The sequence below is a fragment of the Triturus cristatus genome, chromosome 3_1 (genome assembly GCF_964204655.1).
Source record: "Triturus cristatus chromosome 3_1, aTriCri1.1, whole genome shotgun sequence".
Taxonomy (NCBI): domain Eukaryota; kingdom Metazoa; phylum Chordata; class Amphibia; order Caudata; family Salamandridae; genus Triturus; species Triturus cristatus.
The window spans coordinates 885545846-885617934 of record NC_140583.1 but is presented as its reverse complement, the minus strand read 5'-3'; positions in this window follow the sequence as shown (position 1 = coordinate 885617934).

The following is a 72089-nucleotide window of genomic DNA, read 5'->3' as shown; positions in this document are numbered from 1 at the left end:
CACCACCTCGCTCCGCGCACACTCCCTGTGGGTGTGCCCAGGCTGCCACGACCCCGCCGCTACCCGCAGCTGTGCTCCTGATCTCTGGTGAGGTCTCAACCTCCGTAGCGCAGCGCCGCTTCTCCTGCTGTCTGTTGCCTCTCCCCTGGTGCCCGCTCCGTGACCTGTCTCCTGTGTATTGTGCCTTGTGTCCCCTCTGAATATCGCTGTTTCCTCTGCTGCCCTTCTGTGCCCAGCCTTTGCCCCTTACTTGTCCTGTTTTCTGTTGGCCGCTGTTCCCTTGCTGTGCCCCCGCCGCGTTTCCCGCCACCTCCCCGCTCCCCGCCGCTGCCCCCCTGCGGCCCCGCCCCCTTCCACCAGAGAGCCTTCCCATGCGCCGCCCCGCTCCCGACTCCCAGCTGCTCCTCCCTCGCTCCGCCCCCCCACTCTCCTCATATGGCAGAGTGGCAAACGCGCAGCGTTGACGCGCAGCGGGCGCGCCGTTTGTGCGCCGAAGGTGCGCCAAAGGTAAGCCCGTCTGCGCCCGTCCGCGCCAAGACCGCGCCGAGCGCCAGACCCCCTGGCTCCCGCCGTCGCCAACCCACCTGCCTGACCTACGACGCCACCAAACTCTTCGCACTCAACACCGGCCGGATCCAGGGCTGCTACCGGGCCACCCCGAGACGGACCCACGGACCCTTCAGCTGCCGTGCCTGCAAGTTCACCTGCATCCGGACCTGCACTACACCCTCACTTGCCAAGAAGAGCACCAACATCAACCACCTGAAGTGCATCCTTCTCAACACCCGATCCGTCCACAGACACGCCGTCCAACTCTGGAACCTCCTCGACACCACATCTCCAGACGTCGCCTTCCTCACGGAAACCTGGATGAACGTCTCCTCAGCTCCCGACATCGCCATCGCCATCCCGGACGGATACAAGATCACCCGGAGAGATCGCGTCACCAACCAGACTGGAGGAGGCATCGCCATAGTCCACAAGAACACCATCCACATCACAACCACCACCGACGACACCCTCAAAACCGCCGAACACATGCATTTCCAGATCCACACCGATCCCAAGACCACCCTCAGAGGCACCCTCATCTACAGACCCCCGGGCCCACGCACACAATTCAGCGAAGATTTCGCCGACTTCATCAGCCCGCACGCCCTCCCCTCCACCGACTACATCCTCCTCGGGACCTCAACTTCCACCTGGAGAACAACAACGACTGCAACACCACCACCCTGCTGGACAACCTCGCCATCCTCGGTCTCAAGCAGCTGGTGACCACCCCCACCCACTACGCCGGACATACACTCGACCCCGTCTTCTCTTCCAGCAAGGACATCGTCTTCAGCCACGCCACCGGCCTCCACTGGACGGCCCACAGCTGCATCCACTTCAGCTTCAGAAGGAACACGACCCACCACCACCAACAACAGGCCGCACGCAGAAGCTGGAACAAGATCACTGCCGATCAGCTCGCCGCATCCCTGAGCCAGGACCCCCCGTATGCTCAGCGAACCCCAGCCAGGCCGCCAGCAACCTCACGAGGTGGATCAGCAGATGCGCCGATGACCCCGCCCCCCTGAGGACCCCACCCAGTAGACCCGGCAGTAAGAAAGCACCATGGTTCACCGACGAACTCAAGAGCTCCAAGAAGAACTGCCGAGCCCTCGAGAGAACCTGGCGCAGAGACCCAACACCAGACAACATGACCACCCTCAAACTCGCCACTCGAAAACACCACCAACTGATCCACGCCACCAAGAAAACTGCATTTAAGGAACGACTGGACAACAACGCACACAACAGCAAGGAACTCTTCAACATCGTCAGAGAGCTCTCCAACCCCAACGCCGGCAACAACGACATCACCCCATCACAAGACCTCTGCAACTCCCTCGCCGCCTACTTCCACAACAAGATCGCAGACATACACAACAGCTTCAGCACAGAGCCGACGAACCCCACGACCGCAACGGCACCCCTCACCACCATCCTCCATGCCTGGAACCAGATCAACACCGAAGAAACGCAACGCTCAATGAACTCCATCCACTCCGGATCCCCAACCGACCCCTGCCCCACCACATCTACAACAAGGCCGACACCATCATTGCACCCCACCTACGAGACATCATCAACACCTCCTTCGACACCGCTACCTTCCTGGAGAGCTGGAAGCACTCCGAACTCAGCGCTCTACTGAAGAAACCAGCAGCAGACCCCACCGACCTCAAAAACTACCGCCCCATCTTGCTCCTCCCGTTTCCAGCCAAAGTCATCGAGAAGACCGTCAACAAGCAGCTGGCCACCTTCCTCGAGACGAACGGATCCCTCGACATCACGCAGTCTGGCTTCCGGGCCAACCACAGCACCGAGACCGCCCTCATCGCAGCCACTGATGACATCCGAGCCCTGCTCGACAACGGGGAGACCGCGGCCCTCATCCTCCTGGACCTCTCCGCGGCATTCGACACTGTCTGCCACCGCACCCTAGTGCAGCGCCTCGACAGCGTCGGAATCCAAGAGAAGGCGCTAGAATGGATCATCTCCTTCCTCGCCGGAAGGACACAGAGAGTCCGCCTCCCCCCGTTCAGATCAGAAGCCACCGAAGTCATCTGCGGCGTCCCCCAAGGCTCCTCACTCAGCCCCACCCTCTTCAATGTCTACATGAGCCCCCTCGCGGCCATCGCACGCCAACACAACCTCAACATCATTTCGTACGCCGACGACACCCAGCTGATCCTCTCCCTCACCAACGACCCCGCCACAGCCAGAGCCAACCTACACGAAGGGATGAAAGATGTAGCCGAATGGATGAAGAACAGCCGCCTGAAACTAAACGCAGATAAGACGGAAGTCCTCATCCTGGGATCATCACCCTCCGCCTGGGACGACTCCTGGTGGCCCCCCGCCCTGGGCAGCGCACCCAAACCTTCGGACCACGCACGCAACCTGGGCTTCATCCTGGACTCCTCCCTCTCATTGACCAGACAAGTCAACGCCGTCTCCTCGTCGTGCTTCAACATTCTGCGCATGCTTCGAAAGATCTTCCAGTGGATCCCCACTGAGACCAGGAAGACGGTTACACAGGCCCTCGTCACCAGCCGACTGGACTACGGCAACGCCCTATACGCCGGAACGACTGCCAAACTCCAGAAGAGACTCCAGAGGATCCAGAACGCCTCAGCAAGACTCATCCTCGACATCCCCCGACACAGCCACATCTCCGAACACCTGAGAAACCTGCACTGGCTCCCAGTCAACAAGAGAATAACGTTCCGACTCCTCACCTATGCACACAAAGCCCTACACAACCAAGGCCCGAGATACCTGAACAACCGCCTCAGCTTCTACACACCCACACGCCAGCTTCGCTCGACCAACCACGCCCTCGCCGCCGTCCCCCGCATCCGAAGAGCCACCATGGGAGGAAGATCCTTCTCCTACCTGGCCGCCAAGACATGGAACTCCCTCCCGACCCACCTCCGACAGACGCAAGACCACCTCGCCTTCAGGAAGCAACTCAAGACCTGGCTGTTCGAGCAGTAGCGGACCCCCCCCCCTCCCCAAGCGCCTTGAGACCCTCCGGGTGAGTAGCGCGCTATACAAATGCCTTGATTGATTGATTGATTGATTGATTGATTGACTACCCTCCACAGATAGCCTTTCAGACAGGGCTGGGATGAAAGGGTAACTGTGCAGTGCATGGGCCTACTTTGAAGTCACCCCCACTTCAAAGGCACATTTGGGTATAAGTACTGGATCTCTAACCCTAAAACGACAGTACACTATTGGATCTGTGATGAACTCTGACAGGAGTAAAGACTGTCGTGCTCCAAGGATTGTCAAACTGCTTAACTACTGCTCTGAAGTACTGCTTTTCCCTTTGTTGTGCTGCCCTGTTGCTCTCTGCCCTCCAGAAGACAAGGACTACACCCATCCCACTTGAACCGAGAATGACTCCAAAGACTTGCTGGCTTGCACCCTGTTCTAAAGTCTCAAGTCCATCAAAGACTTCCTTCAACACTGCAACAGCACCTGGACTCTGGCATCTGTGAGTCTTGCCCTGCCTGGTGGTGCCAATTCAGTCCTGGGCCCTTGAAAGGTGATTTCGACTGTCCAGAACCATTAAAATCGGTGCAGTGACCATCAATGCCGACACAGTGTGGATTCCAGGACATAGCTGTGCATCTCCATGGAGATGTGGGACTCAACTGTGAGGTTCGACAACAATGCAGTACCTGCATTGTGAGCAATTCAGCAACGATGTGTTAAAAGACTGTGAGATTTAATGGAGATGCAGGGCCTACATCATAAGGGGTTTGATGCCAATGCGGGACCCGAATGCGGGACTTAAGACCAATGCTTCGAGTCTTCCACGCTGATGCTTGCTCCATCTAAAGTACTTTTTCAGCTCGACCTGCGTGTGTTCTGTAGCCGGCCTGCCCTCCATTGCAGTCGGCCTGAACTTTGGATTTACACCAGTCCAGTGGGACCTCAAGTATCCCCAAATGGCTATTTGACTCTAAGCACTAGATTTTGATTTAATCTTTAAAAATTCATAACTCCTGTTCTATTTATTGGAGTTTTGCTGTTTTGATCTTATTTTACTCATAAAATTATTCTCATTGTGTTAGTTTGCGGGGGTGTTTCACAAATTCTATACACATTGGCTCTTTAGATAAGCCTGACTGCTCTGTGCCAAGCTACCAGAGGGCGAGCACAAGTTATCCTTTATTGTGTATCTAGCTTACCCTGACTATAATTGTGGTCCCTACTTGGACATACCTCTGCCAACTAGACCCCATTAACAGTCACCTTGCATGACGCAATGGCAATGCAAGCTCGTCATAAATCTGGGCCCTGGTCTCTACATGGGTGCATGTGACTGGCGGGGAGGGGGGGTTAATTTAATAAAATGAAGAAAAAATAAAACTTACCTTCGCCTCCGGTCTCACGTCGCATCTCCTCTCTCTGCTCACAGGAAGCAGGCAGCCTCCCTCCCCTAAGCCAATCACAACGCTGCAATGGCACCTTTGTGATTGGCTAGGACGTCGTCCATACAGGCGTCTATGGTGAGGCCGTTTTCTCCATGCAGGCTGCATGTAGCCTACATGGAGAAAACAGGACAGTGCTCATGACTGGTTTGGTTGGCCCATTGGGCTAAACACTCCTCCCCGACCTGCCCATCCCCTCTCCCCCAACCAAACCCTTCTTCTGCTTTCTCACAGTGTGAAAAGCAGAAACATAAAATGGTATTTATACCATTTATGTTTCTGCTTCTCACACTGCGAGAAAGCAGTGGGGCGACCGTCCTCCGCCCACGTGGAGAAGCCACCCCTGCTCAAATCTCACTTCTTGTAGTCACCGTAAAAATGAACTTTGCCTGTCAGTGTTATTAGGATCAGGTGCATTTTTAAGACCCTTTATGTTTAAATTTGACTTCACTTTATTGAAGAATAAGAAAAAATTGAACTCGCAGCAAAACATAAACATTACATTTATTTATTTTCTACAAGCCTTTTGTTATCCAAATTGTTACATGAGCCATGATGTTAGGAGTAAAAGTATGGCAGCCACCTTTACAGTATCATTTTTATTTTCTGGCTGCTGAGCCATCTTTTAGGCACACCCGATGCTTTAATATTTGCTCATTTAATGTATTATGGTCTGCATATTTTTCCACGAGGGGAAATGTTTTCAACCCCCGTGTATGTAAATGCGGAATCCCTTCATATAAAGGAGACCTGGTGACATTTGTACCATTGTGTTTCAGAAAGGGAGCCCGGTTATTACCTGTCCTCTTTTGCTCCGAGAAAATTACTGAAATTGAAACCTTCACAACAGACAACCTTAACAATTTCATGTCAGACTAAGTACCCGCTTGACACTTTCATAATATTTAGTTTACAGGCTGGGTGTGCACATGCGCAGTCTGTAAATGTCCTTTAATTTCTAATAGTTGCTGAAAAAAATATTTTTCTTCATCAGTTCCTTTACCTTTAGAAGCAACAATATGAAGACATGTCGACAACAAGACTGCGAGCAGAAATGTCCAATATTTCCAAGATGAAACGAAAACCTATGTTCTATGCAAATACAGCCGTCGGTAACAAACTAGCCCTGAAAACATCCTTCTTGAACATTACCATGTTGTAATATATGTACACTTCCAACACTGATGCACACAGTGTTTTGTGGTCGTAAATTCAGCGGTTTGGGAAATTATCGTGCGGTATTTTTATAAAGATTTACCAGTCCGTACCTTTCACTATCACTCCCTCCAATGCTCTGCGAGCACTCTGATTTCTCTATGATCTTTCCATTGTTGTTCATGAACTAAAATGCAGGCACTGCAGTGCAGGTCTATGGTAGTTGGCTGAGAACTGTGGAAACCTGAAGAGGACTAAAGAATAACAGAATGATAAAAGAAATTCACCAGATGTGAAGCACAAGGCTTATTGTAATAAACCAAGATAGCCCCCTGTTCCTGTGCACTGTTGCCATAAGGCTGGAAATAGGTTTTAGATGGGCTTTGTAAACACCACGGATGCAATGGAGCGGTAGAGGAAAGCAATAGGTCTTGATGAAATCCAAAATACCTTTCCTTTCTCCGGTGCGATTGTAATTGCTACTATCGCTAGTCTGAAAATGAAAGTCTGAGCTTATAGGAATCTTCTCCAGGCTATTCGCTTCAATACTTTTATTCATACATAGGTGGATTGTAAGTTCGATGTGATGAGATCGAGTTTAAAAGCTTGTTTCGTTCTACAACAAATAACATTTATATGGTCCTCTGGGTGAGGATGTTATGTGTATCCATGGCGATGCTCATTTTATTGAGTTGTAGATGTAACATTTTGCAAAATGTTATTGCTTGTTATTGTCTTTCCCAGTTTTTGATTGGCAGAAGAGGAGCTCTAAACAAAGTATGCTATATAGTTGCTTATTTTTTACTTATTTATATGATATGCAGCATCTTATAGCTCTGAACATGTTACCTACCAGCCACGTCTAAGTGGTTTTTCGAGCATAATCAGTACAGCATGCTTCTAATTATGTTTAGGTGGTGTCTATCAATTCTATTGAGAATCAGCCGGGCTAAGCATGTCAATAAAATGTATTCCTTCTCAGCTCCTTGGGGAGGGATAGATAATCTTGGGGATAGTTTTTTTTTGTTTTAAAAAAAATATTTTTATTAGAACAGGACCAAGTAGATAAAGTAATAAATAGTTTCCATATCAGTAGCAAGACATATGAATTAAATCGAGCACAATCAACACTTAAAAAAAATACATTCCATATTACAAATTTCTCAATGGTAACTAATAACGAATCAGACTCCCACAACTTTTATCTAGTACATCCTGACTATTTTTTTAAATAACAAATTACATTAAATAGGATTAATAAATAAAGTGCAAAGTGCCATATGTAAAACATTTTGTTTTGTTTTTAACAAACATAAAAATGCCATCATTTCTTCAAAGTGCCTTGTGCTTATATAACCTATTTATAACTAATTCATCATCATCAGGTTTCATCTATAAACCCATAAGGGAAAAAAGGTCGCCAAATACCCCTAAATCTTACAACAGCTCCTATACGTTTGGCACAGGCCTATTCTAGTCTACAAATCCTGGTCATTTTATTAAACCAATGTTCAATGCTAGGTTGTAGCCTGGTTCTCCAGTTTTGCAAAACAAGTGATCTAGCAGCTGAGATAGCAATTAATATAAAATATTGCTGTTATTTTGTAAAACAATTCACTTCTCCTGAAGAACCAAATAACACCAGCATGGCTGACGGACTGATTGCCAAGGTTAAAATCAAAGAAATGTCCGCAAAAAACCTCTTCCAGAAATACTGTAAATCCTTACATTCATAAAATATATGTAATCAACCCCCTTTACCCTCTTTCTTACAGCGAAAACATTGATTCGGGCAGGTTTGAAACATTATAGACAATTTCAGGGGTGTCAAATATAATAACCATCTGGATAAAAAATTAATTCTTTTAAAATTGGCACCTCTAAGAGCTTTATTTGCTAGATCATTAAGCTCTTTCCACTCTCTGGTAATGAACTGGAGTTCTTTCGTCAGAATCTCATCCGAGTTGGCTTTTTGATGAAGTAGCTGATACCAACAGCCAACCCCTACCATTTTATTTACTAACTGCTTAACAATTGGCCGTACCGTCTCACCCAACATTGAGTAATTAGTTTTAAGGAAATTGATTATTTGTACAAAGCTCATAGCAAGAGCGGTGTTCGGTGTAGTGGCCTGTACACAAACCGTTTCCCAGTTGATTAATGTATCATGATTATAAAAATCCCCAAGCTGGAGATAGCCCAGTTCTTGCCAAACCTGAAAAAGCCCTCTGGAGAGTTTAAGTCCTCCTACTGCCCCATCCTGTATAGGGGTATAAGTGTGAAATACAGGGAGATCTCGTGATTTAAAAAAAATTACTGCATTCTTTCAGCCAGTGTGAGAGTAACCTTGTATCTTGTTTTTTGGGGAGTTTCGCCAAACGTAGAAGCACAGGGAGTACAATGGCACTTTCATTCAACATATGTATTAAAAACAAATTATCGATAACAGAATTTTCCCTACCCAATTGGGAAAATAAGTTAAGTAAAGAAGCCTGATAATAGGTTGGAAAATGTGGGAGTGCTAATCCTCCTGAAGTTACATCTAATTGCAATATAGAAAACTTAACCCTAGGATGTTTATTATTCCAGACAAACTTCCTTTCTAATTGATCCAGCGCCTTTAAATAATGATTGAGGATTTTCATGGGAAGATTAATAAATAGAAACAAAAACAGTGGAAGCACCGTCATTTTAACCATTGAGATCCTTCCCACTAAAGATAGTTGAAGCAGAGACCAGTTATCAAATAACCTTTTCAATTTCGTAAGCAATCTTCTATAATTAAAAAAAAAAATGCCCAAAAGCATTAGTGATATATATCCCCAAATATCTGATTGGATGAGGTGGTTTTAGATGGTGGCAGGTGGAAAATCCAAAGGGGTCGTATTAAATGATAACATTTCGGTTTTTGCCTGATTAACTTTATATCCTCCGACTTGCGTAAAGTTTTGAATTTCATCCAACACATTCTGTACATTAGCAGACCCTGCTTTCAGATATAGAATGATGTCATCTGCATAAAGTCACATTTTTGCCATACCATCAATGGCACGATCATTAAGTTCTTCTGGATCTTCTCAGCTAGGCGTTCAATAAACAATGAAAATAGGAGAGGGGACAACGATAAGCCATTAATCATGATTGTGGCATCTGCCCCTCTATACATTTTTGTTAGCATCTGTACAAATTGCTGCAGAAATCCAAACTTCCGTAAAATAAAAAATAAAGCACTCCAGTCTACCAAATCAAAAGCCTTTTCGGCATCCATCATCATAATCACGCATCAATATTATTAATAGAAAAGTAATCAATGGCTTGCATTAAAAAATACGTATTCGATGCTATCAAACGTCCAGGAATAAAACCATTTTGATCACTATGCACCACCTGTTGTGGACAGGGAGCTATCCTTTTTGGCCAGATTTTCATAAAAAAATGTAGAATCTGTGTTTAGCAAACTAATAGGACAATAAGAGCTTGGATCCAAAGGGTCCTTATCCTTTTTAAGAAAGACTATTACCAAAGATTCCTTAAACCTTTGGGGAATATCAATATCATCCTTCATTTCATTAAGCAGTTTTACTAAAAAAGGAAGCAATTCATCTTGAAACACTTTATTCAAGTCAAAAGACACTTTATTTCGTCCGTACAAGACCTTAAAAGCACATATAAAACATTTACAAATTCATTACAATTCATCAATATAAAAATGTTTGTGTACTCATAAATATAAAAACATCTAAAAAATAAAATATTAGGTAGCTTGGTAGGCATTAAGTATCCAATCATAAAATACAAAGTTGAATGTATTAAGAGGTCAGACTAAATAAAATGAGGTGTCCGGGGTCTTTAGAAACTGCAGAGGATGGGCAGTTTAGACCTATACTTTCTTTAGAACTGTGCAACGAGCACACCACATTGAGAACAAATAACGGGAGACAGGATAAACAATTCACATGCCAGTGTCGTATTCCAGGATTCTATAGGCCTGTAGGCAATGGGGAGTTCCGAGGTTCCTGCAATGCAGTCTTAGCCAACATGCCCTTATAGCCTTGTAGATAGGGCAAAAAAACAATACATGCAAGTCGGTCTCCATACAGTTTTTGCAAGGCGGACAAGCTTTCGTCTGACTACCCCCCCACTTATAGGTGACAGCATGTAAGGGGGGTACGCCATGCCTGAACTGCATGTAGAGTTTTTTGGCTAGGAAGGGCGGTATGTCATCGAGGCTAGGTTCTAGGAGGTATAGGAATTTGACATCTAGAAAGTATGTAGTAAGTGTGCCTGTGCTGAGGCCCCTCTGGAGTAAATTGAGATGGTGATCCTTAAAGTTTTTTATCAGGACTTTTCTTGGTGTAACCAGAGAGCTTTCTTCCGGGCTATGCCATAAATCTCCCATTCCAATGACTACAAAGGAGTTCTTAATGTAGGTGAGCCAGGAAATTTTGCTATCCCCCCTGAGATTGGTCACCTCCCTCAATTCCTCCTTATATGTGGATAACTCTGGGGTACTCTATAGGCGGTGCCAGTAAAGTAGGGGTCTAAGCGCTACCTCCTGTGCCAATGGGCTCACGCCCAGGTCCATTTGGAGCGGAGTTAAAGGGGGGCTATTAGGAAGACCGACCAGCTATCTAAGGAAAGAGTTTTCAATCCTTGCAAGTTGTTCGGTTGGCCTATGGCCCCATAATTTGTCTCCGTAGAAGGCAGCCCCTCTAACTTATAGATTTCCAGCACCGGCCCCAGCATCTTTCGTACACACTTTCTCTGCTGTTTCGCGAGGCCCCCTGATGTTTGCGTCAACTTGAGACAAACCTTCCTGATTTGATCACCCCACTCCATATTCTCGTTGCGGGTTAGGCCCAAATAGTCACAGACAGAGACTTTCTCTAAAGATTCCCTGGCTAGTTGTGGATTGGGACGCTTTGAGTGGCCTGCATTGATCACCATATATTTTGTTTTCTGGTTATTTATTTCCAGACCCCTGTTCTTGCAGAATAGAAAAAAAATATCCAGTGCCCTTTGAATACCCATCGGTGTTTTTTACAGCAGGAGGGTGTCTGCGAACATCAAGGCAGATACCTTGTGGCCTGCTAGTTTTGGAGCGTCTAAATCCCCTCCGGCTGCCAAAGCTCCCACTATGCCATTTATAAAGAGACAAAAAAGGGTAGGGGCTAGGACACACCCCTGTCTCACACCTCTCTCTATGGGTATGCGATCAGTGAGTTCTCCATTCTTTCCAAATCTAATTTGGGCATAGTTGTTCGCATGCAATCTTTTCAGAATCTCACATAAGTACGGAGGCGCCCCTAAATCATATAGGATAGCCCATAGTTTTTCTCTGGGGACTACATCAAAGGCCGATTTCAGGTCACTTTATAAATTTCAACAGGAATCCCATCGGCCCCACTGGCCTTGGCATTAGCCATACTTTTTAATACTGCTTGAGCTTCAGGGATTACTATTTGAGTGTTCAAAGCCTCTGAAAGCCGCTGCGGTATCAAAGGTAGCTCCAAAGAATGAAAATATCTCCTGAGATCTGCCTCATCTACCCCGTGTATCTCCATAAATATGGTTAAATGTGTGCAGAACACCTCACCAGTAGCCTGCTTATCATCTTCTAACAGACCTGTTGCTGGTTTATAATTTGAGTGATTAATTGCGTAGCTTTTTGAGATTTCGTGGACCAAGCCAAAAATCTGCCAATCTGCTGACTCTCCTCATAAAGCTTTTGTTGGTAAGCCTTACTCCCTGCAATTTCCTCTGTTAAGAAAAAATCTTTCAGATTCTCCTTTGCCCGAGCTAGTTCTTGCTGCTGTGCTCTTATTATGGGTGCTGATGTATCCGTGAGGATTATCTTTAGTCTAGCCTTCTCCACAGCCATTTTATGTGTCCGTAGGTTATTTATTCTTGCCTTATAGGAAATAACCTGGCCTCTAAAAGTGGCTTTAAAGGCCTCCCATATCTTAAATAAAGGGGCCGTATTTAAATTGTATTGAAAAAACTCCTTGAAAAACTCTCTGGTTTCAGTTATCCAGGTTGTATCTTGTAGTAGGGATTTATCGAATTGCCATCTGGGTCTATGTTTCACACTCCTATTTAATATTAATGTAAAAGAAACTAAAGAATGATCTGAAAAAGAGTTGGTGACTATTTCTGCCGGACCATTAGCAACTAATTTGTCCACTAAAAAATAATCCAATCGTGAGGCCGATCTAAATCTTGCTGAGTAGCAGGTAAATTGCAAGAGTGTAGGATGGGCTAATCTCCAGGGATCTGTTAGTGAGAAATCTTTTGTACGGCTATTAATTCATTTTGCAGTTTGGGGTTTTAGTTGACGCTTCGCCTCATTTGATGAATCCAAGGCTAGATTCTGAATAAAATTAAAATCACCGCCCAGAACTAGTATACCTTCCATACGTATTACTAATTGGTAAATTTGGCCAAGTGCTACAATATCGTCCTCGATAGGACCATAATAATTTACCAAATTCAAAATTGTTTCCTGGAGCTTGACTTTTACCCACAGCCATCTGCCTTTCCCATCTTGTTGGACATCCTTAACTTGCCAGTTAAGTGTGTTTTCTAGAAGAATCCCTACCCCTCGGACGGCTAAATTGGCTGAAGAATAAAATGCCTGTGAATCAATTTTGGGAAGTACTATCTTTGGGTTATTCGATCTAAAATGAGTTTCCTGTAAGAACACAATCTCAGGAGAAAGAGAAGTAACCCAATTTAAAAAAGCAGCACTTTTCCGGGGGTTAAGTAATCCATTAACATTACAAGTAACAATTTTTACATTCTGCATTTAAACATTATCATCTGTAATTCTATTATTTTTTGGAAGAACCCATCTAACGTGACCTGCATTGATTAAAGTAAAAGTATAAAGTCGATTACATCTTTCCTGTTCATTTTTTCCTACTACTATGCACCACCCCAACACAAAAAAAAACCTAAAACCCTGACCCCCCCTCAGAAATGTGATCAACCCTTTCTGCCCCGGATCCCACATTTCTGCCCCTCCCTTTCCTGACTAATGGGGTGCCCTGGTGCTGCACCCTGGGTTAACAACCCCGTCCCCCGCACGGAGAAACAGACCCGTGGATAAGAATGCAAACATTATTCGGTTTCGCAGATTAAATCAAAAACCATTTCATCTCAAAGTGGCAATATCTCTCAGCAATTCCTGAACTTCTTCTACCTGTGAGAGCATATGACATTTGCCCTTAACCAGCACCCTTAGCTTTGATTGTTGTGCAATGGATGCCTGGGCCCCTTGAACTTTAAATAAAAACAGGAGCTTAACAAATTATTTATGTCTACGAGCTGCCGTTGCTAACATGTCCGGGAAAATCCGTCATTTAGTACCCTCGTCAATGGCAAACTGTTTCTGCTGAATTGCTTTAGTTAACACATTTTCTTTAATTCTATAGTCAGCAAAATTAATTAGGATTGTGCGAGGGTATTTGGAATTCGGGATTGGATGAGCGTGGACCCGATGTGCCCTAGTTATTGTCAGATCCCCAGAGAAATCAGGAAGCACTTTTTGTTTAATAAATGTTTCAACCCAGCGAAGGGTGTTGGTACCATCATTCCCTTCCGGCGCTCCCACAATGCGAAGATTTGAACAGCGTGAGTGATTTTCCAATTCTTCTAATTTGGTCTCTAAGACAATCTTGTCTGCCGTCACCTCATTCATTTTCTGAATTGTAGAGCTCATCTGATCCTCCAAGTGAACTATTCTTGACTCTGCCTCCTCAAGCCTTGCGGGCGTGCCTGAGATTGATTCCTCGTTTTTTTTTCAAGCCTGAGATGGAGAATGGCTATCTCATGTGCCTGGAATTTTTTCATTTCTCTGATCTCCTCCAATATGAGATTAAGCAAATCTTTCACTTCCATCTGTTGTGAATTGACCCCAGAGGATGGAAGTTCCGGATTCTCTTGTAGATTCTCTTGCGAGTTTTTATTCCCATTCTTGCTCAGCTGATTTGGTGATTCCTGGCCCTTCTCTATGTATACGCCAGATCATTCCTGCAATTGCTGCAAGCTTTCTGACTGTTGTTCTGAACTGTTTATTACCAAAGAGGGTTGATCTACTCCAACAGATGTTTTTGCAAGAGAGGGTGGTGAACTCTCTTCTTCACTATTAGGTGGAGCAGAGGATGCCGAGGCTAGAAGAGAGGCCTCAGCAGGTGATTCTCCTCTGGTGTTGCTGGCGGGACTGTGGTTACCAGCAAAGGAAGTGGAATTGCAGGGGGCTGTATGGGCTGAATGTTTTTTTTTTTTTTGACGAACAGCGGAAAGTCTTTACAATTTCTTTACTCAAACTTGTTACTTGCTGGCGTTGGCTCGCTCTGCCCCTCGTGTGCTCCATCAGTTACTAGAATGGGATCCTCCTCCCCTTGTAAAATTTGTGACTCAATCAGCTCTTCCGTGGAACTCTGATTGAGTCACAATAATCTTGGGGATAGTGAGGAATTTTATGGTTGTGGGAGATGGACAGATGCTGTTCATTTGGTATCAGTTGCCTGTATGCATCACTCAAACCTGATTGCGAGCATATGTAACAGAGAGATAGTTTGCAAACAGGGAGAATAAGAACAAATTCTACAGTATAAAAGTGAACACATCAAATAGGCTGTTAAATATTTGTTGCAAAAAGATATTAGTAGCAATTTAATACAAATTTGCTATTTGTTTTCAAAAGGTGCAGGTGAAAGAGGCAGAAAGATTTTTGTCTATAATTACCCAAGGAGTGCAAAAACAACCATGTTGCCTTAAATATAAACATCTAGATTGTGCAGTTTTCTGCTTACTGCATTGAATGATAATTACTTATTATAATTAAGTATTTGACTCTATGCTTGGGGAGGTCATTAGAGTGCTGGAATATGAGTTTGATGTGTTTCTTTTGCAATTCAAATCAGTTAGCCCAATTTTTTGGGCAGGGGATTTTAACATTCAAAGATGTTGCCATTCAGAAAGTTGGATGAGTCGTTTCACTAATTGGACTGGTGAAGGTATACTACATTTTCAACAGAGTGAGTATGGGAATTATCTGAACTGAGCAGCAGCAGGGAACACTCTTAGTAATGAACTTACTTAAGTAGCAGGACACTGACGTTAACACAGGAGATGGTATTGTCAAAGGGCCTTGGCTTTGTTCCAACAAACCAACTAGATTATTTGAAACCTAAATGTGAACTAGCTGGATTTTTCTGTGGTGTCCGTCTGAAAGTATTTTTTGAAGGCAAGGAGGCTACTGAGAGAGAAGGTGACACAGGATTAAGAAATAAATCAACATTTGTTCCGTCCTTGGGGCAGGTACCACCAGAGGTTGGAGTGTTTGAGCAGGCTGTTCTTAGAGAAGTGGAATTAATGGAGACATCAATTAATGACAAGCCATTCTTCCACCTATCTAAAATTGAAATGCAAGCCTTGAATGAACTAAGGGATGATCCAACTAACCCTGGGCGTAGTGGGGCTACGTGGAGCATCGCGTAGTGTGGCCAAATCTACGCACACTCGTGCGCTCCGCGTAGCCCCACTATGCACCACCCGCCTCCCGCCCGCCCTCATTTTAAAATAAGTTAAACTATGTTAAAAATAAGATAAAATGCCTTACCTGCGGTGCGGCGTCACGGAGCTCCCTCTTCCTCGTTGACGGCAACTTCTTTTTACAAATGCGCATGCGCATTTGTCGAATGCGCATGCGCGGGCATCCGGGCATGCGCATTTGTAGAAGAATGGGATTATCTGGCCCCACAGGCCTTTATTCTCTGTCTCACGGAGCTAGCACTTACGAAGAATTTTTTTAAATTTGAAGAATAATTTTACTTACAAACCCACTCTCCATGGGTAGTTCTTGTGCCCATAGTCTAGCCTGCCTCTATGTCTCACAGTTCGAAGAGGAAACCATCTTCTCACCCGCCAACCCTTTTCTGGACCAGATTAGGGTTTGGCGAGAGTATATAGATGTTGTTTTTATCATCTGGAGAGGAGGCAGAAGCTCGGCCGAGACCTTCCTCACTTGGCTAAATCAAAGAAAACCTTTTTTGTACTTCACGGGTACCATGACTAATGAATCATTGCCTTTTTTGGATCTGAATATAAGAGCAGAGAATGGAGTTTTGATTAGCAGAGTTTATCACAAACAAACTGATAGAAATAATATTTTATCCTTCCACTGCTTTCATCCTCGTTTCCTTAGGGAGAATCTTCCCTACGGTCAGTTCCTGCGGCTCCGCAGGAACTGTTCCATGGTAGCGGATTACAAAAAGGAAGCGGATAATCTGAGCGAGAAGCTCAGAAACAGAGACTATCCGGAATATGTTATCAAGAGAGCCCAGAAATGAGCGAGAAATTGTGATAGAGATGCCCTACTGGAAACAAATGAGAAGGAAACAATCAAAAGGAGTAGCTATGTGACAACATTCAACACAGCATCGAACCATTTGAAAAAAAATAATACAAAAGAATTGGCGAATTCTCAACTCAAATGGATTAGATCAACCTATTCCCCTTTTTTCATTCAAGAAAAGCGCAAGTATCAAATATATGATTGTGAATACACGCCCCAGGACTCAGACTAACCCACTAATGAACTTAATCCAAATACGTTTTTACCACCAGTGATGGGCCACTATGCATGCGGTTATTGCAGGGCCTGTCCGCTATCAATGAATGGGAAAAGTGTGGACATCGGGCTTAAACACCGTTGGGAACAGAGAAAACACACAAAATGTAACACAGAGAACATCATCTATTTGATAAAATGCCCGTGCAATATGAGGAAGCGGCCATTGGTAGTTCTTTGGAGTAGTAAGTGGTTTACAGCGGGGACAGGTTAACGATACTGGACTGCATTCTTGCTCTACTTGAAATTAGGTCCCATATCCTGCTGGAACTATCAAATGAGTTGTTGTTGTAATTTAGCTGCATGTGGTGGTCTAGGTCTGCACTGGGATGTTGATTTTATACAACATAAACAGCGATTGAGTATTGGGAGCATTAAAAATCTAGTCAGAAGGCATTTTCCACTACTGATAATATTTGGCTAAGCTAAGCATTTTTTACGTTCCTGAACTAGTGGCGTTAGGCGCAGCTACCTAATGAAATATAGTTTGTTAACAATGGAACAGGAATATATAACGAGTGGGAGCTATTGATGACATAATAAGAATAGAAGCAAAACCCGACATACGTTTTTTTCTTCCCTCCCCCATTTTCACGACAGAGTGTGACTACATGACCACGTTCCCACAAAGGTCCCGGGTTCAGAGAACTACTTGTGAACTCTTAGTTAGTTCGGACCTAAGTGTTATGTATACGAACACGACAGAATCTCGTGTATATATCCCCACTGGTGTATTATGGTGCGTGTGGGTACAGCACGTGATGTGGACACTTTTAGTGAGACACAGAGAGTGGCTTGGTTGTAGGGAGACACTGCACATAACTTGGTGGCAGAAAGTTAGAGGGCAACAATTTAAAGTTTTATGGGAGAAATATTTAATGGCTGGGTAGTACTACAATCATGTGCGCTACCCACTTTTTTTCACAGAAACAGGATCCCTCTCGGAAATCTCCAGAGAGTATGATAATTGGATATTGTCCTCATGCTAAATCAAGGTAAACACCCGAATAGGGGTGAAGACCAGGAAACTAGGGACCAACACCCTGACGGATGCCAGAGTGACCTGGTTGGGCGCGTAAAAATTGGCAGAAACATGTTGGTATTTGCAGCAGGGATATAGGGGCTTTTACCTCCCCTGAATATCCAAATTTTCATGTTTCAATCCTACCAAGGGGTAATAGGAATAAAAGATGAGTATTGCCCTTTAGGTAGCTGTAACTGTATGTGTCTGCACTATTTGGTCCCTTTTTGAGGGAATATTCTTTCCTTTAAGTTTTGTGTCTCTTTATGTGGTTTTTGTTCCTCTATGTCTACTCTACCCTCACCACTAATCTTCATACATATCAAAAAATATTGCGCTCCATCCAGTGTGTTGGTCTGCACCTGGATGTCCGATGTGGCCCTATGATGAAGCACGAAACTGCAAAGTGTGTGACGGCAGTATTAAGACATTTATTGTCTTTCCATTTTCTTCTTTTTTTGTTGCCCTAGTTGAGTTTAGGTACAAGATTCACATTTTGGGTGCTGTGTTAATTTTAGCACCTCCCATTCTCTCCTTTGGGTAAACTAGTTGACCTATTGTAGCACTTCTCTGTTGAGTGAGATTTCTATTACGGTAGGGGAGTGATAGAAGGCTTAGTCCCTTGTCTCTTCTTTTTTGTGATAAGTAATTGTCTGAATACCAGGCTGCTTAAGTATGACTTATTGCTGCTGGAAGAAATTAAGAGCCTGGGTATTTTACAGACACGCACGTTTGTAGGTGGGGGTAATTACTCCACGATTGCTCACATTTTGATTAGTTCAACACTTAATCAGCTGGTAGTATTAAAGTTAGACAAAGCAGTAGTTAGCGATCATAACCTGTTAGTTTTATCTATTCTTTTACAGGCGAACTGTTCCACAGCCCTAGCCAAGATCTCAGATATAACTCCCTGCAGGCCATATGGAGTCTGCATTAATGGACGGTCATTGTTCCCTAAGTGCATATTTCAGAAGCTTTTGTCCCAAGTGTCCAACGAGTTTGACATATGCTTATACCCTGATGTGGATAAGGACATCTTGGACCTAGCTTTTGAACAGATTTCTGTGGCCCTTAACTCTCTTTCAGTTCATCTGGCAAAAACAGGGTTAGCTACTAGATAGGGATGGTTCAACCATGAATGTACTCAGGATTTTAAACAACTGAGTACAGCTTTACATCAGGTCCCAAGAGATCATTCCACTGTTCAGCTTCTAGGGAGGCAGTACAATTAGGGCCTACTAGCTAGGAAGGTGGAGTTGATGGAAAGAGCATGGCTGAATCTGGTGCAGGCTGCTGAAACAAAGGATATATCACTGTTCTGGAATACTGTAAATGCCCATTTCTTGAAGAACAATTCTGGCCCTGTCCTCACATCCTTTTTTCCCTCACAGGCTTCGGTTGACCATTTCGAGAGTATTTTTGGCTCAATATCTACTAATGAACCAACGCTTCCATTACTGGCCTTAAAAATTATGGTCAAGAGTTCTACTTCTATTAGTATATCACCCTTGGTATTTACGCTAGATGAAATCCTGGATGCAATGCATATGTCTGCTAAAGGGAAAACCCCTGGACCCAATGGGGTTTCAGCCAATGCCTTTAGAGGAATGGGAGAACTGTGGGCCCCAATACTTGCACGTGTTTTTAATGCAGCAGCAAAGGGCATTATCCCTTCTTCTTGGTCTAAATCTGTCATAGTACCTATATATAAGAAAGGTGATAAAGAAGACCTGAAATTCTACCATCCCATTTCCTTCCTGGATTCTTTCTCAAAACTCCTGGGCAGGGTTGTCCCAAGTAGACTAGAGGGCTGGGTAACTGACAACTCCAGTTTGTCTGAGGCCCAGTATGGATTCAGGAAGAGACTTGAGATGGCGGAGCAATGTTTAAATCTCAAACTCCTGATTAGGAAGCATACAAGAGCTAGGTCGGGTTCATATTATCTGTATTTTGCAGACCTTACTAATGCATTTGACCTAGTAGATCACTCTATACTGTTGCATACCCTGCACTCTTATGGGGCTCCCATGGATATTGTCAGTCTTCTTGCACAGCTTTATGAGAATTTTTCAGCTCAAGTTTGATTTGGCCCTAATAGTGAACTGTAATCCCTTTACAACTAGGCGTGGCATACAACAGGGGTGTATATTGGCCCCCTTTTTATTTTTTTTATTTATAAATGTGGTCGACTGCACTTTACGGTCCTTGCAGGGTGATGCACTAATTTTCGCCGGCTGCTCGGTATCTGTGCTCTTTTACACTGAAGGCGCAGTACTTTTGTCAAGGCCCATGGTCAGGATGCAGAGATTAATGGATTCCTTTGCAGATTTTATGGCTTCCAGAAAATGAAAAAAATAATAAATCTAAGATATTTATAAAGTCCTGCAGGAAAATCCCAAAGAATGTAAGATCATTCAATCTCAAGGGCGTTCAGATAGCTAAGGTTAAATCCCTTTGCTACCTGGGCATGCTCTTTTTTGGAGAGGGCTCTTGGGATGTTAATATTCATAATACCTGGCTCAAGATGAAAAGAGTCTGTGAGGGGGTGTTGAGATTTTCTAGTAGCCTTGGCAATCGATCCATTAAAGAGATGGTTAATATTTATAAAGCACAGGTTTTATCAGCTGCAACCTATGGCGGGGGTGTGTGGGGCCAATCTTCTAGTAATATTTTACAGTTTGAGGAAAACTCCTTTTAAGGCGTTTGTTGTGTACTCCTCTCTCGTCAGGATCCACCATTTTGCATAGGGAAGTAGGGTTGAACCATCTGAAAGACACCTTGTCATCCAAACCTATTTCCTTGTGGTGCTGTATATGAGCCAAACCTGAGAATGAACTAACAAAAGCAATTTTATAGGACTGTCTAACCTTATATCATGCCCTTAAAATCCTGTGGCTGCCTGTAATCAATAACACTTTTAGGACGTTGTTTGGCTTCCTTGAGTTTGAAGACCTGGTTAAGATACTAATGCTAGAGAATTCAGCAATGAAGGTCGCCTTGCACGATGTGAGTATGCAAAAGAAACAATTGATTGACGGAATGCTGGACAATGCAAACATTCACATATACACAAGGATAGAGGTATTGTACTATAGGGACGGCGCTCCTGAAAATATTCACTAATTAGTATCCTACGTGCTGGCCCTAGCCAAGATCTCAGATATAACTCCCTGCAGGCCATATGGAGTCTGCATTAATGGACGGTCATTGTTCCCTAAGTGCATATTTCAGAAGCTTTTGTCCCAAGTGTCCAACGAGTTTGACATATGCTTATACCCTGATGTGGATAAGGACATCTTGGACCTAGCTTTTGAACAGATTTCTGTGGCCCTTAACTCTCTTTCAGTTCATCTGGCAAAAACAGGGTTAGCTACTAGATAGGGATGGTTCAACCATGAATGTACTCAGGATTTTAAACAACTGAGTACAGCTTTACATCAGGTCCCAAGAGATCATTCCACTGTTCAGCTTCTAGGGAGGCAGTACAATTAGGGCCTACTAGCTAGGAAGGTGGAGTTGATGGAAAGAGCATGGCTGAATCTGGTGCAGGCTGCTGAAACAAAGGATATATCACTGTTCTGGAATACTGTAAATGCCCATTTCTTGAAGAACAATTCTGGCCCTGTCCTCACATCCTTTTTTCCCTCACAGGCTTCGGTTGACCATTTCGAGAGTATTTTTGGCTCAATATCTACTAATGAACCAACGCTTCCATTACTGGCCTTAAAAATTATGGTCAAGAGTTCTACTTCTATTAGTATATCACCCTTGGTATTTACGCTAGATGAAATCCTGGATGCAATGCATATGTCTGCTAAAGGGAAAACCCCTGGACCCAATGGGGTTTCAGCCAATGCCTTTAGAGGAATGGGAGAACTGTGGGCCCCAATACTTGCACGTGTTTTTAATGCAGCAGCAAAGGGCATTATCCCTTCTTCTTGGTCTAAATCTGTCATAGTACCTATATATAAGAAAGGTGATAAAGAAGACCTGAAATTCTACCATCCCATTTCCTTCCTGGATTCTTTCTCAAAACTCCTGGGCAGGGTTGTCCCAAGTAGACTAGAGGGCTGGGTAACTGACAACTCCAGTTTGTCTGAGGCCCAGTATGGATTCAGGAAGAGACTTGAGATGGCGGAGCAATGTTTAAATCTCAAACTCCTGATTAGGAAGCATACAAGAGCTAGGTCGGGTTCATATTATCTGTATTTTGCAGACCTTACTAATGCATTTGACCTAGTAGATCACTCTATACTGTTGCATACCCTGCACTCTTATGGGGCTCCCATGGATATTGTCAGTCTTCTTGCACAGCTTTATGAGAATTTTTCAGCTCAAGTTTGATTTGGCCCTAATAGTGAACTGTAATCCCTTTACAACTAGGCGTGGCATACAACAGGGGTGTATATTGGCCCCCTTTTTATTTTTTTTATTTATAAATGTGGTCGACTGCACTTTACGGTCCTTGCAGGGTGATGCACTAATTTTCGCCGGCTGCTCGGTATCTGTGCTCTTTTACACTGAAGGCGCAGTACTTTTGTCAAGGCCCATGGTCAGGATGCAGAGATTAATGGATTCCTTTGCAGATTTTATGGCTTCCAGAAAATGAAAAAAATAATAAATCTAAGATATTTATAAAGTCCTGCAGGAAAATCCCAAAGAATGTAAGATCATTCAATCTCAAGGGCGTTCAGATAGCTAAGGTTAAATCCCTTTGCTACCTGGGCATGCTCTTTTTTGGAGAGGGCTCTTGGGATGTTAATATTCATAATACCTGGCTCAAGATGAAAAGAGTCTGTGAGGGGGTGTTGAGATTTTCTAGTAGCCTTGGCAATCGATCCATTAAAGAGATGGTTAATATTTATAAAGCACAGGTTTTATCAGCTGCAACCTATGGCGGGGGTGTGTGGGGCCAATCTTCTAGTAATATTTTACAGTTTGAGGAAAACTCCTTTTAAGGCGTTTGTTGTGTACTCCTCTCTCGTCAGGATCCACCATTTTGCATAGGGAAGTAGGGTTGAACCATCTGAAAGACACCTTGTCATCCAAACCTATTTCCTTGTGGTGCTGTATATGAGCCAAACCTGAGAATGAACTAACAAAAGCAATTTTATAGGACTGTCTAACCTTATATCATGCCCTTAAAATCCTGTGGCTGCCTGTAATCAATAACACTTTTAGGACGTTGTTTGGCTTCCTTGGGTTTGAAGACCTGGTTAAGATACTAATGCTAGAGAATTCAGCAATGAAGGTCGCCTTGCACGATGTGAGTATGCAAAAGAAACAATTGATTGACGGAATGCTGGACAATGCAAACATTCACATATACACAAGGATAGAGGTATTGTACTATAGGGACGGCGCTCCTGAAAATATTCACTAATTAGTATCCTACGTGCTGGTATTTTCATGGTACTAAAAGGGGGAGAGAATCACCCACCTCTCCTAATTTCTGCGGCCTAAGCTACAGCACGAAAATTACACAAATCCCCTAGCACACAACACTTTTATAACATAACAGTAGTACAGTAATACTTTTTAATGTACTGTCTCCATGCAAACAATAATGCGAATCTTTGGCCATTAATTCTTTTCTCGATCCTTCTTTAATGTCAAGAACTGTGACTAGTCGAAAAGCCAATGCCAATGCCAACACGTGTTTCGTCGCCTCCATGTATTTTACATGCGACTTTTTCAAGGCTACATGAAAGCTAGACCACAGTCACTGATGTTACATACTAGTCCATTACACGGTTCTAAGACATTGCACCCAAGTACCTCCACCATGACACATAAAATTCTAATGGAGTGAACCTAAATCATATTGTTTATTACATCTAATACCTTCCTTATGCTACGCAGTTTCTATATTTTTAATATTTTAAATAAATGCTGAGCTCAGCGTCAAATTTTATAAGCCCCATGTGTTATGTGTGAATCTATGTATCTAATGTGACTAATCACCACTCTTCCTAGAGTACAGTGTCATTCTTTTCACCAGTAACCCAATTATCACACGTGAGTGTCCTGCCACCCACACGTGTCAGAGGCAGAAGGTAGGTAATACACAAACCTCAATCGGCTTCTATCAGTACTTACTGTAAGGTAAGGAGAAAAACAACAATACACATTTCAATTAATATTGGGCCTGCAACTCTCTGCAATCAGTGCATAAATCAATAGGGGCACTATCAGTCCCCATCCAAATTACGTACTTATCGTGTGGTGATATTTCCGACCCACATGGTCCTCCGGCATGGGTAATCTCTCACTAGTGGGTAATCTTTCACTGTCGTCGCTTAATCCAACATTCATGTAGTCAACTATAAAAAAAATGGACTAATATCAGGCTACTGTATGCCAACTACATGAATAAAGTCTAATCACATGTGACTATGCACCCCTCATACAGTCCTCCTGTATTCAAACAGTCTCTAATTATACCTTTTATTCAGTATAACGCACTCATTTATAACGTGTCCCCTTTGGTATGATATGCCAAGACATGCGCATTACCCAGGCAATCCTGTACCATGAGCCACAGACATGAAATCCGACCACACGGTCCAATACCAGGTATGTTCCTTCCCTCAATATTAGTTTTTTTTTAAAGCACAGTTATTCATTTAAACCTCACATGCTTAAAATCTCGTTGCAATTGGTCCGTCATATGCTCCCACCTCTCACATCCAACAGTGACTACGTCCTTGTTACATCTTCCGAGTAAAATCAAATCGTAACAACAGAAGAGTGTGCGTTGAAACAAGATATGTAGAGCACAACTAGGAAAAACCAAGTTAGGTTTGTAAAAAAAAGCCCTCACTCACCAACCTGGTTGGGACATGCTTCATCATAGGGCCCCACCAGGAGAGGCCGAGTGCCACCCCGGTGTGCTGCAACGCCAGAGTTACTGCGGAGCTGGTTATGAGTGTGTGGTGAATAGTGAATACGTGAGTTTAAAAGTATCACGATTGTGTCCCGCAAAGAATTTTATTAAAGGCTAATCGGACACAGTAAAAACAAAGTGTAAGACATCAAGCTGAGTAAATTGTTCAGCAGAGTCAATTTAAGAGGTGGTCGGCATGTGTCTGCCTATGTGTTGTGATTTTAACAGGCATTCTTCAGGACTGTAAGGTGTAGACCCCGGCGGTATGGGCGTGCTAAGGCCCACCCTAACCTGGGGTTGTAAATGTGAAAAAGAAAAAAAGTGTCAAAAGGATTTCTTTAGGACATGTATCATGTGGTATCCCTCATGCGTGAGAGAAACAGAGTTTATTCTGATTGTACATAACATACACAGACAAACATATAAAGAAAAAGACAAACATAGTAATTAGTCATAATTCATTCCGTACAATCCTATGGAATAAACAGATGGATGCTGATGCTCTACGCGGTGCACATATGAGCCGTAACATTTAACGTAACGTGCTACCTATGAAAAGTAATGTGCACTAAAGGAAGTAAGCCAAAGTCATTTCAGTGAAGTAAACTCATCGTAGCGTCTAAGAGTCTGTATGCCCATCGTGAGGTATATCGATACACATGAACTATGGTGAGAGAGGCTATGCGTAAAGCTAGTAAACATAGCACAATCGGGCATAGGATGCTTAATAGAAGAAATAAACCTCAAATTTAGCTGAAAAAAATCACCTTTTTCACACATTTTTGTGTGGGAAAGTTGTGGCATCACCGGGCTGACACAAATTTCCTACCACCCAGCGTTCCCCCGGGTCTCCTGATAAAAACGGTGCCTCACTCGTGTGGGAGGCCCAAGTACCCGCGACAGGCAAGGGCCCACAACGTAGTGAGGCGACATGAAATTTGTGTCAGCCCGGTGATGCCACAACTTTCCCATACAAAAATGTGAGAAAAAGGTGATTTTTTTCAGCTAAATTTGAGGTTTGCAGGGCATTCTGGGTAAGGAAACGTTGGGGGATCCATGCAAGCCATACCTCCCTGGAATCCCCTGGGTGTCTAGTTTTCAGAAATGTGTGGGTTTGGTAGGTTTCCCTAGGTGGCCGCCGAGCAATGGGCCAAAAACCCAAGTGACCCCCCTTGCAAAACCAGGTCGTTTTGAGGTAGGCAATTTTCATGTCGCCTCAATATGTTTTGGGCCCTTGCCTGTCACGGGTACTTGGGCCTCCCACACGAGTGAGGCACCGTTTTTATCGGGAGACCCGGGGGAACACTGGGTGGTAGGAAATGTGTGTCAGCCCGGTGATGCCACAACTTTCCCACATGAAAATGTGTGAAAGAGGTGATTTTTTTCAGCTAAATTTCAGGTTTGCAGGGCATTCTGGGTAAGGAAACGTTGGGGGATCCATGCAAGCCATACCTCCTTGGAATCCTCCGGGTGTCTAGTTTTCAGAAATGTGTAGGTTTGGTAGGTTTCCCTAGGTGGCCGCCGAGCACCGGGCCAAAAACCCAAGTGACCCCCCCTTGCAAAACCAGATCGTTTTGAGATAGGCAATTTTCATGTCACCTCACTACGTTTTGGGCCCTTGCCTGTCGCGGGTACTTGGGCCTCCCACACGAGTGAGGCACCGTTTTTATCGGGAGACCCGGGGGAACGCTGGGTGGTAGGAAATGTGTGTCAGCCCGGTGATGCCACAACTTTCCCACATGAAAATTGTGAAAAAGGTGATTTTTTCTGCTAAATTTGAGGTTTGCAGGGCATTCTGGGTAAGGAAACGTTGAGGGATCCACGCAAGCCATACCTCCCTGGAATCCCCAGGGTGTCTAGTTTTCAGAAATGTGTGGGTTTAGTAGGTTTCCCTAGGTGCCGGCAGAGCTATGGTTCAAAAACTACAGCTAGGCACTTTGCCAAAAAAGGGTCATTTTTCACAGCGAAATTGAGGTGTGTCCACGTTACGTTTTACGCCGTTTCCTGTCGCGGGCACTAGGCCGACCCACACAAGTGAGGTACCATTTTTCTCGGAAGACTTTGGGGAACACTGGGTGGGTGGAAATTTGGGGATCCAAGTAGATTCCAGAACTTTCCACCACAGAAATATGGGGAAAATGTGTTTTTTTGGGCAATTTTTGAGGTTTGCAAGGGATTCTGGGTAACAGAACCTGGTGGGAGGCAGTCAAGTCACCCCATCCTGGATTCCCCTGGGTGTCTAGTTTTAAAAAATGTATAGGTTTGTTAGGTTTCCCTAGGTGCCGGCAGAGCTAGGGTTAAAAAACTCCAGCTAGGCACTTTGCTAAACAAGGGTAATTTTGCATTGTGAAAATGTGGTGTGTTCACGGTTTTGAGCCATTTCCTGTCGTGGGCACTATGCCTACCCCTACAAGTGAGGTACCGTTTTTATCGGGAGACTTAGGGTAATTCAGATTTGTAAAGGAACTGTTATTACCTATTGACTTTCGATGCATTTCTGCCTTCCAAATTAAAGACATTGTGTGAAAAAGAAGTCATTCTAAAAAATGACTGATAATTCTCATGCTAGTATGAGTATTCCCAATTTCGGAAATGTGCAAATATCTACTGTTTCTAAACTCTATATTTTGTTCCCATTTCAGAAATACATAGGTGTCTTTCATACCCATTTTTCCATGTACACATTTTTACAGAATAATTACTATATACCCGGTACATAATAAAAAACCTTTTCAAGTTGCTGCTCAGTTTTTGGCTCTGGGTTCGTCGGGTTCTTGGTGAACCTACAAGTCCTATATATCCCCACAACCAGTAATGTCCAGTGGATGTAACGGTATTTTGCTTTGCTTAATTAGAAGAAGTTACAGGTGAAAACTTTGACACAAAAGGCTTTTTTATTCAACAAATTTTCAATTTATCCTATATTTAACTGTTAGTTTATATAAAAAAACCTTGATGGATCTACACAAATGACCCCTTGCTGAATTTAGAATGTTGTCTACTTCTCAAAAATGTATAGCTTTCCAGGATCCATTATTGCTTTTGTACTAATTTCTACCATTAACTGGAAGGAGGTCGAAAGCACAAAAAATAGCAAAAATAGGCTATGACCCAGAAAAATGCCAAAACTGTGTAAGAAATGTTGGGTTTCTGAAAAAAGTCTGGTATCCCCTAAAAGCTGGGAAAATGGTGATTTCAGCCCCACAAACCCTTTTTTATAACACTTGCAGGGAAAAACCCAGAAGCTTTAATTAGCAGCCCGTTTTTCCCATTTTCCCCAAAAAACCTAAATTTTGCTGTATTTTGACTCATTTCTATGACCCCTCCAGGGGAATCCACAAACCCTGAGTACCTTCAGAAGCCCCATGATGTTGGAAGAAAAGAACGCAAATTTGGCGTGGATACCTTATGTGGTCAAAAAGTTACAGGGGCCTCAGCGCTCACTACCCCAAATAGCCAAAAAAGGGCGTGGCACAGGAGGGGGAAAAGGCCTGGCAGCGAAGGGGTTAAATTGCTGTCAGTAACTCTTCCATGTCTATTACCATGCCTCTCACCTGGTTGTTTGTGAATTAGCACAGTCCCTTTAAACTCAGGAGCTCACCAGTATTACATTGTCATGTGAACAAGGCTCGGACAAGCCGAAACGCTATGGCGACTTCCTAGGAATAAACTGATCTGCACCATCTTCTGGTCCGTGTACGTTGATCGTGAGGCGAAGGTGAATAACTTGCTGTCCTATCACGGAAGTGAAGATATATATATATATATATATTACCCACTGGCAGTCACCAGCAGGTAGTTATATTTAGGACCTAGTTTCCATAGGAAAAGCGTTGTTTGACTTAGCTTTATCTTTGGCACCATTTGACGAATCTTTTCCATAAAAGGTGCTCTGGTGATTCTTCTTTCACATGTACATTTTTGTGGGGATTCGTAAAGCGGGGGCTGAGAAAAATGGGGCTTAAAAAAGGGTGCGTTTACAAAGTCAATTATCATAGGAACCCGTAAACATGACTATAGCCCAAACTACTGAATGGAATTACACCAGATTTGGCAAAAACGTAGGTGTTGTTACGTGGATTGTGCTTTTTGTTATTTTTTATAAATCCGTTCAATAGTTCTTGAGAAATCGAAGTGGAGAAATTATAGTGATATCTCTGGCTGTGGATATTTCACAGCGATTTCACAGTTAATCACAAATGCGCAAGCCAACAGGAATGATCTGATTGGCTGGAGGCAACCTGAACAGAAAGTTGCGACTGCCATTTTATCTATTGTGAACTGTTCCCGGGGCTGAACATTTCTGTGAAAGCTAACATAAGGAGAATGGGTGAGGGTACGCTGACCCCATGTTTGAGAAATCAGGGTGGTAGTGACACTAGTTAAGTGTCCAAAATAGTTTTTCTTAAATCACGCACGATATTCGCGATGATGTAACAACAGCCTGTGTGGCTCTTCGTGTACCATTGCGAGGATAGTCACAACTATTGTGGCAACATCACGAATATTGGTGAAAAAATAAAACAAAAAGTATCTATATCTATATACACACATTCGCTGATCACAGTCACAAACTCATGTGTATCTTACTAAACAGCTAGAGTCAATGGGCCCGATTCACAGAATTAACTTAAGACAAAATCCTAAACTTACTACTTTTGGTATTCACAGAATGCACTTACTACTTTTGGTATTCACAGAATGGATTTACGACTACTAACTTTACGTCCGCACTCGGGCCGGAAATTCCGGCCCAGAGGCGGAGCTTCCGGCCCGGAGGTGGGGTTTCCAGCCCAGGGGCGGAGCTTCTGGCCCAGAGGCAGAGCTTCTGGCCCGGAGGCGGAGCTTCCGGCCCGGAGGTTGATATTTCGGCCATGGCTAAATCTCCGCCACCGGCCGGAATCCCCACCTCTGGGCCGGAACCTCCGCCTTTGGGCCGGAAGCTCCGCCTCCGGGCCGGAAGCTCCGCCTCCGGGCCGGAAGCTCCGCCTCTGGGCCGGAAGCTTCGCCTCCGGGCCGGAATTTCCGGCCCGAGTGCGGACATAAAGTTAGTAGTCTTAAATCCATTCTGTGAATACCAAAAGTAGTAAGTGCATTCTGTGAATACCAAAAGTAGTAAGTGCATTCTGTGAATACAAAAAGTAGTAAGTTTAGGATATTGTCTTAAGTTAATTCTGTGAATCGGGCCCAATGTTACGTAAAACATGTCTATAAATGTGTTTTACACTTTGTCAAAATTTGTGACTACCGACGTCATTGCGACCTCCGGTGTCACCGCAAACAAGGCAAATTTCAACAAATGAGTACAAAGGCGAAAGTTAAATGAATATCCTACTAGATGGCTAAACTAAAACTTTATGTAAAATATGTCTATATGTGTGTTTTACACTTTGTCAAAAACACACAGTAGTCACGGCTACCGACATCATCGCAAACCGCCGGTGTCACGGTGAACAAGAAAAAAATCATTTTTATATTTTTTCGACAAATGAATGCAAAGGGGAAAGTTGAATTAATATCTTATTAAATAGATAGACTCAAACTTTATGTAAAATATGCCTCTATATGTGTTCTACAAAATACGCCGTATTCGCAGTGTGTCTGCGGCGATCACAACGTCCTCCCTAAATATCTTAAAATAAGATGAATAATGTACTTTTTAAATAAATAGATGACAAATACAACAATAAGTGATGCACAATGCCGATGTAATATTTAATATATAATTAAAATAATCTTAAAAACCTTAGAAATTCACTTGAAATTCAAAGGTCATAGTGATGTTATACTTAGGAATGAAAAGTTTAAGAAAAATACAGAGACGCTATAGAAAAGAAGTAGAATTTTTAAAACCTTATAAATTCAATGAAAATTCAAAACGTTACAGGGACATTATAGTTTTGAAATAACATTTTAAAAATCTTAGAAATTCACACAAACAAACAAAGGTTACAGAGATATAATAGTTAGGAAATAGAATTTTAAAAAACTTCACAAATCACTAAAAAAACAAAAGGTTACAGAGATGTTGTCATTAGGAAAAAGAATTAAAAAACATTAGAAATTGATTGAAAGAAACAAAGGTTAAGGGACCTTATAGTTCAGCTGACATTACGCTCATAATAAATCAGAAAAATTGAGCTGTAATAGTTACCTGAGCTAACTATAACTCATGCCCACACAATTTACTGCTTATGACCTCACATATTTCATCACTTATGACATGATCAGCATTTGGCCCTCACTTGCGCAAAGCGGAGCACAATTGCTTTGACAGAGAAGGAGCTGCATGTTTAGAAACTCCCTCTCTGTCAAAGCGATGCTGGCTCCCACAGGAGACGGGGAGCTGGCAGGGACCACAGGGGCCTTGTGGTTCCTCCTGCAGTCCCCAGCAGAGTGGGTTTTCTCGGTGGGATCAAGACATCCCCAATTGATACCAGTCCCCGGGCATGGGGTCCCCAGGGCCAAAATATGCCCTGGAGAAGGGCCGTTCAGCCCCATTCTCTTTAAGTTTCTTTTTTTTAAAAGGACGGGCCCTGGGGATGGGGTCACTAGGGCCAAAATTGAGCCAGGGAGGGAGGTCATGCCCAACCATTGAATTTCAGCCAGGCCCTGGAGAATGGGGTCCCCGGGGCCCACATTGGTCCAGGAAAGTGGGGGCATTGCCCCCCCTCCCTGAATAAAAAATACATTAAAAAAACTGAAAGTTACCAAAGGCCATACTGCCTTTCTCCACCACTCAGCAAACCTGCCTCCTGGCATAGTGCTAGTTGCAAGATGAAGTCCCCTTGGCTCAAGAGGATCCTTGGGGGGTCAACAAGCCCTCCTGTTACCTCCAGTAAGTCACACACAGCAGGATTGCTGAGAGGTCTTCAGAGGCCCCGCCCCCTTCCTTCACCACTCTGCAAATGCGACTCCTTGTGCACTGTAGGTTGGATGCTGAGGGTACTTGGAGCCAAGAAGCCCTCCTGTAACCTCCAGTAAGTCCCACAGACCGTGATTGCTCAGAAGACTTCAGAAGCTACACCCCCTTTCTCCACCACTCTGCAAACATGCCTCCTGGTACACTGTTGGCTGGGGGAAGAAGTCCCCTTGGCTGTAGAGTATCCTTAGTGGCCACCAAGCCCTCCTGTTACCCCCAGTAAGTCACACACAGCATAATTGCTGAGAGATCTTCGGAGGCCACACACCCTAACTCCACCACTCTGCACCTTCTGGAGCCCTACTGGTTGGGGTATGAGTCCTCTTGGATACCCTGGGTTCTTGGGGGGGCCAGAAGGCCTCCTGATACCTCTAGTATATGGCCCCCAGTGAAATTCAGCAGTTATAGTTACCTCAGCTATTACTATAACTGACGGCCCTGCAATACACTGCTTTTGACCTCACACATTACATCACCGATGACATGATTAGTGACATCACTGATGACATCTAAAATGACATCACTGATGATATCCTTCACAGGACCACTCGGATACCCACTCACACCCCCATACACCTCTCATATGCCCACTCTCACACAATCACTCACATACAAACATATGCCCACCAGTGTTCACACACCCACTCACTCCTCTGTAGAGGCACTCACACACCCACCCAATCACTCATATTTTCACTCACACTACCATTCACTCACTCATAAAACCTCTCACACAACCAGTCTCTCACCCATACAGCCAATCATATAGCCACATGCTCACCCATACAGCTACTCACACACTCACGTATACACCCATACAGTCAGTTTATTTTCAGTTTCAGTTTATTTATGTCTTTATTTCGATTAACAAAGAATCATAAAAGACAACGTGCTTGAATAGAACATGTAGCTTAGTACAGTACCACAATGACCACTGTATACAAAAACAGTAAAGACCATTACAATTACCTAAAAAACAAAAATACAAGTTACATACAGTATATTATCTCAGATTAACTGTAGAAACAGATTATACATCATATAAATAGCTAAAATCACAGACATTTTTTACAACCGGCGTAAAAACAGTAAGCAAATTTGAACATAATACATTTGGATTACTGTTGATTATGATAATTTGATAAAATAGCTGCTACAAAAAGGGGCAGAGACTATGTATTGCGGGAAAGGTTGTGTTAACAAGCCCTCAACTTTCTTGCTCGAATAACCCACAACCAGCTCAACAATGTGGCCACTGCTATGACAATAGAGTCATCAGTGTTAGTTTTCAAAATCCTGAGAGCCTCCAAGGCTACTCTAATGCCCATATTCTTACAAACAGGTTTCAGCCATTTGTGCCTAGGTGACCTATAGGCAGGGCATATAAAAAAAATGTGAGCTAGTGACTCAGTCTCGGCTGGACAAAAAGGACAATTATCATCCATAGGGGGTGCCAGCTTTTAGTATACACTTTGATGGGAAGAGAACCCACCCTAAACTGATGATACAACTTCCTATCATTTGGACTTGTTATAATGTCCCAGTATGATTCTAATTTAGGCTTGTGTTTAAGGTCAATAAAGACCTGGTCAAGGAGCTGCAATGGTGTTGTGTAAATTGCTGCAATCTAACCATATTCCAATAAGCAGCCTTCAAATCATTTTTAGCAGGAAGAACAGCGACTTCTGGGTCCTCCCACAGTTTACTCATCTCCATACTGATCAATGTATGCTTTAAATTCCTTATCCATGGTATTTTGGTTGTGGAACCCAACGCCCTGACTTCGGAAAAAGCTTGGGCATACGGGGTGAGCTCCATACAGTCACTTACACACCCATACACACAAGGATATATAGTCACACAGCTACTCCCTTAATATATGCTACAAGTAGTATTGCACCTAGTATACTAATTTAACTTTTGTAGTAGGTTAGTATATATGTTTAACACCCATAAACTCTTGAAAACACTTACACTCACTTGATGATGCCATTAGAGAACATTCACCTCCAGTTACAGATCTGGGTTGAATTCATAATTTATTTGTACACTGGCTAGGTTTGCTTTAAGTGCCTCTTTTTTATTCAACTGCCAATTTGAGAGCACTATGATGTATTTCTGAGCAGGGTTTGCAGTACACAATCCCTTTACAATAAAACACTCAATAATGATTCACGTATAACAGCACTGGCCATATATGCAGTAAACCTGGTAAATTGTTTTTCTTGAACGTTTCTAAGTTTATGTTTAGAGACTACTTTTTCCAATCAATATCACTAGGTGCAGTAAAATAATGCAATCTATTAATTTGAAACACTTCCAAATGTTGAAGGAATAACATTTTTTTCAAATTTACAAAGGTTTTAAAGTTTTTCTCCACGACACTTGTTGCATGATTTAAATGACAATGCTTGCTATAGTTTTGCTCTTGCTTTGGATCTAAGGGCCAATCTAGACTCCTGGATCAATTCTGGATTTTACATCCTCGGATTTCTCAGACCTATAGTTCTCGCTACAAAAACCAATCAGAAGTTTTGGGTAGCCACCCAGGTTCATACATGTAGTTGATTACCCCTCCTAGAGAGCTAAGCATTTAGAAATTGGCAACCACACTGTCTTACACCTTTTAGTCTCTAAATCCACAATCACAAGAAAACTGGGTTGATATGAAAAAAAATAAGATCATCTTCAAATTTAACAAAATTATTTTACTTGAACCATCTACACAGAAAGCACCACACATTACTCATTAAAAGTTCACATATGTTCTTGTTTTTCTTTAAAGTGTCACTACAACTGTTCAAATGTTGTTGTACTTTTTTAGCAAAAGATCTAGGCACAGCACAACCTCTTACTCTGTCCTGTGTAGGGTTCTGTGTGTGCTAGTTATATCAATGACAGCAACCGTTCAATGCTTTGGTCAACCTGCTCATTTAAATGGAACCTTTTTTCAAATCACAAGTCATCTAAAAATATTAATCATGCTCTAAAATATCTTCTGCCACATTGTGGAGCCTAATTAAGTAATCAATGTGGAGGAAAGGCTAACAGGGACAGAGTGTGGGTGCAAACCTTCTTGGCCTGGCATTGTGAAAGAGTGTTCTTTTTTCAATTCCTGGAGTCATTGCCACTAGGTTTGACTGTTTTATTAATGGAACTTTCCTGCTTACACAAATTGTTTATATCTCAAGTTCGAGTGAGGGGTTTAATGGCTACAATCTCCTTGATCACCATCTCTTTCAGAGCCATCTCAAGGGCCAAGTGTTCCATGACTTAGGGTTTTCATAGCTCTCTGGGCGAGATTTGTGTTTAGTTCAAACTGATTGTATGGACAAACAACCTACAACTCAAGCACTAACCTTGAGCAGAGAGGACTAACAGACTGTGCAGGGTTAGTGTTCATGGGCCAAGAGTGGGGACAGAGATTTATTTTGATTCACCTCTACTGGACAGTTCACAATGAATAGGGCATGGACCTGGAGAGCCAAAATGTAGTTTCTGATTTTGTACATACAACATTTAAAAAACATCTTTGTGCTTTTGATATGGATAGCTAATTTAAAGTTTAAAAGTATGTTTGTTGTTACAATATCCAGCTGATGTTACTGAATAGGCCTTTTGGGTTTTTGCCTGGCTCCACACTTAGGTCTAGGAATATTTAATGTTGTTATTCTACTTGCTGTGAAAGAATGCCATGTTTGTATTATACAGAATTGCCCATGCATGGAGGCATTTTACAACATGTAACTGATTTTCCCTTTTTTTTTTAGGGGGGTCTGGAAAGAGTGTTGGGTAGTCTCGGAAGAGTGCTTACCTCCCTAATTTGATTATGAGTTACATCCAGAGGTGTGTGACACTGCAATTTTTTAACAGGGATCTTTTTATGTGCTTGTTATTGCAGGTGGGATGTTGTACTCGTGCATCAGTTAATTTACAGGCAATGTTTTGCAATGTTCCAAGAAATAAAAATATTTAAAGCACCAAATAAATGAGGCTTACATTGGTACAAAGTGGCTAAAGTTAAGGCTTAGGGGCTGAGTATGATGGCGGTCTTAGGCACATCCGCGGGGCTGGAGGTTGAAGAAATCGTCCATTTAGTTACTCCTGTGGCGGTTCCCCTGACTACCATATTACGATGGGCAAAGATAGCCCTTTCACCATCTGTCGCGGTATTTCTGGATCCACCAGAAATTTTGTTCCGCAACGGGGCTGGAGGTAGCCAATAGAGAAAGCCCACCGTGCGGAATGACGTTCTGCCCACTGGACAGATCACGATACTGTTGTAATCTTATGTGTTCCTTTTGGTGATGTCACCATGTTGTCATCCAGCAGCTGTAGCCTGGCAACTGGGGTTCTACTACGTGAGGCCAGCCTGTGGAGTCACGGAGACAGGACAGCAGAGTGTTAGGTGTCAGCTGTTGGCGGTTGCTGTATCCATCTTACATTAAACTTCTTTCTACTCATAATCGATCTCCTTTCTTCAAAATTGGCGACGAGGATGGGATATGCGATTAAGAAGGAAGAGATCGCGTACATTTCAAGAAGGAAGTTATGCAGCGTTATGATCTTGAGCATGGTCATTGGAGAACCCCAAGGCAAGTGGAAAACAATAAATCAACGTATGTTCTTGTGAAAGTGTCAGCAAGTCTGCTTTGGACTCGTGGATATACAGAGACTGTTCCCAGAGCCATTGGTGTTTGCCTTGAAACTGTTTACCGTGAAGTTTACGTGTGGCGTGGTCTGTCCTTGCCATACTTTGGCGAAGTTACTTCCAAGTGATTACCAGCGAAAGAGGAAGAAATCGGATTTGGAAAGAGATTGTGCGCAAAAAGCGAGGAGCGCACGTTTAAATGTTTACTGTCTGATAGTCTACATAGCGCGACCTTATTGCTGTGAAACTGGTCTAAAAGTTCGGAAGGAAAAAGGTACAAATTTGCCATCGGAATTGAGGGAGAACTTTGTAAGTATGCACCAACTTACAGTTTACCGTTGATCGCATCGTTCAAGAGATTTGAGAAATATTGGTTGCCAGTTGCATGAACGCACGACCATTTCTTTTTCTTTACGAAGATCTTCAAGAACGGCATCGTACGACACCTAATGCGCATGCGTGTAGTGCGCGAATGAAACGTGACTCCGCGTAAGGTCACGTTGAGCGTGCCGCCATATTGGATATTGCTTAGTTACCAAATGCTCGGAACAACGCGAGTTATACAAGGAAAGACACCACGATAGCGGACATATTCACAGAAAGACGAAGACGAATAAGGTGAGCCTTCAATTCAAGCACTATTTAATTCAATTGGATGGAAATAAAAACAATTCACAATGATTAAGCGCCATATTATTACAGCTGGTTATTATTCTGAAAACAAAATTGTAATTGTTCTTACAAGATAACATAACAGACATTATAAACTGACATTCTTATAGTAAACCAGCAACATGGCAAATCAAACAATTGTACCTCCCCCTACCTTTCTACAAGAACCTGGTGCATCTTGTATGGTTTGGGAGGATTGGAAGGAATCCTTCACCACATATCTGGAAACAATTGGCGCAGAAGTTTATGTGGCTAGCAGAAAATTAGCAATTTTAAAGCATCATTTAGGTGTCGAAGGTAGGAATGTACTAAAAACTCTTCCAAAACCAGTGACTGTTGGAATATTAACTCTGACGATGAGGATGATGAAGATGTGTATGAAGTTGCCATAGCTATGTTGGAGGAAAATTACGGAAAAAAATTGAGTATCGTAGTTGAAAGGCATACATTCTTTTCACGTAAACAGATACAAGGAGAAAAAATTGAACAATATGTAGCTGCACTAAGAAAATTAGCTATCTCCTGTAAATTTAAAGACTTACGTGATGAGATTATAAGAGACCAATTAATCAATGCCACGTGCAACAAAAATATACAAGAAAAATTATTAGACTTAACGGATCCCACTTTGGACAAAGCTATACAAATTGCAAAACGTATTGAAAACACATCACAATATGTTAAAGAATTAACAAATTCCAGTTCCTCACAAGGTGAAGTAAATAGGTCGAAAGTTTGTGAAGTAATTTCAGGAAACAAACAGAGTAGCAAAAATCTAGAAAGCAAAAATGATAAAAAGAAACAACCTTTTTATACCAACAAAACTTGTTATAGGTGTGGAAGCAACAGACATTCTTCGGATGCCATTCATTGTCCTGCTGCGAAGAGCAGATGCTATAAATGCAGAAAAATCAGACATTTTTCTACAGTATGTAAAGCATCCAATAACTTTCAACCTACTCCGAAAGTGAATGCAATTAGAGATATTTCCACCGAAGGCTCCGACGAAAGTGATGTAGAAATGTATGTCATTGATGAGGTTAATGATGTTGGCGCAAAAAGTAGTGACAGTTACAATCCACCAAAATGTAATCTCACAATAGATAACACAACGATTCCAATATGGGCAGATTCATGTTCCCCTTTCACTCTTATCGACAAGCTAACTTGGGAAAAGTTAGGTTCCAAAACACTATTACCTACTGATGTTAATCCAGTAGGATATTGTGGACAAAGGTTACTTGTTTTAGGATATTTTTCATCCATAATCAAATTCCAAGACAGGGAAACAGAAGCCAAAATATATGTGGTAGAAAAGGGAAAATCCTTGTTGGGGTGGAGGGAGCAGAAAAGGTTAGATATTATTCTAAATCCCAATCATCCTGCCCAAGTTTTGTTATCTGAGGCATTTGATACCGAAGTTTGGAGATCTAAATTTCCCAATTTATTTAAATTAGGGTGTTTGAAAAAATGTAGACATCGCATTATTCTTAAAGAGGGAACCATTCCTAGAGTACATAAGGTAAGAAATGTTCCGTTGGCACTAAGAGGTCCTCTCAAGGAGGAGTTGAACAGGTTATGTAAAGAAGGGATTATCAAACCCATTGAAGCCTCAGATTGGTTAAGTCCAATCGTGATCGCACGCAAACCCAACGGCAGCATCCGCATGTGTGTGGACTTAAGAGATTTAAATCAGTGCATATGGGTAGATCGTCACCCTTTACCACACATAAATGAAATGTTATCGACTATAGAAAATGGTAAAATTTTCTCCACATTAGATTTGTCGAGTGCGTACCATCAAATACTGCTGCAATCTGAGTCTAAGCATCTAACATCCTTCATTACACCAGAAGGGGCATTTCAGAATAAATGCGATCACGACAGATTCTTAGAGAATGTATTAAGTAATTTAGAACAAGCAGGATTAACTATAAGCCTACAGAAGTGCAAATTTAGTAAAACTGAAGTAGAGTATCTTGGACACACATTATCATCGGAGGGGGTCAGGCACAAATTCAAACTTGTTGAAGATCTAGAAAATGCTCCCGTCCCATGTGACAAAGATCAACTAAGATCATTCCTGGGGTTAGCAGAGTATTACTCTGAAAATTGTCAACGTGCATTTGAAGAAGTCAAAAAAGCTGTCGCAAATGCAGTTGCCTTAAAGCCTTTTAATTCTAATGACAAGAGTATAATTGTAACAGACGCTAGTGGTTATAGAATAGGAGCAGTCTTAATGCAAATACATGATGGCAAAGAGCGCGTGATAGCTTTCGTGTCACGTACACTTAAGGGTGCGGAAAGCACTTATTCCACAATAGAAAAGAAAGCGTTAGCATGTTGGTGGGGCGTGCAACATTTTCGGAATTTTGTCTGGGGAACAAAGTTCGAATTGCACACAGACCATAAACCGTTAATTGATTTGTTCTCCACATCAGGTGCTGGAAAAGACTCTCCCCGCATAGCAAAATGGATTTACCGTTTGCAGTAATTCAATTTTACTTTGAAGTATGTTCCTGGCGTAAGGAACATTAACGCTCATTGCTTATCCCGTCTTCCTGTAAACAAACCAGACAACAATGAAATTGATCTTGAGATGGATGATTGGGTTGTAGCCAAACTATCAGATGTGTGTCAAGCTATCAACGAGAGTGAATGGAGAGAGGCCATGTTGGAGGATATAATCATGAAAAAACTAATTGAATGTTTACCCATCGTGGAAGGATGGAAACTTCAAGAGAACTTGTTACAGTACAAAGAAGTTTGGAATGAATTGTCTGTCGTGAATGGTATACTGAGGAGGTGTGATAAGTTGGTATTACCCAGTTCCCTTAGACCAAAGCTGAATGATTTACTGCATGAAGGACATGGTGGAATGACTGCTATGAAGAGGAAAGCAAGGAATGACTTCTGGTGGCCTGGAATAGATAGACAAATTGAAAGATTTGTAAGATATTGTGTGGCGTGTTCACACAGTGACAAAACTCATATTGTTCAAGAAAGTCCCATCCACCATTCTAAGTGGCCGGAACGTGCATGGGAAAGACTAGCCATGGATATTTGTGGTCCATTTGAAATATTGGGAATTGGCAACAGATATGCAATTGTATTAATGGATTACTTTTCAAAATGGCTGGAAATAACATTTGTCAGAGAAGTTAAATCCACTAATATAATTGAATTCTGTGAAGAGATATTTCGTAGGGAAGGTTGTCCCGCGGAGATTCTCACTGATAACGATCCACAATTCACATCTAGTGAGTTCTTAGAGTTTCTCAAAAAATGGGGCATAAGACACTCCAAAACTCCAGTATATCATCCCAGGGGAAACTGTTTATTTGAACGCTTTAACCGTGTGATTAGTGAATGTATTCAAATGACCTTCCAAAACAACTGGTGTTGGAATAGTGAAGTAAAAAACATGGGTTGGAATTATAGAATAACTCCTCATTCTGTAACGGGTGAAACCCCTCTTTGTTTATTGAAGGGTAGAGCACCATGCTCCATTGCTGTTCCTGCGTGGATGGGTAGAGGTGGCAGGAGAGTAATTAATGAGCGTGAGATCAGGACCAAAATTGAGAAATATCAGGACTCCTATGAACGGAAACATAATGATAATCTGGGCAGAATTTGCAAAATCCACTTTCGCAAATTATCGCGAAGATTTTTAAAATTATCGCAAACAAGCGGAAATATCGCGAAGATGCGGAATTTTTTTTCCCGCATGTTCGCGAGATTTTCTGCATGGTTGCGGGTCGCCAACTTACCCATGTGGTTGCTCGCGGGCGCGGCCATCTTGTTGTGAGTTGTCTCGCGGTGCATGATCGCGAGAAGAAAGACGTGATCGCGAAACGCATGACGTCACTGCGGGCGCGAACTGTCGCGAGACAGCGCAAATGGCTAAAAACAATCCAACATCTCATGGAAAACGCGACCGGATCAAGAAAACTTGTCGGCGAACGCAGGGATTCAGGTAAGGCGATCGCGCGCGCGAGAATGTATTATTTTACAGCGCGAGCAAGAAACAAATTATCGCCAAACTGCGGAAAGCGGAAATTTTGACATTTTCCCGCTCTCCGCGGAACGCGAAAATGTCAAATTATCGCAATTTCCGCGAACGGAACAAAATTTTTGCCCAGGCCTAGTTAAGAAACCAAGATTATTCTGTGTGGGAATGTATGTGAGGGTAAAATCTGATTCCTTTCATGGTAAGAGAAATTCAAAATTATCCGATCCAAAAAAGGTTCTTGTAGTCAATGGAGTTTTTTTGGAACTCTCAGACGGTAAGTGGTGGAATGTTAATCGGGTGGCCAAATGCAATGAGACTGAGGTTCGTGAATGGTTCAAAAACAACAAAATAGAAGGTGATGTGAGTTCAGCTCCTGGAAGTGCTACTGCATCTAACCCCAGAGGAGATGTAGTGAACAAACATAACAATTATAATGATCATACTTATAAAAGCATACGGCATAGCACGCGCAAGACAACTGCTCCAAAGAAATTACGAGATTACGTTCGTTCTTGAAAGTTAGGTTTTATTGTTATTAATTGTTATGGAAAGAGGATATGTTGTAACCTTATGTGTTCCTTTTGGTGATGTCACCATGTTGTCATCCAGCAGCTGTAGCCTGGCAACTGGGGTTCTACTACGTGAGGCCAGCCTGTGGAGTCACAGAGACAGGACAGCAGAGTGTTAGGTGTCAGCTGTTGGGGGTTGCTGTATCTATCTTACATTAAACTTCTTTCTACTCATAATCAATCTCCTTTCTTCAAAAGATACGTCAACCAGCCAAACAGAATGCGGTGGAGAAACCAGCTATTCTGAGATGGCGAAAGCACAACTGCGATATAGAAACTCAAGTCACCTCTACACCTTCCTGGATGTCATGGATCCTGCTCTACAAGCCCTTCCGCTGCAGTACCTCATCCACTACCAGCAGATAAGACGCCGCCGTGGTCAACACCACAGGTAAGTTAAAAACATATCCGCACATACATCCCCTGTACAACAACAACACACAACTGTCGTGCTGAAATAAGTGTCCTGTCCACATCAGACACCCTGGTGTAGACAGGAACTTATATCATAGTCTAAGTACATATGTCTTGCACGTAGGCAAATTTTCACCTCCACATCAGGGGCACCCATCTCCATACAAATGAAGGCATCTAGCCCGGTCATGGCGGTCACGTCTCCGCACCAATGAAGCCACGGTAAAGCTTGCCCACAATGTTGTAGGAGTCCAGCACATTGTCCCAGACAAGCAATATCTTCATTACATCCTCCACATCACATATTAATAAGAGAGGCACCAATCTGCACAACATATCTGCAGCAAGAATTCATGTGCAGGGACAATGTCTATAGTGACATCTCATTGGGAACATCAGGAATTGTAGGCAACAGGAGTGAGGGATGAGGCTAGAGTCCTTTCAAAAGGACAATAGTCATCATTGTATCCAAATAAGGTACAGTCCACATACAATGTGGACCAGAGGAGGGCAGAGCAACCAGGGTGTGTATGTTTATTTTACAGTGGTCCAACAAGGTGTTCGATGAGTCAGTGAGCTAAGGTAGATGACATATGATTTGAGACACCACTGCCCCATTATCACAGTTCAGCACACCCCCCAAGCAGACAGTGCCCGTCTCATCACATACAATGGCAGACCATACCACATAATGACAGCCCATACCATGCAACACAGTACAAAATTACTGACACAAAAATAAGACTCAAAGTAAGCACCAGTCGGCATTTGACTCACTTGTGTACTGCTGCACGAAATGCGACCATGTGAGTATGTCCTGTACATCAACAACACTGACTACACTACCACTCCACAGAACACTTCACACCATTACTCCACCTCAAAAAAGGTAGCACCAACTATAAAGTATTGAATGTAGGCCGAAGTGTCATGAAGAGCCCATCTTGACAGCAGTAAACTCTGACCTGAGACTCATGGCAACCATCGTCTTCCTCACATCTGCCTTCCACTCACGTGAATAAAAGTGAGTAATTGAAGAAATGAAGAGTCATTGTGCAGATTAACAACCTTGGAAATGGTCAGTCTGCATGTTAAGTCCTTGATACAGCCCACACACTTCAACTCTGTCTCATATACAAACCATAAGTCAGCATCACAGGTAAACTATTATAAAGTGGAGTGCACAGTGCAGTAACAGCATGGAGAAATGACTGGTACCAAATGTACATGGCATTCAAGAGGTACCACACTACACTTAGGGCATCAAATAATAGATTGGATGCACTGATATCACAATTGTATGACAGTAACATCTGTGCAGTATTCCTCTGAGGCAGCAATGCAAGTAATGCATTGGACCAGAATGAGATGAACTGTTATAAGCCATACAGTGACCAGCCCCTCATCTGTATCAACCATCTTGACATGTGTATGCCACCACCACAACACTCACGGCTCACAGTGACATTCCCTGACTGTCAAACTCAACTAAGACCTTCCCACATACCCCTCATCGACACATCTTCAACCTTCACTGCTCTACACCTGGGAAAAGCTCTGACAAAGGTAAAAATAAGGTCCTATGAGTTCCATGATACCCAATGCTAAACCCTAGTGTGTCTCTACAAATGTCTGAGTTCCACTCAGGGATGTCTGAACCAATGCTGAACTCAAACCAATTGCCAAATACATGTTTCACAAACCACACCAAAAAGTCCAACAAGGGTTCCCAGCGGCCTCCCACCGTGTCCATCTGGAAGGGGAACATGGACTGGTGCATGTTCAGGGAGAAAACGGTGTATGTGGCTCGTGGTAAACCGGGGGCTTGGGGTAGAATTTGGGGGCAGTGGAACGCGTATCGTGGGTCTATCTGTGCTCCCCCTTTGGTGGATACGTCAGGGGTTGCCCCGTCCCCCTGATCCTTGAGGGTTCCTTGTGTATCTCATACTTTGGAGTACAGATTTGGTTCTCTCGTGGCCCCCTCCTCCCTCTCAGGTCTTCTTTTATTGACCGCCCTTGGGAGGTTGGGTGTTGACTCCCCCGGCTGGTGTTTGCCGCCCATCATAAGTCGTTTCGCCTTGTTTTTTGTATTTTTGTATTTTTCCTTTTTGTTGTTATTTATACTAAAAGTGTGTATTCTGATTTCCATTATGTGCAGTCTGATCTACTGTGATAGTGCGGAGCCCCTGTGGGCCAGTCATTGTTTTCTGATATGCTGGAACACTTCGACTACTAGCGGCCGGCCCTGGTGGTTGTAGGCCCGTGTTTGTAACCCTTTCTATGCACAATAAAAAAAATTCAAAAAAAAAAGTCCAACAAGCATGGCTGTGTGCAGCAATAGAGTGGATAGGCAATGTGATCCTAGACCACCCTGGAACAGACAACATTCCTCCTCGGGCCAAATGCACAGCAAAAATAATAAAAACATACATGAACAAATGCCAAATATAACCACAAACTGTGTGCAACCAGACAAATCTGTAAAAACTGACATAGACACTCCACCAGTTACAAAGTGAGCATGGTGTCAATGTGTTGCACAAGCATTCACCTGCACAATCCTGACAAGTGACTGTTCAAATGTGGGAGGCCTCAGCACAATTGTGGACACAAAACAAGCTAATAAACAAGACTCCACATTGCAGCATGTGACATGCACACAATAAATGCACAGCATAACATCAACAAACATCTTAATGCATTCAAAAACACAAACTCCTCACACACACTGTCATGCTACAAACCACATTACACACACATGGACCTGTCAGTAGAAAGAGCCAACACAGTGCAAAGACTGCATTCCTTAACAACAAATTCATAACATATGCACATCCAAACACATCATATTCCAATTTCATCTGGACTTCAGGGTGACTTACACCTGGTAAGGATAATGCAACATCCACTGACAGTAGTGCATGCACAGCAAGCAGTGGGTCAACACCACTAAAACCATTATCACACATATCTGATTTCACCACCATGACATTCTACATCACAAATCATCACATCACACAGATCACTTCACACTCAGGATGGGTAGCAGTACCCCAGGAAACAGATACACACTTTAGCTATCACCTAATGCTGCACAAGTCAAGCTCACAAAGAAGCATGGAATCTGACTAGAGGACTGTGCTGGAAACTCATCTGTACTGTACATGGATTACCATGACTGAAATCAAGTAGAATAAAATAGCACATCACAAATTGTGAAACAGTGCTGAGGGGCACAATGTTTCTGGACATAGATCATTCTACTACAGTATAGTGTCACACTATGGAGTGGTGAGGAGGGTCAAACACTGGCAGGAATAGGGGCGGAACATATTGGACAGAAGTGGTGCATACATTAGTATTGGACAGGTGAGGAGTGTACAGATCAAAAACACTTAGAGTAGTAACTCACAATGCGTAGGCATCAAATGGTCTTCTTGGGGCTAGCATGACTCTGAATACCACATAGTGGAGTAAAGAAAGTGTAAATTCACATCAATGTATGTGAGAAGTCACTCATTATGCTGGTTTTCCTGAGCCAGTCAGCACAGTGAGAACAGAGTTAAGCAAGAACCATGGCTGATCCCAAAACTCACAACACAGACATTGTAGTGACACACTCTGCATACTCAAAAATGATGTGGACAAGAAGTAGGTGTACCCTAGGACTGCAAGGTCACACTGCCACACCGCACATTGCAACTCATACATGTGCCCAAAATATCCAGCAGGTGTCTGATCATGATAACAAACCGGCACCCATCAACTGGATCATGCATGTGTGTAAGGGTCATGCTCAAGGGCACATACACATCAATACTTCAGCTAATGACATGACAATCACACTGTATGAGTACTCAAGTGCACACATTCAAATGTACCCATGTGACTATGAAGCCAGACCTACACAAGATGATTATACATCTACACTGGTGTTTACACATCAAGATAGATTCCACAGATATGACGGACCCTGTCCACCCCTCAAGTCATCATGTGAATATAATTTTATGCTGTTATGGTACAGCATCCAAGTACGACATGTGTATAAAACTAGAGACCCCACAGCCCCCGCTCCTGTCTCCCTACCCCAGTCCCGCCCCCCTCTCCTACATAATGGCAGCCAGCGGCAAGCTTGTCTGCGCCCGTCCACGACCCGACCACAACCAGCTCCAGGAACCCTGGCTCTCCTAGGACCCACCACTACGATTCGACCACCCTCCATGTGCTCAATCCCGGAAGACACACCGACTGCGTAAGATCCTCGCCGAACATCACCCATGGACAGTTCTCATGCAAAACCTGCCGTAGATCCTTCACCATTGGCAAAGCCCCCACTACCGCCGTCTGAGGCTTGCAGCGCTGAAACCCTGACATGCATCCTCCTTAACGTGCGCTCCCTGCACCAACACACCGTAGAGATCTGGGACCTGATCGACACCCTCTCGCCCAACCTCACCTTCTTCATGGAAACCTGGACCAATGCCACCTCCGGCCCAACATCGACACTGCCATCCCCAATGGCAATGGCCAGAGAAAGGACCGCACCCACCGCCCAGGAGGAGGCCTCGCAATTGCACACAAGACCCCCCTCCGACTCTCCACATCCAGCACAAGCGAACCCCACTCCAACACAGAACACCTCCACTTTCAGATCCAGACCAGCCCCAGGACCACACTACGCGGCGCCATCATCTACAGACAACCTGGACCTCGCACCCAGTCCACAAATGCCATCGCTGAGCTCGCCACACCCCACGCCATCACCTCCACGGACTACATTCTACTCAGAACCTGAACTTCCACCTCGACAACAGCAATGACCCCACCACTCTCCTCGACAACCTCACCAACCTCAGGCTGAAGCAGCTGGTCAACATGCCCACTCACAGAGCCGGACACACCCTCGACCCTATCTTCGCAGGAGGGACAAACATCCGCTTCATCCACACCACCCAGGCCCTCTGGACAGACCACCACTGCATCCATTTCACCTTCAACACCGCCACCGCACCCAAGCCCGCCCCGCGCCTGCCACAAAGGAATTGGAGCAAGGTCACAGAGGAACACCTCAACACCACCCTCCTCCAAGACCCCCCAGTGCCACGACCGGCACCCACTCCGCAGCCATATAATTTCACTGCTGGATCTCCTGCTGTGCTGACAAGTTCGCATCCCTCTTCCACCCCTCCAAACAACACCCTCTGAAGGCTGCATGGTTCACCACAGAACTGCACAAAGAAAACCTGGTGAAACCAGAAAACCACAGAAGCACGGCACAACCACAGGAGCGCCATGAAGGAATTCCACCATCGCATAAGAGAAACCAACGCAACCAACACCAAGGAACTGTTCAGCATCATACAGCAATTCACCAAACCCCCCCAGCGAAGCCGCAGACATCACACCTTACCAGGAACTCTGCGACAAGCTCAGCTCATACTTCCATCTGAAGATCAAGGCCCTCTCTGACAACTTCAGCGAACAGACACAGGACACCACCCCCCTCCTCAATGCCGCCGATAAGCCAACCATCATGACCTGGAATCCCGCCACCGTCAAACACATCATCGCGACCATGAAGAAAACCCACTCAGGAGCCCCAACGGACCCCTGTCCACTGCACATATTCCACAAGGCCGCAGCCGCCATCGAACCCAAACTAGGCCGGACCATCAATGCCTCCTTCAGATCCGGCATCTTCCCGGATGACTGGAAGCGGGCGGAGGTTAAACCCCTCCTCAAGAAACCAACGGCCGATCCAACGGACCTGAAAAACTACCGACCCATCTCTCTCCTCCCCTTCATGGCCAAAGTCACCAAGAGACTCGTGAACGCCCAGCTGACAGCCTTCATCGAAGAGAACTCCATCCTGTATGCCTCCCAGTCTGGATTCCGCAGCAACCACAGCACTGAGACCGCCCTCCTCGCCACCACTGATGACATCCACATGCTACTCGACCAGGGATACACTGCAGCCCTCATGCTTCTAGACCTCTCCGCAGCCTTCAACACCATCTCACATTGCACGCTCACAGCCAGACTTCACGATGCGGGGATACAAGGGGCCGCCCTCGAATGGATCCAAACCATTCTCTCCGGCAGAACCAAGAGGATCAGACACCCTCCCTTCCTCTCCAAACCCATCGATATCAACTGCGGGGTACCCCAAGGATCATCACTCAGCCCCACGCTCTTCAACATCTACATGGCCCCCTCGCCACCATCGTCAGACAGCATGGGCTCAGCATAGTATCCTACACCGATGATACCCAGCTCATCCTATCAAAGGCATCAGACTCTGCTTCCATGAAGGAAGGAAGAACGTTGCAGCCTGGATGAAAGACAGCTGCTTGAAGCTCAACTCAGAGAAAACCAAGGTCCTCATCCTCGGACCCTGCACCTCTGCCTGGGACCACACATGGTGGCCCTCCGCCCTCAGAAATCCACCCACCCGACAGACCACACACGAAACCTCTGCATCATCCTCGACTCCTCCCTCTCCATGAACTGCCAGATCAACGCTGTCACCTCCACAAGCTTCAACTGCCTGCTCATCCTCCACAAGACCTTCAAATAGATCCCCTCATTTGTAGAATGACTGTCACCCACGCGCACATAACCAGCAGACTAGACTACGGCAACGCCCTTTACACCGGAATCAATAGAGCTCTTCTACACGAACTCCAAACCATCCAGAACGCTGCAGCCAGACTCGTACTTGGGACACCGAACCACGAACACATTACCCAACACCTTCAAGACCTCCACTGGCTCCCTGTCGAGAAGAGGGTCACCTTCAAACTCCTCACCCATGCCTTCAAATCCCTCAACAACATCAGACCCAAATCCCTCAACGAAAGAATCTCTTTCCACGTACCCAAGCTGCACCTCTGCTCAGCTGACCTCACCCTGGCAGAGGTCCCCGCATCCAAAGAACCAGAGCAGGCAGGAGACCTTTCTCCTACATCGCAGCCAAGACCTGGAACAAGCTCCCGGTGAACATCAGATGCTCCCCGACCCTGCACACGTGCAGGAAGGACCTCAAGACCTGGCTCTTTGACTGATCCGGAGCTGCCCTCCGGGTGCCTAGAGACCCTTGCGGGTGAATAGCATGCTTTATAATCCCCTGATTGATTGATTGATGCGGCCGATATTAGGCAAAATGTTTTGCAGTGATTCTGTCACCTGTATCAGTCAGAAAAACACAACCCACGGGATGGTTGTAACTTCTACAAATTCACGGCACCCTAAGTCCACATTTGTGATTATCTCTAGCCACTTACACATCTTCACATAAGCACACTATTGTGGGAGCCGCACAACACACACAAACCTGACAAGTGTACTGGGCGACACATTTCACACGTCTTTTCCTGTGTAGGAAGGTCTCAGTTCAGACAAAATTCTCAGAATGGGAGATGAAAACATGTCAAGATGACTTGCTATGACACTGTTAATGCTTTGCCATATTAGATGTTAAACGTTGTACACATTCTGAGCCTCTACAATCAACACGGAGGCAATTTAGAATCAATGGCATCACACAAGAGACATCTCAGAGGTCCTGCCTATCTCTGATCTGGGATTCATGCGGTCACTCATAGCGAAAGTCACACTTTGCACAATACTCACCCCCAACTTGCTGCTGTTGTGCCCTCAGGTGTCCATCCAGCTCTGGCTGTGTCACTGCCAGGATGCAGGCCAAAAGGGGGGTCATGGTGCACCAACATGCTACTTTGAGATACCAGCCCCAGCGTAATTTCTGCAACGTTTTTGCTGAGGCGGCAGATGTCATCCCACCTCTTGTGGCAGTGTGTATGGCATCATTTTGAGGCCCTCCATATGGCCTTACACTGATGGACCTTGAGCTGTGGGCATGGGAGACAAGAAGAGGAATATTTGTGACACTGTGTAGTGTACTACTGTGTGGCAGTCCAGGATCATGTAACAATATAGATGCATCAATGGACAGCAGAGGCCATAGACCATGTCACATGGTACACTTGGAGCAAGCCATCCCATTGCAATGTAAACATCTATGATGATGGACACACTACCTGCCCATCTCATACACATGCAGTGTGACAGCCCAGAGCTCAAGGTGAAACTGTGCCTCATCTGTGATGCACCATGTGAGTGAGCATGACATCTGATACACTGTAAATGCTGTGTAGTGGTCAGACTGACTGTGTGTTACACTGCACACCCCTTAATGTCCCTGACCATAGCAATGCTACACGTGTCATGGAGGTCACAATTAAGTACCTGATCCTACATTCTCACACTCTCATCACAAGGTTTAGGCCTGTCTTGTGTACCCCTCAGGACTATGAAAGCTGCCTAAAAAATAGGATGGTGGACAACACATATGTTTTTTAAAAGTCATTTTAGTCATGTGGCTGTGAAACATTGTGCATTTACTTGACAGGCCTGAGGGATTTTCAATGATGAAAAGAGTGGTCCATCATACGAATCACATGCATGTACAATGAGAATTGTGACACAGTGCATACACATGTGAGACTCCACACATAATGGAATCAAAAGAAGGATGACATGTCCACTGTACATTTAGCAAATGTGTGAGAGGTGATTTGCCAACAATAGTGATAGATACAGGCCTTGTACTCCTGTGCAGAATGTCCACGTCTCCATAGGGTCTATATCAAAACAGTACACACATTAATCAGTACCCTCTGGCCATTCTACATTTTGCATCCCACTAATGAACATATGCACACTTAATGAACTATGATGTAACATGGCACAGGGAATGTGTGTTCAGAGTAAGAGTTCCTCTAATCAGCATTGTAACTGTTAAACTGATGAACCATGTGATGTCCATACTCCATAGCATCATTGCATGCAGTCAGGGATCTGGGGGAATACGGCTAAACACCACATTGAGGTGAAGTCATTAGGCTAGGCAGTGTCTCACACATTTACATTACCCATTCTCAGAACAACATGTGTGATCTTTGGTTTCAATAGAGCTTCACCAGTGTCTCTGTTGCCATCTTCCCCACATACTCAAGTTCAAAAAGGTCTAGGTCATGTATGGACCATTATGTTAGCTAAATCTGAATGCATTAACATTGTCTTGCACTCACAGGCACATACTAGTGTACAGTAACATGATGTGTGCATTCTGAGCACTCTCAGAATTTTAGTTATACACATACCAGAACCTCTGGAGCAGCATATAGCCGCCCATACTTGGCAAGGAACTCGTCCACCAGGACCTCCAACTCCTCAGTGGTGAAGGGACAGACCCTGATGTTCTCTGTATGAGCCATGACTGGGTCGAGAGTACAGGTACAGTAGCAGTTGGTGGTTATGAATGACAGGCAGCAGTGTCTGAATGCAAGTGGCAGGTGTGGCTCTCTCAAAGAGATTTATAGCACCTAGTATTTTTCCAGTGGTACTCTGCTGATGCAATTTGTCTGGCTGGTTTGCATCTTTCAATTGTGACCAATGCCTGTCTCCGCAGTGACAGAGCACACCTACCGCGATGTTCAAAAATGAGAGGCAATACCGCGATGGCGGTTCCCATTGGCAACAATGATATTCGCACAGGCGGTGTCACACCGAGGGGGCCAGGTGGTCACTACCAAAATCCTGCATCTTTCAATTGTGGCCATTGCCTATCTCTGCAGTGGCAGAGCATGCCCACTGTGATGTTCAAAAATGAGAGGTACTACCGCGATGGCCCTTCCCATTGGCTACAATGACATTTGCATAGTCGGTGTCACACCGCGGGGGCCAAGTGGTCACTACCGCAATCCTGCATCTTTCAATTGTGGCCAATGACTGTCTCCTCAGTGGCAGAACACGCCTACCGCGATGTTAAAAAATTAGAGGCACTACCGCGATGGCGGTTCCCCTTGGCTACAATGATATTCGCATAGGCTGTGTCACACTGCGGGGGCCAGGTGGCCACTACCACAATCCTTCATCTTTCAATTGTGGCCAATGCCTGTCTCCGCAGTGGCAGAGCACGCCCACTGTGATGTTCAAAAATGAGAGGTACTACCACGATGGCCCTTCCCATTGTCTACAATGACATTTGCATAGTCGGTGTCACACCACGGAGGCCAGGTGGTCACTACCGCAACCCTGCATCTTTCAATTGTGGCCAATGACTGTCTCCGCAGTGGCAGAGCACACCTACCACGATGTTCAAAAATGAGAGGCAGTACTGCAATGGCTGTTCCCATTGGCTATTATGACATTCGCATAGGTGGTGTCACACCGGGGGGCCAGATGGTTACTACCTCAATCCCGCATCTTTCAATTGTGGCCAATGCCTGTCTCCACAGTGGCGGAGCATGCCGACTGAACCTGTAAACACATTGTGCATTAGCATTTTCGCTTTTAGATTTGAATCACTGATCACAATACATCTGCCAAAATTAATTTCTGCTTGTTGTAATGTGAATTGAGAGTGTGACATTTTCTACTTAAGTATGCCCACACAGGTCATGTGAGTAGACGTAATCAAATTCTTTGGTATTTCCTCACTCGTATGTCAAATTTCCTCCATGTGGGCATGTATACAGATATCTTGTTGATTAGCTTATCATTTTTGTGAATATTCCAATGTTTGAAATGCTAACTCATCCCACAGTCATGATGGAATGACCATGTAATGTGCATATATCTCTGTAGACAGTGCTGTATTCATATTGATAGTTGACCAGCTTACACTCTCTGGGCTCATTTTGTAAGGACGTTGTGCTTAGTGTGACTAAAGCTTGAGGTTGTGCAGTGACAGCATCTACATCCAACTCACCATTAATGATGTTATCCACAGGTGCTGTGTCAGCTACACACAGGGATGCCGACACGTGATATAGCAGTGTACCATATACCATACACATAATCTGATTTAGATTTGACAGTAGTTAGTATGTACATCCTGGCTACTTGAATGACTACTAGAGATCAAGATGTTAATGCATGTCACTTGTGCAGTAAGCAGTTTTTACAGTACTGTCAATGTTGTGTTTGTGTTAGTCATAATGTAAGATGTTACCCACATCTCCTCTCTGACTAGTTTTTACATCTGTCCACTGCCACAATACATAGGAGCCGACCACCTGTGTATCAGCCTGTCCCAGAGCTTGAGCAAATGGATGATACAGACATCATTAAATCTAACCCTGGGCGCGACACTACGCTTCGCCCACGTAGTGTACGTAGCGCTGCCTGCTTCGCAGTTTTCGAAGTAGGCGAAGCAGGCAGCGCCTACGTACACTACGTGGGCGAAGCGTAGCTGCCTGCCGCCCACCACCCGCCTCCCGCCCGCCGTACTTTTAAAAGCTCAAATAAATTTGTAATAAGGCAAATTAGGCACTTACCTGACGCGCGGCGTCTCCCGGGGCTCCCTCTTCCTGTTTTTCAATTTTCCTGACAAATGCGCATGCGCGGACGCCCGCGCATGCGCATTTCTCGCAAGAAATGCGCATGCGCGGGCGTCCGCGCATGCGCATTTGTCAGGAAAATTGAAAAACAGGAAGCGGGAGCCCCGGGAGACGCCGCGCGTCAGGTAAGTGCCTTTAATTTGCTTTATTACAAATTCATTTTATCTTTTAAAAGTAGGGTGGGTGGGTGGCGGGTGGCGCGTAGTGGGGCTACGCGAAGCGCGTAGTGTGCGTAGATTTGGGCACACTACGTGCTGCTTCACATTGCCCCACTACGCCCACTACGCCCACCCTTAATTAAATCGCCTTATCCTTCAGGAGCTATGTGCTCAGTTGGAGCCACATTGAGGCCTCACAGAACATATCCAACAGCTTTGACACCAACAGTTAAGGTGATGACGGCACTGCATTTCTTTGCCACTGGTTTGTTTGAGTACACGGTGGCCATTGTAGGTGGGATGTCTCAACCTATGTTCAGCATGGTGTTACATGATGTTCTGTCTGCATTGTTTGACCTACAAGGACAGCTACATTCACTTTCCAAGGAGACATGAATTAGCAGATGTGAAGGTGGAATTTTATGACCTTGGTCACATACCTAATGTTGTTGGAGCCATTGACTGCACACACGTTGGCCTAGTTCCACCACAAGCACATGAGCACATCAACTTTAACCGGATGCATTGCCATTCAATTAATGTGCAAGTGGTATGCCAAGCGGATATGATTATCTCCCATGTATGTGCCAAATTTCCTGGTCCTGCATATGACTCCTACATACTGTGTAACAGCATCATCCCACAATTGATGAAAATCTGCATCCGGAGCGGGCATGGCTTGCTGGTGAGTGACATGTATCAAGTAGTGTGCTGTGTGTGTGACATGCTGTTCTCTCCTCAAGTGTTTCTATTACAAACTTGGTCTGTGTTTCTCACAACTAGGAGACTCTGCATTTCACAACCAGCCTTGGTTGCTGAGCCCACTGAGGAATCCAAGGACAACGGGGGAAGTCTGCTTCAATGATGCCCATGGCAGGACACATCATGTAGAGGAGCGTGCTTTTGGACTTCTGAAAGCTAGATTTAGGTATCTGGACAAGAGTGGTGGTGCACTACTCTACTCTCCACAAAAGGTGCGTCAGATCATAGTCACATACTGCATGCTCCACAACCTGATCTTGCCCAAAGAGATCCCCCTGATTCTGGATGATGATGGGCAGCAGATGCCCCCTGCTGCACATCCACACATGCCCAGTGATGATGATAGTGGATAAGAGGAAGGTCTTGACCTGCGTCAACAGCTCATCGCCAACTACTGCCCTTGAGTGTAAGTTACCATTGAGCAACTGTGACAGTGTCTGTTTGCTTTGCTGTTAGTGCAGAAGCATAAATGATGTGTTTGTATGTTGGCTGTTGTTGGCAGACTGCCATGGGCTAATGTATGTGTCACAGGGTTTTGGTTTCCACTTACCTCATGTCTATGTTGATGGTATAGGTCAGTGTTTTGTGGGATGAATCTTGTATGGTGTTGACTAGTGCTGTGTTGTTGCTGTCATACCATCATATGACAACTCAATGTCATCCTCTTGTGTCTTTCTAGGTTCCTCCGCCCATCAATGTCTCATCACAATCAAAGCTTGTGGTAAATTGGAAACAGAGTTAACATTGTGCATACTATGATAAACATGGAACTGACACAAAGGCATAGGTGTGTAAATAGTGTTTATTTTCTATTCTATAGTGTTAAATGTGCAGTGACAGAAAAGGTATTTGTGCATAGTGAGCGTATGAGTTGTCAGTGATGGTAACAGAGACAAATAGAGTAGTCACCACAATGATGGACTTACACAGTCCACCAAACTCCTGCCATCCGCATGGCAATATGGAATTGGATGATCAACAAAGTCAATGTCCAGTGCACCATTGGTGCCATCATGGCTGGCTCAGTGACTTGGCTTTGGTTGGTGCTTTGCCACCTTATACGCCGGTGTTTTTCTCAGATGTCCCCTTGTGCGTTTGGCAGGGGGGAGTCTTCTTCAGGCTCAGAGGTGCCTGAGGAGTTATTGTCTTGCAGCTCACCCCTCTCTGTGGCCACAGCTGAGGTTTTGGGAGTATCAGCAGGCTGGCCACTGGAGGGGGGGTGAGCCGTCATTTGAGCAGCACTGTGCTAATACTATGCTTAAAGATCTTTGATAGAAAGGCAGACATTTGAGGTGAGCAAATATAGAGTGTCGCTGGTGTTGAGGGTGCTCTATACAGAAGTTGCCTTCCACCTAAACTTGGGAATTACCCTGAGTTCTCTTCTTTTTTGCATAATTTATGCAGCACTCTGTGCCTGTAAGGGTATTCTTTTGACTTATACTGGGTGCTCCCTTGTGTCTGGACAAAGCTTAACCTCTCTGAAGAGCTGTAATGACAGCAACACATGTGTCAGGGTTGCTTTAATTCATTTCAGGTTGGCTTGGATGGTATTTTACCAATCCAAAGCTGAAATACTGTGTCGGGAGTGGTAAATGGCTTTTTTCATTTAACAGCTCGGCATGGAAGGCACTGTGCTATTTCTATGCTTAAAGACTTTGCTGTAGTAATGGCAAAAGACTTTGTCCCTTTACATCTCGGCATGGATAGCACTGTGCTAATCCTATGCTTAAAAACTTTGATAGAAAAGCAGACATTTGAGGTGAGCAAATATAGAGTGTCGCTGGTGTTGAGGGTGCTCTATACAGAAGCTGCCTTCCACCTAATCTTGGGAACTACCCTGAGTTCTCTTCTTCTTTTTTGCATAATTTATGCGCCACTCTATGCCTGCAAGGGTATTCTTTTGATATATATATATATATATATATATATATATATATATATATATATATATATATATATATATATATATATATATATATATATATATATATATATATATATATATATATATATATTCCAGCTACCGATTGCCCAAGCAATTGAGTTGCACTCGAGAAAAGACCATGGGAAAGCCTTTATTAAGGATATGAACATCCATCAGGTTGCAGGTTACAATTTAAGCAGCCATTCCTTCGCTGCCTGACGCGTTTCGAAAGTTCTTCTTTCTTTCTCAAAGGCTCTCGCTGAGAATGGTTCATGCAGGGCGGGCTTCCATTCCCATTAAGTACAGCTGTTTAACCGCGCCCTGAATGGGCTGGTCATGTGACACTGCGGGGCTTCTGGTAAATGGAGTCACACTGATTTCCTTGCATGATTAAAATTACTGCCGAGTAGATTAAAAGCCCTTCGATGGGCCTCCGCTACCTGTGTCCGTTCTAGATCCCCAGTGTCTTTATTCCATCTGAAAGCAGGGTGAATCCGATGCTTCATGGCCCCCTTGCTTCGCGGGGTGGTGCAAACTCGGCGGCGGGGCTGCCGCCTAATATTCCAGCTACCGATTGCCCAAGCAATTGAGTTGCACTCGAGAAAAGACCATGGGAAAGCCTTTATTAAGGATATGAACATCCATCAGGTTGCAGGTTACAATTTAAGCAGCCATTCCTTCGCTGCCTGACGCGTTTCGAAAGTTCTTCTTTCTTTCTCAAAGGCTCTCGCTGAGAATGGTTCATGCAGGGCGGGCTTCCATTCCCATTAAGTACAGCTGTTTAACCGCGCCCTGAATGGGCTGGTCATGTGACACTGCGGGGCTTCTGGTAAATGGAGTCACACTGATTTCCTTGCATGATTAAAATTACTGCCGAGTAGATTAAAAGCCCTTCGATGGGCCTCCGCTACCTGTGTCCGTTCTAGATCCCCAGTGTCTTTATTCCATCTGAAAGCAGGGTGAATCCGATGCTTCATGGCCCCCTTGCTTCGCGGGGTGGTGCAAACTCGGCGGCGGGGCTGCCGCCTAATATTCCAGCTACCGATTGCCCAAGCAATTGAGTTGCACTCGAGAAAAGACCATGGGAAAGCCTTTATTAAGGATATGAACATCCATCAGGTTGCAGGTTACAATTTAAGCAGCCATTCCTTCGCTGCCTGACGCGTTTCGAAAGTTCTTCTTTCTTTCTCAAAGGCTCTCGCTGAGAATGGTTCATGCAGGGCGGGCTTCCATTCCCATTAAGTACAGCTGTTTAACCGCGCCCTGAATGGGCTGGTCATGTGACACTGCGGGGCTTCTGGTAAATGGAGTCACACTGATTTCCTTGCATGATTAAAATTACTGCCGAGTAGATTAAAAGCCCTTCGATGGGCCTCCGCTACCTGTGTCCGTTCTAGATCCCCAGTGTCTTTATTCCATCTGAAAGCAGGGTGAATCCGATGCTTCATGGCCCCCTTGCTTCGCGGGGTGGTGCAAACTCGGCGGCGGCCCATCGAAGGGCTTTTAATGTACTCGGCAGTAATTTTAATCATGCAAGGAAATCAGTGTGACTCTATTTACCAGAAGCCCCGCAGTGTCACATGACCAGCCCATCCAGGGCGCGGTTAAAAGCTGTACTTAATGGGAATGGAAGCCCGCCCTGCATGAACCATTCTCAGCGAGAGCCTTTGAGAAAGAAAGAAGAACTTTCGAAACGCGTCAGGCGGCGAAGGAATGGCTGCTTGAAATGTAACCTGCAACCTGATGGATGTTCATACCCTTAATAAAGGCTTTCCCATGGTCTTTGCTCGAGTGCAACTCAATTGCTTGGGCAATCGGTAGCTGTAATATTAGGCGGCAGCCCCGCCGCCGAGTTTGCACCACCCCGCGAAGCAAGGGGGCCATGAAGCATCGGATTCACCCTGCTTTAAGATGGAGTAAAGACACTGGGGATCCAGAACGGACACAGGTAGCGGAGGCCCATCGAAGGGCTTTTAATGTACTCGGCAGTAATTTTAATCATGCAAGGAAATCAGTGTGACTCTATTTACCAGAAGCCCCGCAGTGTCACATGACCAGCCCATCCAGGGCGCGGTTAAAAGCTGTACTTAATGGGAATGGAAGCCCGCCCTGCATGAACCATTCTCAGCGAGAGCCTTTGAGAAAGAAAGAAGAACTTTCGAAACGCGTCAGGCGGCGAAGGAATGGCTGCTTGAAATGTAACCTGCAACCTGATGGATGTTCATACCCTTAATAAAGGCTTTCCCATGGTCTTTGCTCGAGTGCAACTCAATTGCTTGGGCAATCGGTAGCTGTAATATTAGGCGGCAGCCCCGCCGCCGAGTTTGCACCACCCCGCGAAGCAAGGGGGCCATGAAGCATCGGATTCACCCTGCTTTAAGATGGAGTAAAGACACTGGGGATCCAGAACGGACACAGGTAGCGGAGGCCCATCGAAGGGCTTTTAATGTACTCGGCAGTAATTTTAATCATGCAAGGAAATCAGTGTGACTCTATTTACCAGAAGCCCCGCAGTGTCACATGACCAGCCCATCCAGGGCGCGGTTAAAAGCTGTACTTAATGGGAATGGAAGCCCGCCCTGCATGAACCATTCTCAGCGAGAGCCTTTGAGAAAGAAAGAAGAACTTTCGAAACGCGTCAGGCGGCGAAGGAATGGCTGCTTGAAATGTAACCTGCAACCTGATGGATGTTCATACCCTTAATAAAGGCTTTCCCATGGTCTTTGCTCGAGTGCAACTCAATTGCTTGGGCAATCGGTAGCTGTAATATTAGGCGGCAGCCCCGCCGCCGAGTTTGCACCACCCCGCGAAGCAAGGGGGCCATGAAGCATCGGATTCACCCTGCTTTAAGATGGAGTAAAGACACTGGGGATCCAGAACGGACACAGGTAGCGGAGGCCCATCGAAGGGCTTTTAATGTACTCGGCAGTAATTTTAATCATGCAAGGAAATCAGTGTGACTCTATTTACCAGAAGCCCCGCAGTGTCACATGACCAGCCCATCCAGGGCGCGGTTAAAAGCTGTACTTAATGGGAATGGAAGCCCGCCCTGCATGAACCATTCTCAGCGAGAGCCTTTGAGAAAGAAAGAAGAACTTTCGAAACGCGTCAGGCGGCGAAGGAATGGCTGCTTGAAATGTAACCTGCAACCTGATGGATGTTCATACCCTTAATAAAGGCTTTCCCATGGTCTTTGCTCGAGTGCAACTCAATTGCTTGGGCAATCGGTAGCTGTAATATTAGGCGGCAGCCCCGCCGCCGAGTTTGCACCACCCCGCGAAGCAAGGGGGCCATGAAGCATCGGATTCACCCTGCTTTAAGATGGAGTAAAGACACTGGGGATCCAGAACGGACACAGGTAGCGGAGGCCCATCGAAGGGCTTTTAATGTACTCGGCAGTAATTTTAATCATGCAAGGAAATCAGTGTGACTCTATTTACCAGAAGCCCCGCAGTGTCACATGACCAGCCCATCCAGGGCGCGGTTAAAAGCTGTACTTAATGGGAATGGAAGCCCGCCCTGCATGAACCATTCTCAGCGAGAGCCTTTGAGAAAGAAAGAAGAACTTTCGAAACGCGTCAGGCGGCGAAGGAATGGCTGCTTGAAATGTAACCTGCAACCTGATGGATGTTCATACCCTTAATAAAGGCTTTCCCATGGTCTTTGCTCGAGTGCAACTCAATTGCTTGGGCAATCGGTAGCTGTAATATTAGGCGGCAGCCCCGCCGCCGAGTTTGCACCACCCCGCGAAGCAAGGGGGCCATGAAGCATCGGATTCACCCTGCTTTAAGATGGAGTAAAGACACTGGGGATCCAGAACGGACACAGGTAGCGGAGGCCCATCGAAGGGCTTTTAATGTACTCGGCAGTAATTTTAATCATGCAAGGAAATCAGTGTGACTCTATTTACCAGAAGCCCCGCAGTGTCACATGACCAGCCCATCCAGGGCGCGGTTAAAAGCTGTACTTAATGGGAATGGAAGCCCGCCCTGCATGAACCATTCTCAGCGAGAGCCTTTGAGAAAGAAAGAAGAACTTTCGAAACGCGTCAGGCGGCGAAGGAATGGCTGCTTGAAATGTAACCTGCAACCTGATGGATGTTCATACCCTTAATAAAGGCTTTCCCATGGTCTTTGCTCGAGTGCAACTCAATTGCTTGGGCAATCGGTAGCTGTAATATTAGGCGGCAGCCCCGCCGCCGAGTTTGCACCACCCCGCGAAGCAAGGGGGCCATGAAGCATCGGATTCACCCTGCTTTAAGATGGAGTAAAGACACTGGGGATCCAGAACGGACACAGGTAGCGGAGGCCCATCGAAGGGCTTTTAATGTACTCGGCAGTAATTTTAATCATGCAAGGAAATCAGTGTGACTCTATTTACCAGAAGCCCCGCAGTGTCACATGACCAGCCCATCCAGGGCGCGGTTAAAAGCTGTACTTAATGGGAATGGAAGCCCGCCCTGCATGAACCATTCTCAGCGAGAGCCTTTGAGAAAGCAAGAAGAACTTTCGAAACGCGTCAGGCGGCGAAGGAATGGCTGCTTGAAATGTAACCTGCAACCTGATGGATGTTCATACCCTTAATAAAGGCTTTCCCATGGTCTTTGCTCGAGTGCAACTCAATTGCTTGGGCAATCGGTAGCTGTAATATTAGGCGGCAGCCCCGCCGCCGAGTTTGCACCACCCCGCGAAGCAAGGGGGCCATGAAGCATCGGATTCACCCTGCTTTAAGATGGAGTAAAGACACTGGGGATCCAGAACGGACACAGGTAGCGGAGGCCCATCGAAGGGCTTTTAATGTACTCGGCAGTAATTTTAATCATGCAAGGAAATCAGTGTGACTCTATTTACCAGAAGCCCCGCAGTGTCACATGACCAGCCCATCCAGGGCGCGGTTAAAAGCTGTACTTAATGGGAATAGAAGCCCGCCCTGCATGAACCATTCTCAGCGAGAGCCTTTGAGAAAGAAAGAAGAACTTTCGAAACGCGTCAGGCGGCGAAGGAATGGCTGCTTGAAATGTAACCTGCAACCTGATGGATGTTCATACCCTTAATAAAGGCTTTCCCATGGTCTTTGCTCGAGTGCAAATCAATTGCTTGGGCAATCGGTAACTGTAATATTAGGCGGCAGCCCCGCCGCCGAGTTTGCACCACCCCGCGAAGCAAGGGGGCCATGAAGCATCGGATTCACCCTGCTTTAAGATGGAGTAAAGACACTGGGGATCCAGAACGGACACAGGTAGCGGAGGCCCATCGAAGGGCTTTTAATGTACTCTGCAGTAATTTTAATCATGCAAGGAAATCAGTGTGACTCTATTTACCAGAAGCCCCGCAGTGTCACATGACCAGCCCATCCAGGGCGCGGTTAAAAGCTGTACTTAATGGGAATGGAAGCCCGCCCTGCATGAACCATTCTCAGCGAGAGCCTTTGAGAAAGAAAGAAGAACTTTCGAAACGCGTCAGGCGGCGAAGGAATGGCTGCTTGAAATGTAACCTGCAACCTGATGGATGTTCATACCCTTAATAAAGGCTTTCCCATGGTCTTTGCTCGAGTGCAACTCAATTGCTTGGGCAATCGGTAGCTGTAATATTAGGCGGCAGCCCCGCCGCCGAGTTTGCACCACCCCGCGAAGCAAGGGGGCCATGAAGCATCGGATTCACCCTGCTTTAAGATGGAGTAAAGACACTGGGGATCCAGAACGGACACAGGTAGCGGAGGCCCATCGAAGGGCTTTTAATGTACTCGGCAGTAATTTTAATCATGCAAGGAAATCAGTGTGACTCTATTTACCAGAAGCCCCGCAGTGTCACATGACCAGCCCATCCAGGGCGCGGTTAAAAGCTGTACTTAATGGGAATGGAAGCCCGCCCTGCATGAACCATTCTCAGCGAGAGCCTTTGAGAAAGAAAGAAGAACTTTCGAAACGCGTCAGGCGGCGAAGGAATGGCTGCTTGAAATGTAACCTGCAACCTGATGGATGTTCATACCCTTAATAAAGGCTTTCCCATGGTCTTTGCTCGAGTGCAACTCAATTGCTTGGGCAATCGGTAGCTGTAATATTAGGCGGCAGCCCCGCCGCCGAGTTTGCACCACCCCGCGAAGCAAGGGGGCCATGAAGCATCGGATTCACCCTGCTTTAAGATGGAGTAAAGACACTGGGGATCCAGAACGGACACAGGTAGCGGAGGCCCATCGAAGGGCTTTTAATGTACTCGGCAGTAATTTTAATCATGCAAGGAAATCAGTGTGACTCTATTTACCAGAAGCCCCGCAGTGTCACATGACCAGCCCATCCAGGGCGCGGTTAAAAGCTGTACTTAATGGGAATGGAAGCCCGCCCTGCATGAACCATTCTCAGCGAGAGCCTTTGAGAAAGAAAGAAGAACTTTCGAAACGCGTCAGGCGGCGAAGGAATGGCTGCTTGAAATGTAACCTGCAACCTGATGGATGTTCATACCCTTAATAAAGGCTTTCCCATGGTCTTTGCTCGAGTGCAACTCAATTGCTTGGGCAATCGGTAGCTGTAATATTAGGCGGCAGCCCCACCGCCGAGTTTGCACCACCCCGCGAAGCAAGGGGGCCATGAAGCATCGGATTCACCCTGCTTTAAGATGGAGTAAAGACACTGGGGATCCAGAACGGACACAGGTAGCGGAGGCCCATCGAAGGGCTTTTAATGTACTCGGCAGTAATTTTAATCATGCAAGGAAATCAGTGTGACTCTATTTACCAGAAGCCCCGCAGTGTCACATGACCAGCCCATCCAGGGCGCGGTTAAAAGCTGTACTTAATGGGAATGGAAGCCTGCCCTGCATGAACCATTCTCAGCGAGAGCCTTTGAGAAAGAAAGAAGAACTTTCGAAACGCGTCAGGCGGCGAAGGAATGGCTGCTTGAAATGTAACCTGCAACCTGATGGATGTTCATACCCTTAATAAAGGCTTTCCCATGGTCTTTGCTCGAGTGCAACTCAATTGCTTGGGCAATCGGTAGCTGTAATATTAGGCGGCAGCCCCGCCGCCGAGTTTGCACCACCCCGCGAAGCAAGGGGGCCATGAAGCATCGGATTCACCCTGCTTTAAGATGGAGTAAAGACACTGGGGATCCAGAACGGACACAGGTAGCGGAGGCCCATCGAAGGGCTTTTAATGTACTCGGCAGTAATTTTAATCATGCAAGGAAATCAGTGTGACTCTATTTACCAGAAGCCCCGCAGTGTCACATGACCAGCCCATCCAGGGCGCGGTTAAAAGCTGTACTTAATGGGAATGGAAGCCCGCCCTGCATGAACCATTCTCAGCGAGAGCCTTTGAGAAAGAAAGAAGAACTTTCGAAACGCGTCAGGCGGCGAAGGAATGGCCGCTTGAAATGTAACCTGCAACCTGATGGATGTTCATACCCTTAATAAAGGCTTTCCCATGGTCTTTGCTCGAGTGCAACTCAATTGCTTGGGCAATCGGTAGCTGTAATATATATATATATATATATATATATCTATATATATATATATATATATATTTTTTTTTTTTTTTTTTTCAGCAACCTGCTCAATTTGAAGAACAGGTCTGACACAGCACAGAATCCCATTTCACTTTTTTATTCAGACACCGTCCACCATCATGAATGCGTTTTGGCTGCGGAAGCCCAGATCAAATTATATATCATCCTCTCAACATCACTTTGATTATTCTGTGCCTACTGGTTAGCTCCTTTAATCATATGTTTTGCAATTTCGACAAAACCGTTGGCCAACTGACTATAAATCTCTGTGTGCATACATTTTAGTCTACATTCCCTCAAATAATCCCTCACCTCAAGTGAAGTCAATTGTGTGACTCTGTCAGTGATGAGAGTAAATGAAAATCCCTCTTCTATGCCACTTTCCAAAATTCCCATTGCACCCTTCTGGCATGAATTTCACAATGAATCTAGTGGAATAAACAACTATCAATATTAGTGCAAACTTCTGCTCTCTCCTGTCTCCTGACAAGGGACCAAACAAATCCAACCACACACTGTGCCACACCTCTCCAGTATCAACCCTCAGACCCAATTCAGTTTGACTCTCCATCTTCAGTCTTTTCTTCCCTTCTTCGCACTCCTGAAAATGCTCCACCCTAGACATGACGTCTGCATCTACACCTGGCCACCAAAAACTCTGCTCTTAATCTTTTCTTACTTAAACAAACAGTTTTCTTCGTACTCCCACAGTTGGAGCAAAATTATCTTCCAGCATTGATAACTCATCTGTCAATTTGACATAAGGTCATAGCTCACTAGAAAGCATAGTCTCTCTTCTTGCACCCTTCAAAAATTAACTTTACAATACCCCTCATCAATTCATCTGCATCCATTTCACTATACCATTCACTGCAAGTGACCTGCTCTGGACTCATTCAATCACATCATTCACATTAGTCACTGCTCCCTCTTTCCCATGATGTTTTCCTAGCTTCTTTGTCTGTTATCTTGCAATCATTTGGCAGAAGGGGTAAACAGTCAGCTTGCACAACTGTCCAGCCTGAAATATGTTCAAGGTCATATTTATACTCTTGGAGAGGTGCAGCTAATCTACCTAGCATCGTAGAACCTTTTCCAGCCCCACTAGGTGACAGAATTTTAAACAATGGTTTATGGTGTACAAAGAACAATTTGTGAACCCCTGTGTAAGTTTAGAAGTATTCCATTTCCCAAGCAGAAACCAATTCTTCTAGCTTGATCATCAAGCGGGAGAGACAAATGCTACCTTTTTTTCAGACCTAGGATAAAACAGCAACCAGACCAGTGAAGAACCAGAACCTTTTGGACCTGGCGGCGCAGGGTACGCCTTAATCTCCTGGGTTTTCCTGCTTAGCTACACAGAGACACGGGGACACTTTGTCGGCGTAAAAGATCAGATTTATTAGCTGTAGCTAGTACAGTTGTCCCAGAAGTACACGAGGTAGGTTCTCAGGAGACTGCCACTTCACTCCGTGGCGCACAATCTTATATACCACATAGGTGAAATATACATTAACCAAATACACACCCAGAACATAAAGAAAAGAGCCAATAAGAAAAGTTGAAAAACAGGACAGCACCAAAAGGAAAGGTTTGAAAACAAAGTATCAGATGACTCGAAGAAACCTCTCCTCCAACTGTGTTTGTCACCCCTCCTTCAAACTAATTCATTAACAGATCCACAACTAACTTGCAGGTGGCGAGATACGTTTGTGTGTGTTGGAGGACAGTTGTGAAACGAGAGAATGCTAGCAGAGGACAGTGAAGGCCAGACGATAAGATAAAGTTAGAGGAGAATAGTGTGAACCAACAGATAGTTGAGACGGGGATTAGAAAAACCAGACAGGGATTAGTGTACTCGGCCAAACCTAACACCAGCTTTGCAAATAGAGGCAGAAGGCTAATTTTGACACGAAGCTGCAGAAAAAGCAGAAAAAGACTTTGATCGTCGTGCTGCCTGAGTGAGGGCAACACAAGATGGCGGCGGAGTACAAAATGGCGGGTCGATACGATCACAATTGAAAATGGAAGTTCCTCAGACCCTCCTTTTGCCAGAACTCAGACTCACATTAATCTGAGTCAATGTCGATGGCCATAAGGTCATCGAGCTGTTAATGTAGCATCATTCTGATATTCTCTTTTCTTTGTGACTTGGGTTTAGAGATGCACATAGTAGCACAGAGGTCGCAGATGGCGGGGCCACAGTGCATACAAAGGCAACAAGAGAATACGATGGCTAAACTATTCCAAGGAATGTCAATATCTTCCAACCCCATTTGGACAGTAGTCCCCAAAACCACTCCAATAATGACCAATCTCCTTCGTCTTGATGAATCGACTCAGAGATCATGTGTAATTAGAGATAGCTTGGTATACTGTCGGAGCGTCATTAGGTATGAAAATACAGCAACTTGACCTGATCAATTTGCATACTCCACCTCGGTCTGCAAGAACAAAGTCTAAGGCAACTCGGTTTTGTAAAGTCATAAAACGATCTGCCTGTAGTTCTGCCGTGATATTACTTAAGGCTCCTACAGTGATGTCTATGGTGGTTTCTACGACACGACACGAACCAATTGCCTTATATTTCTGCTGTTGGCCATTGGACCCCAAAAAGGAAGAAATCCTTTGAGGAAATCTCCTCCCTCTTGTCCTGCTGTGTCCTTGGAATTAATAATTCCTCTGCCATATCTGTTTCGATGATGATTTGCAGAAGCGGTGTATGTAGGGGGAAGAAGGAAAGCTATATAGCAAGTACCGGAGAAACCAGTCGGCAACCATGTTTAAGCCCTATTATAACAAATGAAATATGTGCCTTGAGACGGCACTAGAGGAGGCGAGTTTTGAGAGGAGTAGACAGCTATTTCTTTGTACAGTGTCAGCAGACTGACCATTTATCTGATAACAGAAATTACCTTGATGTGGTATAGTCCAAATCGTTGAAGATTTTCCTTTTCTAACTTTATCACTAAGGCTAGTGACGTAATGGGTGACGTTCCAGTTAGTGTACGCTTTTCTTTCGTCAACGGAGATTTTACTATTTTCCATGATTTTAGCCATAGCTACCATTCCCTTTATCAACGAACTATGACTAAAATGCGGATCACTAATTGATGTTGATGTAACAACTGGACAAAGGAATTGTTATAATATTCAGTTCTTCTAATGAGTTCATGTTGAGGAAGGGTATGAAACAGATGTGGAGAGACAGTAGAAGAAGACGAGGAAGTAGAAGGAGAGACAACTTTTTGCTGCAGGGCAATAACAATCCAATTTATACCCGCCAAAAGAATACACAATAATATAATAATACATAAAGCAATACCACAACGACTCTACATTTCTTTACAATGATTCTTTTTATCTTCACTTTCTCTTTTGCCTAATGTAGTCTCCATCTTTCTAAGTGGATGCTCACTGCAATCTTCCTCAATCACTTAATCACGATTGTCTGCCGTCCTATGACACTGCAAGTCCTGCAGGCCTATTGCCACTACTCAGGTCGCAACTAAGACTCCTACCGTGACCTTGCAACCGGGACAGAATACTACATAGGAGAGAGAAATCTTAAGAGTTCTTTGGTCTAGGTCTCAAATTATAATGTTCTTTATCAGATATCGTTTGGTCTCGAAACAATGTTCGTGGATTTGTCGTATCCAAGCAACGATGTGATGTTATCGCTTCCTGCAGAAGGTCCTCGTCCTGAAAGGTACGAATTGTGGAACTTTTTCACTTTCAGAGTCACCAACACCCCTACGAACCCACTGATCGAAAGGTAGAGGCAAAGGCACTTTCTTACAATGCACACCGTGAATCCAATTTTTCTTTCCTTCGACTTTGACTGCTGTTCTCATAGTTAAAAGTACTAATCGAGGCTCCTTCCACCTGGGCTCCAAAATTTTCGTCCTTTGGAAAATTTATGTACAGACCAAATCACCTGGTTGGATGGAATGACCTGGGTCTGTGGAAACCTCCGGTAAAGCACTCTGAACCTGTTGATGGAGAACACGCAATTTAGTCATAAGGTCATGCAAATAGTCAATCAACATTGGATATGGTAAGTCCGAGTATTTCTTAGGGCGAGGGACTCCCCATACGTTAGCCGGGCGTCCAAAAACCACTTCGTAGGGGCTAAGTCCCAAACGAGAGTGTACTGCAGTTCTGGTGGCCAGAAGAGCCAATGGTAAAGCATCGGGCCAATTGAGTCCTGTACTAGCCTGAACTTTCGCTAGTTTTAACTTTAGTGTACCGTTGTAGCATTCTACTAAACCCGCTGACTGTGGATGATTTGCCGCATGGAACTTTTGCTTGATACCAAGACCCGCACAAACTTTTTTCATGACTTGGCCCACAAATTCGCTCCCATTGTCACTCCAGACAACGCGCGGCAAACCAAACGTGGGGAAAAATTCTTTTAATAGAGCTTTAGCTGTGGATAAGGCTGTGTTGTCCTTTAGAGGGTATGCTTCTATCCATCTTGAAAAGGCGCATACTACCACCAGAACGTATTTGAGGTTGTTGCATCGCTCAATAAAAATATAATCGATCTGCAACACCTCAAATGGATATGTCGGAGGAGCAAAGTGACCTGCTGGAGTTGGGGTTCCGTTTCCCGGATTGCACATCAAATACACAATACAATGTTTCACTACATTGTCTGCGCATTTTGGGATTCTTTCATTTTGCCACACTGGAGCCAGAAGCTTGTATATACCTTTTGCACTTAGAAGAGCTGGACCATGTGCCATAGTGACTACTGGCAGCACATAGGCGTCTGGTAACAGCCAACGTTGGTGCTCAGACAATTCCACCAAACATCCCATCTCATCCAACATTCCTGTACTTTCTTTCCACTTGCTCAACTCTTTCTCTGTAGCCTCTTTCTGAATTGCTCTTACACACTCCTCTGTATCCTCATACATTCCTCTCTCTCTAACCCAATTCGCAGGACCTGCCACATACATTCGACTTGTAGCGTCTCTCGCTGTCTTTTTCGCAACTTCATCTGCAAATGCATTTCCTCGGCCAACATCATCTGTAATCTTTTTGTGCACTACACTTCACAATTGCTATTTGGGCAGGCAAAGAAAGTGACTCGAGAAGATCAGTCACTAATTGACCATGCTGTATTTTAGTACCATGAGAAGTAAAGAAACCCCTCTCTTTCCAGAGATGTCCAAAATTAAACGCTACACCAAAGGCGTATTGACTGTCGGTGTACACGTTCACTCTCTTTCCTTTTGACAACACACATGCTCTCGTTAAAGCTATCAATTCTGCTGCTTGGGCTGAATTGTGTCTGATACGTGCGGTTTCCACAACTGTATGTAAAGAAGTAACAGCATAGGCTGAAACTGTATCTCCATTAGGAAGCTTAAAACAAGAACCATCCACCCATAGAATTCCATCCGGATTCTCTAGCGGCGTATCTTTCAGATCAATTCTTCCTTTCGTTTCTTCCTCGGTACGGAGGAAACAATCACGTTGTTCTTGGCCATCTTTGTATACTGGAAGAGGCAACAAAGTAGCTGGATTTAAAGAATTACATCGTTTGATGTGCACGTGACTAGCCAAAAGCGTCAACTCATATCCAGACAAACGAGCACTCCTAAGATGCTGCGTTTTTGTTCGGTTTAGTAAGGTATCTACTGCATGCGGCACCATAACAATAAGTGTGTTATCTAACACTATTCCAGCAGACTGTCGAATAGAAATCGCTGCTGCTGCTGTTGCTTTGAGACAACTAGGCAATGCTTTAGCTACTGGGTCTAATGTAGCCGAAAAATATGCACATGGCCGCTGTTTGTCTCCAAATTACTGCGTTAAAACTGACAACGCACACCCTTCTCTTTCATAGACGTAGAGCGTGAAGGGTTTACTGTAATCGGGAGTACCCAATACAGGAGCAGAACATAGAGCAGTACGTAAGTCAGTAAAACTCTTCTGACATTCGTCAGTCCATGGAAGGGGCTGTGGTGTATTTTTCAAAGTGAGTGCCAACAGAGGCTTGGCCAACAAAGAGAAGTTAGGGATCCACTGTCTACAATAAGAAGTAATACCCAGAAAGGCACGTACCTCCCTTTGTGTGGATGGCACAGACATTTGCGCAATCGCCTGAATTCGTTCTGGGGTTAATCGTCGTCCCTCCTTTGATAGGAGATGACCCAAGTAGGTAACCTCTCGATGAACATATTGTAGTTTTGAAGGTGAAACCTTATGATTCAGATCAAACAGATGGCGTAATAATGCAACAGTCACATCTTTGCAAATATCTTCTGAATCAGCAGCAATCAGCAAGTCATCCATGTATTGGATAAGAGCAGCACCTGACGGCAAATGAAAAGCATCAAGATGACATTTTAAAGATTGACTGTAAATAGAGGGACTTTCACAATAGCCCTGAGGTGCGCGTTTAAACCGGAAGCTTCGGCCTCCAAGAGAGAAGCCAAAAATATCCCTACTCCCTTCAGCAATGGGAATACTAAAGAAGGCATTCTTTAGATCGATAACAGAGAACCAAGTCGCTGTGGAAGGTATAATTGTCAACAGAGCAGTGATATCTGGGACTACGGGAAATTGTGGTACGACAATTTTGTTTACCTCCCGAAGATCAATTACGAAACGATATACAGGAGGCTGAGAAGGATCGGTGCGTTTAAGAACAGGAAGAATAGGACTGTTGCATATATTACCTCTCGTTTCCTCAACCACATCCTTCTGAATCAAATCATGAATGATTTCCAGAAGCGCTTTTTCACCTTCAGTGGAAATTCTATACTGCGGAATACGTGGCAATTCAACATTAGGCTTGAGAGTGACAACATAAGGTGGAATCTCAAGACATCCCAAATCGTTTGGACCCGTGGCCCAAAGCGTTGCCGGAAGAGAAAGCAATTCAGGTGGAAACTGATCTTTGGACAAATACATTGGAGAAGTCAGTTTTTGTCCTAAAGTAAGATATACACCAGAAGGAGAACAATATATAGTAGCATGCATTCCTTTCAATAAGTCCAAACCCAACAGATTCTCACCGCAACCATTCGTCAAAAGAAGTGATGCTTCCAAATCATAAGGGCCAATTGAAATAGGCAAAGGGCAGGAAACCGGATTACGAACAGGGGCGCCAGAAAATCCTACAGAAAAATTTGTTAAGCCAGACAAAGGTGCCCCAGGGAGTTTAGAATGAATGATAGAACTTCTCATCGCCCCAGTATCTAGGAGAAATGGCTCTGAAACACCCATTGTAGTGACATTAACATAGGGTCCATTCCGATCTACTGGAATCGACACAACTCCCTTACTTTGTCCATGAAGACTCTCATTCTCGCCTCCAACATAACAATCCTCATTGTAATACTGTGTAGTCCTAACATTTTGCTGATCAAAATAATTCACAGAATTGGGAAGAGGAAGGGAACGTTGTTCTTGAGTTGACATACCTCGACCTCAACCTCTGTTTGCGGACTGGAGGCCAGCAGAACCTCGTGGGGCAGATAAAGGTCAATTGGGCGGCACTAAAACCGGACAACAACTTTTAAAATGACCTTCTTCTCTACAATAGGCACATTGATTAGGACCTAACAAAGGTCGCGGAATATATGGCTCAGATTTTTGATACAACCATTGAAACTGCGGAGGCTGTTGAAACTGAGGCTGAACATAGCGAGGAGGATAAACTTGTTGCAAGAGAACCTTTGTTTTCAATTCTTTCGTCTTTTTCTCTTGCTTTTCTCTTTCTTCTTTATCTCTATTTTCATAATATTGTGCAGTAGCCAATATCTGGGCAGAGGAAGAAACAGCCCATGAACTTTTGGAATCTTTCAATTTGTGTGACAGCTCGGGAAGCAAATTAAATACGAATTTGTCCACAAATAATCGCTGACCACCCTCTGTAGCCATATCTTAACCACTGTGATCAGTAAATGTCTCCTCGAAACGAGTGAAGAAATCAGAGACACTCTCATCTTTCTTTTGTTTGCATGCTGCTAATTTATCCCAGTTAACTCTCAATGCAGGCATCATCGTTTTCATTAATGTAATAATCCTATCAGGGAGTTCCGAAATCAAAGCGTCAGGCTTTGCACCACCCACTTGGTCTCTATCTGTGGCAATTATAACATCCCAATTAGCACCTAATTCCTGTGTGTGATTCTCTTTACGAATCCTAGCCCATATTGTCTGTGGGACTACATTTCCCATCAACATATCGATATCAGCTAGGTTCATGATGCAAGCGTCAACTGTCTGTGATAATTCTTTATAATAACCAGCAGGATTTTTACGAGGATCCGGTAGAGTCTGTTTAAGAGTCAAAACTTCAGATCGTTTCCATGGAACATGTACCCATATACGTTGAAAATGAGCAGGAATAGCTGGATTAGCACCT